At 39.2% G+C, this 72,089-nt stretch overlaps 1 protein-coding gene across 1 annotated transcript; it reads right to left on the bottom strand.

The window, feature by feature from the left end:
• Window positions 1-28,527: 28,527 nt before the first annotated feature.
• On the bottom strand, window positions 28,528-67,938 carry LOC118934039 (uncharacterized protein CXorf49 homolog). The gene is made up of 7 exons (XM_057495365.1): window positions 67,290-67,938; window positions 66,562-67,247; window positions 65,807-65,963; window positions 65,196-65,272; window positions 64,060-64,125; window positions 62,754-62,966; window positions 28,528-28,782 (listed from the first exon to the last, which is right to left on the bottom strand). The coding sequence occupies exons 1-7, from the start codon at window positions 67,936-67,938 to the stop codon at window positions 28,528-28,530; spliced, it is 2,103 nt and encodes a 700-aa protein (XP_057351348.1).
• Between the last annotated feature and the right edge of the window lie 4,151 nt (window positions 67,939-72,089).

The raw sequence follows: 72,089 nt of genomic DNA, 5'->3' as shown, positions 1-72,089 counted from the left end.
ATTGCATTAAATCTGTAGATTGCTTTGGGCAGGATGGCCATTTTGACAATATTAATTCTTCCTAGCCAAGAGCTTGGGGTGAGTTTCCATTTGTTACTGTCCTCTTTAACTTCTCTTAAGAATGTCTTGTACTTTTCAGGGTATAGGTCTTTGACTTCTTTGGTTAGGTTTATTCCTAGGTATTTTATTCTTTTTAATGCATCTGTGATTGGAATAGTTTTCCTGGTTTCTCTTTTTATTAGTTCATTGTTAGTGTATATGAAAGTCTAAGATTTCTGTGTATTAATTTTGTACCCTGCAACTTTGCTGTATTCTGATATCATTTCTAGTAGTTTTGGAGTGGAGTCTTTAGGGTATTTTATGTACAATATCATGTCATCTACAAATAGTGACAGTTTTACTTCTTCTTTACTGATCTGGATTCCTAGTATTTCTTTGTTTTGTCTAATTGCCATGCCTAGGACCTCCAGTACTATGTTGAATAACAGTGGGGAGAGTGGGCATCCCTGTCTTGTTCCCGATCTTAGAGTATATTCTTTAAGCTTCTCACTGTTCAGTATTATGGTGGCTATGGGTTTGTCATGTATGGATATATGACCTTTATTATGTTGAGTTACTTGCCCTTTATATCCCTTTTTCTGAGAGTTTTTATCATGAATTGATGTTGAATTGTGTCGAATGATTTTTCAGCATCTATGGAGATGATCATGTGATTTTTGTCCTTTTTGTTTATGTGTTGGATGATATTGATGGATTTTTGAATGTTTTACCATCCTTGCATCTGGGAGATAAATCCCACTTGATCATGGTATATTATCCACTTGATGTATTTTTGAATTCGGTTTTCTAATATTTTGTCGAGTATTTTTGCATCTATGTTCATCAGGGATATTGGTCTGTAATTTTCTTTTTTGGTGGGGTCTTTGCCTGGTTTTGGTATTAAGGTAATGCTGGCTTCAGAGAACGAGTCTGGAAGTAGTACCTCTTCTTATTTTTTTTTTTGGAAAACTTTAAGGAGAATGGGTATTATGTCTTCTCTGTATGTCTGATAAAACTCTGTGGTAAATCCATCTGGCCTGGGAGTTTTGCTCTTGGGTAGTTTTTTTTATTACTGATTCAATTTCTTTGCTTGTAATTGGTCTGTTTAAATTTTCTGTTTCTTCCTTGGTCAGTCTTGGAAGGTTGTATTTTTCTAGGAAGTTATCCATTTCTTCTAGGTTTTCCAGCTTGTTAGCATATAGATTTTTGTAGTATATTCTCTTTCAATTATTTGTATTTCTGTGGGATCCATCATGATTTTTCCTTTCTCATTTTTGATTCTGTTGATGTGTGTTGATTCTCTTTTTCTTTTTATAAACCTGTCTAGGGGCTTACCTGTTTTGTTTATTTTCTCAAGGAACCACCTCTTGTTTTTACTGATTTTTTCTATTGTTTTATTCTTCTCAATTTTATTTATTTCTCCACTGATCTTTATTATGTTCCTCCTTCTGCTGATTTTAGGCCTCCTTTGTTCTTCTTTTTCCAATTACAATAATTGTGTTTTTATACTATTCATTTGGGATTGTTCTTCCTTCTTTAAATATGCCTCGATTGATATATACTTTCCACTTATAACTACTTTCGCTACGTCCCACAGAAGTTGTGGTTTTGTGTTGTTGTTTTCATTTGTTTCCATATATTCCTTGATCTCTTTTTTGATTTGGTCATTGATCCATTGATAATTTAGGAGCATGTTGTTAAGCCTCCATGTGTTGTGAGCCTTTTTACTGTTTTTGTACAATATTTTTCTAGTTTTATAACTGTGTGCCTGAGAGGTTAGTTGGTAGAATTTCAATCTTTTTGAATTTACTAAGGCTCTTTTTGTGGCCTAGTATGTGTTCTATTCTGGGGAATGTTCCATGTGCACTTGAGGAGAATGTGAATCGTGTTGCTTTTGGGTGTAGAGTTCTATAGAATGTATATTAGGTTCATCTGTTCTAGTGTGTTGTTCAGTGCTTCTGTGTCCTTCCTTATTTTCTGTCTGGTGGATGTGTCCTTTGGAGTGAGTCATGTGTTGAAGTCTCCTAAAATAAATGCATTGCATTCTATTTCCTCCTTTAATTCAGTTAGTATCGTTTCAAATATGTGGTTGCGCCTGTGTTGGGAGCATAGTTAGTTATAATGTTTATATCCTCTTGTTGGATTGATACATTTATCATTACATAATATCCTTCTTTTTCTCTTGTGATGTTCTTTGTTTTGAAGTCTATTTTGCCTGATACTAGTACTGCAACACCTGCTTTTTCCTCCTTGTTGTTTTTGTGAAATATCTTTTTCCATACCTTGACTTTGAGTCTGTGCACTTTAGTCTGAGGTGATTCCCTTATAAGCACCATATAGATGGGTCTTGCTTTTCTTTTTTTTTTTGGTATCATTAATATACAATTACATGAAGAACTTTATGTTTACTAGGCTCCCCCCTTCACCAAGTCCCCACCACATAAACCTTCACAGTCACTGTCCATCAGTGTAGCAAGATGCTGTAAAATCACTACTTGTCTTCTCTGTGTTTCACAGCCCTCCCCTTGCCCCCACACACAATATACATGCTAATCGAAATGCCCCCTTTCTTTTTCCCACCCTTATCCCTTCCTTCCCACCCATCCTCCCTAGTCCCTTTCCGTTTGGTAACTGTTAGTCCATTCCTGGGTTCTGTGATTCTGCTGCTGTTTTGTTCCTTCAGTTTTCCTTTGCTCTTATACTCCACAAATGAGTGAAATCATTTGTTACTTGTCTTTCTCTGCCTGGCTTATTTCACTGAGCATAATAACCTCTAGCTCCATCCATGTTGTTGCAAATGGTAGGATCTGTTTTTTTCTAATGACTGAGTAGTAATCCATTGTGTATATATACCACATCTTCTTTATCCATTTATCTACTGATGGACATTTAGGTTGCTTTCATATATTGGCTATTGTAAATAGTGCAGCGATAAACATAGGGGTTCATCTGTCTTTTTCAAACTGGGGTGCTGCATTCTTAGGGTAAATTCCTAGAATTGGAATTCTTGGGTAAAATGGCATTTCTGTTTTTAGCATTTTGAGGAACCTCCATACTGCTTTCCACAATGGTTGAACTAATTTACATTCCCACCAGCAGTGTAGGAGGGTTCCCCTTTCTCCACAACCTTGCCAACATTTGTTGTTGTTTGTCTTTTTGATGACGGCGATCCTTACAGGTGTGAAGTGATATCTCATTGTGGTTTTAATTTGCATTTCTCTGCTGACAAGCGATGTGGAGCTTCTTTTCATTTGTCTGTTGGCCATCTGAATTTCTTCTTTAGAGAACTGCCTATTCAGCTCCTCTGCACATTTTCAAATTGGATTGTTTGCTTTTTGTATGTTGAGGTGTGTGAGCTCTTTATATATTTTGGATGTCAGCCCTTTATTGGATGTGTCATTGATTAATATATTCTCCCATACTGTAGGATGCCTTTTTGTTCTATTGATGGTATCCTTTGCTGTACAGAAGCTTTTTAGCTTGATATAGTCCCATTTGTTCATTTTTGCTTTTGTTTCCATTGCCCAGGGAGATATGTTCATGAAGAAGTCACTCACGTGTAAGAGATTTTTGCCTATGTTTTTTCTAAGAGTTTTATGGTTTCATGACTTACATTCAGATCTTTGATCCATTTCAAATTTACTTTTGTGTATGGGGTTAGGCAGTGATCCAGTTTAATTCTCTTACATGTAGCTTTTCAGTTTTGCCAGCAACATCTGTTGAAGAGATTGTCATTTCCCCATTGTATGTCCATGGGTCCTTAATTGTATATAAATTGGCCAAATATGTTTAGGTTAATGTTTGGAGTCTCTATTCTGTTCCACTGGTCTGTTGCTCTTTTCTTGTGCCAGTACCAAACTGTCTTGATTACTGTGGCTTTGTACTAGAGTTTGAAGTTGGGGAGCAAGATTCCTCCCCACTTTATTCTTCTTTCTTTGGCTTTTCCAGGTCTTTGGTGGTTCCATATGAATTTTTGAACTATTTCTTCCAGTTTATTGAAGAATGCTGTTGGTAATTTGATAGGGATTGCATCAAATTTGTATATTGCTTTAGGAAGGATGGCCATTTTGACAATATTAATTTTTCCTAGCCAGGAGCATGGGATTAGTTTCCATTTGTTAATGTCCTCTTTAATTTCTCTTAAGAGTTTCTTGTAGTTTTCAGGGTGTAGGTCTTTCAGTTCCTTGGTTAGGTTAATTTCTAGGTATTTTATTCTTTTTGAAGCTATTGTGAATGGAATTGTATTTCTGATTTCTCTTTCTATTAGTTCATTGTTAGTGTATAGGAAAGCTACAGATTTCTGTGTGTTAATTTTGTATCCTGCAGCTTGTTGAATTCCGATATTAGTTCTAGTAGTTTTAGAGTGGAGTCTTTAGGATTTTTTATGTACAATATCATGTCATTTGCAAATAGTGACAGTTTGACTTCTTCTTTACCAATCTGGATTCCTTGTATTTCTTTGTTTTGCCTAATTGCCTTGGCTAAGACCTCCAGTACTATGTTGAATAACAATGGGGAGAGTGGGCATCCCTGTCTTGTTCCTGATCACAGAGGAAAAGCTTTCAGCCTCTCACTGTTCAGTATGATATTAACTGTGGGTTTATCATATATGGCCTTTATTATGTTGATGTACTTGCCTTCTATGCCCTTTTTGTTGAGAGTTTTTATCATGAATGGATGTTGAGTTTTGTCGAATGCTTTTTCAGCATCTATGGAGATGATCATGGGGCTTTTGTCCTTCTTTTTATTGATTTGGTGGATGATTTTGATGGATTTTCGAATGTTTTACCATCCTTGCATTCCTGGGAGAAATCCCAGTTCGTTATTATGTATGATCTTTTTGATGTATTTTTGAATTCTGTTTGCTAATATTTTGTTGAGTATTTTTGCATCTACGTTCATCAGGGATATTGGTCTGTAGTTTTCTTTTTTGGTGGGGTCTTTGCCTGGTTTTGATATTAGGGTGATGGCTTCATATAGTGAGTGTGGGAGTATTCCCTCCTCTTCTAATTTTTTGAAAACTTTAAGGAGAATGGGTAATATGTTTTCTTTGTATGTCTGATAAAATTCCAACATAAATGCATCTGGCCTGGGGTTTTTGTTCTTGGGTAGCTTTTAGATTACTGCTTCAATTTTGTTACTGGTAGTTGGTCTGTTTCGATTTTCTGTTTCTTTCTGGGTCAGTCTTGGAAGATCCTATTTTTTTAGGGAGTTGTCCATTTCTGCTAGGTTTTCCAGCTTGTTAGCATGTATATTTTCATAGTATTCTCTAATAATTCTTTGTATTTCTGTGGGTTCATCATGATTTTTCCTTTCTCATTTCTGGTTCTGTTGATGTGTGTTGATTTTCTTTTTCTCTTAATAAGTCTGGGTAGGACTTTATCTATTTTTTTTTATTTTCTCAAAGAACCAGCTCTTGGTTTCATTGATTTTTTCTATTGTTTTAGTCTTCTCAATTTTATTTATTTCTTCTCTGCTCTTTATTATGTCCCCCCTTCTGCTGACTTTGGGCCTCATTTGTTCTTCTTTTCCAGTGTCAATAATTGTTACTTTAGAGTATTCATTTGGGAATTTTCTTCCTTCTTAAAATAGCAGTGGATTATTATGTACTTTCCTCTTAGAACTGCCTTTTCTGTGTCCCACCAAAGTTGGGGCTTTGTGCTGTTGTTGTCATTTGTCTCCATATATTGCTTAATCTCTGTTTTTATTTGGTCTTTGATCGATTGATTTTTTAAGAGCATGAATTTTATCCTCCATGTGTTTGTTTGCTTTTGTGTTTTATTTGTACAATTTATTTCTGTGTTTATATCTTTGTGATTTGAGATTTTGGTTTGTACAATTTCAATCTTTTGAATTCCCTGTGGCTCTTTTTGTGGCCTAGTATATGGTCTATTCTGGAGAATGTTCCATGTGCTCTTGAGAAGAATGTTGATCCTGCTGCTTTTGGGTGTAAAGTTCTGTAGATGTCTGTTATGTCCACCTCTTCTAGTGTGTTGTTCAGTGCCTCTGTGTCCTTACTTATTTTCTGTCTGGTTGATCTGTCCTTGAAGTGAGTGGTGTGTTGAAGTCTCCTAAAGTGAATGCATTGCATTCAATTTCCTACTTTAATTCTGTTAGTATTTGTTTCACATATGTTGGTGCTCCTGTGTTGGGTTCATGTATATTTATAATGGCTATATCCTCTTGTTGGACAGCCCTTTTTATTATGTAATGTCCTTCTTTATCTCTTGCTACTTTCTTTGTTTTGAAGTCTATTTTGTCTGATACAAGTACTGCAAACCTGCTTTTTTCTCCCTATTGTTTGGTTGAAATATATTTTTCCATCACTTGACTTTTAGTCTGTGTATGTCTTTGTGTTTGAGGTGAGTCTCCTATAAGGAGCATATAGATGTATCTTGGTTTTTTATCCATTCCATTATTCTGTGTCTTTTGATTGGTGCATTCTATCCATTTGCATTTTGTGTGATTGTCAATAGATATGTGCTTATTGCCATTGTAGGCTTTGGATTTGTGGTTACCAAAGGTTCAAGGGTAGCTTCTTTACTATCTGTCTAACTTAACTCTGTTATTAAGCTTTTATAAACCCAGCCTGATGATTCTCTATTTCTTTCCCTTTGTATTCTTCCTTCTCCATGTGTTATGTTAGGTGTTTTATTATGTTCTCTTTTGTGTTTCCTTTGTCTGATTTTGTTGGTAGTTGATTTTATTTTTTGCCTTTAGTTAATATTGGTTTGTATGCTTTATTTGCTGTGATTTTATTTTCTCTGTTGACATCTATATAGCCTTAGGATTGCTTCCATCTAGAGCAGTCCCTTTAAAATGCCCTGTAGAGTTGGTTTGTGTGAGGCAAATTCCCACAACTTTTGCTTGTCTGGGAATTATTTAATCCCTCCTTCAAATTTAAATGATAATCGTGTTGAATACAGTATTCTTGGTTTATGGCCCTTCTGTTTCATGCCTTTCTCTTCTGGCCTGTAAGGTTTCTGTTGAAAAGTCTGATGATAGCCTGATGGGTTTTCCTTTGTAAATGATCTTTTTTCTCTCTCTGGCTGCCTTTAATACTCTGTCCTTGTCTTTGATTTTTGCCATTTTAATTGTTATATGTCTTGTTGTTTTCCTACTTGGGTTCCTTGTGTTCAGAGATCTGTGGGCTTCCATGGTCTGAGATACTAGTTCTTTCACCAGCTTGGGGAAGTTTTCAGCAATTATTTCTTCAAAGACACTTTCTATCCCCTTTTCTCTCTCTTGTTCTTCTGGTGCCCCTCTAATGCAAATATTTTTCCGTTTGAATTGATATCACAGTTCTCTTAATATCCTTTCATTCCTAGAGATACTTTTATCTCTCTCTGCCTCAGCTTCTCTGTATTCCTGTTCTCTGATTTCATTTCCATTAACAGTCTCTTGCTCCTTGTCTAGTCTGCTCTTAATCCCTTCCATTGTTTCATTTCTGTTATCTCCCTCTGTACTTCAACCCTTAGCTCTTACATATTTCTCTTCAGGTCCATCATCATGGTTATGACTTTTATTTTGAATTCTTTTTCAGGGATATTGGCTATATCTATCTCACCAGGCCCTCTCTCTGGGGTTTTCTGAATGATTTTTGACTGGACCAGATACCTCTGCCTTTTCATGGTGATAGAAGTGGTCACAGGCAGGTAGCATGTGTGTCAGCTGGAACAACAAAGTCACTTCCTCTCGTTGGTCATCTTGCCCTTCTCCACTGCCTGTGCAATCTTCCTGCACACCAGGAGAAGTCTTTGGGATAATATCCTGATCTGCCATATGCAGGGCATCCCTTGGGATAGCCTAGTGCACTGCAGGGAATGGCAGACATGCCTGGTGTCTTCTCCTGTGAGAATGGCACCCCTTCGTACCTTCTGGACCTTGATCTGACTTCCTCTGTCTGTCCCTCTTAGATGCATGCTTGGAGGAGTCTCTGTGTGGTTGCTGTGGGCAGGGCTGTTCTCTAGCTGCTCTGCAGCTTTGGTGGGTCAGCCAGTTTGCAGCATCATCGGGGGTAATGAATGGCAGGCTGCTTATTGCCTTGAGGGGCTTTGGGTCTGTGTTATTTCCCAAGGGTTAGGGAAACTGATGTTCTTCAAGATTCCCAGACTGCTGGGATGAGTGTGCTGGGAGGATTCTGTCCAGCTGTTGAACTCTTGTCCTTTTAAGACTTTTAAAAAGCATCAACTTTTCTTTTGTCCCAGGGGAGCCAACTGTGGGGCCCCATTCACAGTCTCCTTCTGGGATTTTACTTTTCCATTTCTCTAACATCCAGTACACCATGCAATGTGTGTCTGTGCTCCCAGTGCAGATTACTATGGCTGGTTATTTATCAGTCCTATGTTTCCACTCCCTCCCCACTCTGACTCTTTTCCTCTTGCCAGTGAGCTGGGGTGTGGGGAGTGCTCTCGTTCCGCTGGACCATGGCTTTGTATCTTACCCTTTCCATGAAATGCTGAGTTCTCACAGATGTAGATTTAGCCTGGCTGTTTTTCTGTATCTTCTGGTCTCTCTTTTAGTAATAGTTGTATTTGCTGTATTTTCAAAAACATATATGGTTTTGGGAGGATATCTCTGCTGCCCTACTCACACCACTATCCTGATGTCCTCTCAAGGTTACACCAAGTTTTATACTGAAAATATTTAAATGTTAGAACAAAAATAATTTAAGCCAATACTGAATCTACAATATAATTTTACTGTTTCTTTGGACAGTACTTATCTAGGTAACTTCCCTGGAAGCTTCAAAATTCAAATAATACATTTTAAATTATGTAACAATTCAGATAATACTGTGCTCTCAAATCTTCATGATAAATTTACAAAAGGATAAATTTCTTCTAACTAAGTTACAACTGAGGAAATTAGCAAAAGGACTATGGGGATGATCAAACACATGCAATTGCAAATTTCAGAGTAAACCATAGATGGGGCAAATATATAAAAAGAAGGTGTATTTAGATTTTATGTATTCTGACAGTGTAAAAATAAGGCATTTTATAAAAGGAAAAGGATCAGAAAATGTGGTATCCAAAATAAGCTGGATTGCACATAACAATAAATGGGAATAAAAAGATGTCAGAAGAAGCTGACAAACCGAAGAGTAGAAGCCTGTGTAAGGAAAGGGAACAAAGAATATTTTTAAAATATTAATATAAAATTAAATATTCAAATAAAAGTATAAACCTCCTAAATATAAAACAAAATATGGAAAGAAGATCTATAAAAATCAGAGAAAGCAGGCTTTAAGGAGAAACAATATATATAAAAATAATTTGACTAAGATGAGAGAAAATACATGTATCATGTAAGTGAATGTAAATATGCTTAACTCACATTGAAAAACATTTTTCAAATTGTGTCTCTGAGTAACTTCATAATAATTATAAGAGCAACACATGAAGAAAAGTGATGTAAAGAACTAAAATAAGAGGATGAGCAAGCATGTACAAAGCAAAGGCAAACAACAAGAAAGCAAGGGTTATGATCCTGGTACCATGCAAGGTAGAATTCATAAAATAAACATTAAAACTGCCAAATAAGGATGCTTTGTAATAATAAAGTCTACAACATAAAATGAAAGTAAAATAATAGCTGTCATCCAAATAAACTGCAATGACCCACAGAATAGAAATTACAAAAGGCTTGAGAAATACACAGAAACAAAGTTTAGAATTTATACTACTCATACTCAAAAACAGGTTAAATAGAAATGTAGTAAATAAAGGTTTTAGAAGACCCAAATAACATAGTATGTCTAATATATACTGATAAATATTAATATTTTCATAACAAAATAATACAAATATTTAATACTAATATTTTAATAACAAAGAATGTGTAATGTTTTCAAACATATATGGAGCACACAAATAAACAAAGTGAACTTGTAATAGATTATAAAGAAATCTTCAGTAAATTTAATAAAGTAGAAAGGATAAAAATATGTTGATAACAGCATAATAAAACTAGAAATCAATAATGCATCCATTAAATAAACTTCCATTTAGAAATTTTAAAGGTATAATAAAAACCAGACTTTCTGGTTCTCTATGTAAATGAGTTCAGAAATTGCCATACTGCCCTAACTATAAGTAAAGAACTGAACAGACTGAAAAATCAATACCTCTTCTTGGTTTCATAAGAAAGGGGTATACATATCAAATTGCTGTTCCAAAGACTGGAAAAATATGTGAATGCATGGAGTCATGGCTTATGAAAACAAACAGTAATGAATGGAAACTGCCACAGGAAACCATGTGGTAATAAGAATACTTGAACTATAACTTATAAATTGCTGGAAGCTCAGTGGACAATTATGAGAGTTAAAAACTTCAGGGGGACCTAAACATAGGGGGTCCCCATAACATTGAGATTTATGTTCAGGAGATCCACCAGTTTCCTACAGTAAATATTGCCAGAGAAAACCCTCCTGCATCCAGCAGGGGACGGGGTGGAAGTAACCCTTTTGAAGTACACCAGAGCACTCTGTTTTAAAAAGGCCTGCCCTCAGGAGAAACTAGTTAACCAAAGCCTAACTTGATGGGGTATTACATGAGCCTAACTAACCAATGGGAAGGGAAATACCCAATTCCAGGCAACTCTACCCTTCTATGAAAGAGAAGGAAAACACACAAGTACAGTCCACCATATTGTAAATGTATAAATGTATATAGCCTTTCTCACCTAAGGGGGAAGGGAAAAACAGAAATACATGTGAAGATCAGTTTGGAGGCATTAGGTCACTAAAAGACTGAGAACTAATTATAGAATTACAGAATATTTCCTTTCTCCCATGTTTATGACCACATTACTAAAAGCATATTTAAAATAGTTCTGTTTAACCACTACATCATGTCTGGCTAGCAAGAAAAATATTCAAGGTATACTAAAGGCAAAAAACACAATTTAAAGAAATAAAGCAAGCTCCAGAACCATATTTAACAGGGATATCAGAATTATCATACCAGGAAATTGAAACAACTGTGATCAATAATGCTAAGGCCTTTGATAGATAATGTAGACTGCATGCAAGAACATTTATGCAATGTTAGTAGAGAACTGAAAAGCATAAAGAAGAGCCAAAAAGAAATGCTAGAGATCAAAAACACTAACAAAATGAAGAATGACTTTGATGGGCTCATTAATAGACAGGATGTGGCTGAGGAAAGAATCTCTGAGCTTAAAAATATATCAACAGAAACTTCAAAAACTGAAAAAAGTAAAGAGAGCAAAGACTTAAAAAAAAGAATAAAATATACAAGGACTGTAGGACAACTACAAAGGTGCAATATATGCAATGTGAATACCAGACGTAGAGGAAAGGAACAGAAGAAATATTTGAAAGAATAATGAATGAGATTTTCCCCCAAATTAACGATAGATAACAAATCATAGATCCAGGAAACTCAGAGAACACTGAGCAGGATAAATGTAAAAAAAAAAATACATCTAAGCATAACATTTTCAAACTAGAGAGTATCAAAGATAAAGAAAACTTCTGAAAGAAGCTGGTGGCAGAAGGGACACCTCAAATGTAGTGGAACAAAGATAATAATAACATCTCACATCTTCTCCAAAACCATGTAAACAATAAGATGTTGGAGTAAAATAATTGATTTTTTGAGAGACAAATAGTACCAACCTAGAATTCTGTACCCTGCATAATTACCCTTACAAAGTGAAAGAGAAATAAATAATTCTGCAGAGAAACATAAATTAAAGGAATTGTTCCCAGTAAATAAGCCTTGTAAGGAATGTTAAATTATTTACAGAGAAAGAAAATGATATAGGTCAGAAATTCATATCAAAAAAGGAAGATCACAGTAGAAGGAATAAATGAAAGTAAAATAAAAATTTGTATTTTTCTTATTCTTAATTAAAATAACAGTTAACAGTTTATTCAAAACAATAATTACAATTTATTCAATTATGTATGTTTATATATAATTTTGTATATTATATGTATGCATATATATGTATATGCATATACATATATAATGAACAACAGCAATGATACAAAGGATGAGAAGAGGAATTAAGGTTATATAACTATTATAAGGTAGTTATACTACCCTTGAAGTGGTATAGTACTATTTGAAAGAGGACTTGTATTATAAATGTATACATATATATTGTAAACTTTAGGGCACTCACTAAATAATTTTTAATAAAAATTAAGGAATAAAGCAATATAACTGACATGCTAACAAAGGAGAGAAAATGGAATGATATAAGATACTAAAAGCCACAAAAAGCAGTAAAAGTGTATAAGACAGGAAATAGTAACAAAAAGCAAAGCAACAAATAGAAAACATTAATGAATTTAGTAGATATTAACATGACTATATCAATAGTCACTTTGAACATCAATGATCTGTATACACCAATTAAAAGACAGATTGTCAGAGTAAATACAAAACAGGACCCAACTATATGTTGTTCACCTTAAACATAAAGACATATAAATAAAAGGAAATTTGATGGAGAAAAATTTAAAACAAGAGTAGTTAGTGACGTCAACATGGCTTCATAAGGCATTTTTCTTTCTAATCTCCCTTTTTAGTCAATGAATTAGACATCCATGCATGAACAAGAGCAACTTTGTCAAAGTTTTCAGCTTGCTTCAAGGGAACCAAGATGAATCTCACCCACCAGTATAGCCAGTAAAAGATAGATAAACCTTCACGTGGGCTGCAAAACCAGAGAAGCCAACAGGACTGTCTGGATTTATGATCATTGTTAGGCAAAAATTGAATGAGTGTTGAATTGGCAGTCACTCAGGCATAAGGAAGAACTTAAAGAAATCCAGCTTTCCCAAAGGGAGAATTGAATATTCCATTGGAGATAAGAAAGAGAAAAATAGACTGTCTGCGGAAAGGTGTGAGGCTGATGAGCTTCCTGCGTAACAAGGCCGGTTCTGTGACCTAGCCCTGGTCTGAATATAAGGAGGGAGCCACCAAAAGCAGGAGGAAGGTCAGCAGTGTCTAGACTCAGAAAAGCAGTACTCAACACACTCCCCGGAGCTGAAAGAGATTTTATATTTATGAAGAAATAAAGGCGAGGGGTGCTCCAGCTTCTTCTCAGGGAGATTCAAGATGGTGGCATGAGAGGTGAGATGGAGAATTCCTCTGAAAATCACAAATAGTATGTAAATATAGTTAATTGCTACAGCTAACCCTAAAACAGCAACAAGAAAGAAGGCTGAATCAGACTGCATGCAGACCTCATGAACAGAGCAGACCTCACAAACACAGGGTAATATATGAAAGCCTTTATCAGGTGGGAACCAAGCCCTTCCCCCACCCCAGCTCAATGGCGGGAGGAAGAGAAATGGAGCAGTGGACGGAGTGGAAGACTAGAACTGCTGAACACCGAGACTTGGAGGTCTGCTTTGGGAGCAGAAACCTACACTGTGTGGTGCTCTGGACATTGGGGAGCTCAGACAGGTGGAGTGCTTGAGAGATAGATTGAAGCCATTTGCGGAGGAAGGGACCCACACCCAGCTGCTCTGGGACAAAGGAAAGGCAGGTGGTCTGAGAGGCTTCCTAGCAGCAAGAGGGCTGCTGAGGTAGTGGGGTTTGCACAGAGCTTGCTGCGTGGGGAAGGGGAGAACTGGGCAAGGTTGTCTGTGTGTGCTCTGCCTAGCTGGTTGGGAACTTTGAGGAGCTTCAGGCACCCCATTCCCCTGGATGCCTGCTCAGCTCCGAGGCATCCCCACTATGATATGCAGTATGCTGTGCCTTCCTCCAAAGCTGCCGGCACCAGTTCGCAAACCGGCAATCACTGTGCTAGCATCAGGCCAGCCAGAGGGAGGCCCCACCTACAACAGCTAGGGACACAAAACACAGAGGATTAAACCTGTGTGCTTGGCCCACTGGCTCTGACACCGGAGACAGGCACCGCAGACAGGAATCAGGAAATAGGTCTTTCCTTCCCCCAGGCACCAGCTCCACTCCCCTATGACCCGGAGTCTCACTCTAGAGTCTGAGCAGTTCCAGAGACTGGAGTTTCTGGGCACTAGTGTGCACCACACAGAATTATGAAACGTAAAAAGAACGTGGTTCATACCAAAATCTCACAAACACCAGAAAAAGCCTAATGAAACTAAACTCATCAATCTGCCTGAAAGAGAGTTCAAAATAAAAATAATAAACATGTTATGGAGGTACAGAAAAATGTTCAAGAACTCAGGGATGAATTTAAGTCAGAGATTCAATCATTAAGAAATTCCATATGTGAAATGAAACATACAATGGAGGGATTTAAAAACAGATTACATGTAGTAGAAGAGATGGTAAATGGAATAGAAATTAGATAAGAGGAATACAAAGAAGCAGATGCACAAAGAGAAAAAGAATCTCTAAGAATGAAAGAATATTGAGAGAATTGTGTGACCAATCCAAACAGAACAATATTTGTATTATAGGGGTACCAGAAAAAGAAGAGAGAGGAAAAGGGATAGAAAGTGTCATTGAGGAGGTAATTACTGAAAACTTTCCTAATCTTGGGAAGGAGATAGTCTCCCAGGCCATGGAGGTGCACAGATCTCCCAACATAAGGGACCCCAAGGAAGACAACATCAAGACATATAATAATTAAAATGGCAAAGATCAAGGATACAAAAAGACTTTTAAAAGCAGCTAGAGAGAGAAAAAAGATCACATACAAAAGAAAACCCATCAGGCTATCATCAGACTTCTCAACAGAAACCTTACAGACCAGATGGGAGTGGCATGATCTATTTAGTGCAATGAAGCAGAAGGGCCTTGGACCAAGAATACTATACCCAGAAAGGTTATCATCTAAATTTGAAGGAGGGATTAAACAATTTTCAGATAATAAAAGTTGAGATAATTTACCTCCCACAAACCACCTCTACAGTGCATTTTGGAAAGACTCCTATAGATGGAAGTATTCCTAAAGCTAAATAGATGTCACCCAAGGGATAGACAAAGAGCACAGAATATGATTCATAACATACAGAGAATTGAGAGGAAGAAAAAGGAGGAAAATAAACAAAAAGAAGAACCTTTAGGTTGTGTTTGTAATAGCACATGAAGGGAGTTAAATTAAACATTTAATAAGGGAATTACCTTGAACCTTTGATAACCACAAATCTAAAGCCTGCAATGTCAATAAGTACATACCTATCAATAATCTCCCTAAATGTAAATGTTCTGAATGCACCAATCAAAAGACATAGAGTCACTGAATGGATTAAAAAACAAGACCCATCTATATGCTGCCTACAGGAGACTCACTTCAAACCCAGAAACATACACAGACTGAAAGTAAAGGGATGGAAAAGGTATTTCATGCAACTAACAGGTTGAAAAAAGCAGGAGTTGCTGTACTTATATCAGACAAAATAGACTTCAAAACAAAAAAAGTCACAAGAGTTAAAAAAGGACATTAAATAATGATAAAGGGCTCAGTCCAACAAGAGGATATAACTATTATAAATATCTGTGCACCCAACACAGGATCACCTGCATATGTGAAACAAATACAAACAGAATTAAAGGGGGAAATAGAATGTAATGCACTCATTTTAGGAGACTTCAATACACCACTCACTCCAAAGGAAACATCAATGAGACAGAAAAAAAGTAAAGAGACAGAGGCACTGAAAAACATTATAACAGATGGACCTAACAGACATCTACAGAACACACCATCTAAAAGCAACAAGATACACACTGTTCTCAAGTGCACGTGGAACATTTTCTAGAATAAATCATATACTAGGCCACAAAAAGAGCCCCAGTAAATTCAAAAAGACTGAAATTGAACCAACCAGCTTCTCAGATCACAAAGGTATGAAACTGAAAATAAATTACACAAAGAAAATGAAAAAAAACACAAACACATGGAGGCTTAATAACATGCTTTTAAATAATCAATGGATCAATGACCAAATAAAAACAGAGATCAAACAATATATGGAGACAAATGACAACAATAATTCAACAACACAAAATCTGTGGGACACAGCGAAGGCCGTGCTAAGAGGGAAATATATTGCAATACAGGTGTACCTCAGGAAAGAAGAACAATCCCAAATGAACCATCTAAACTTACAATTAATGAAACTAGTAAAGGAAGAACAAATGAGGCCCAAAGTCAGTAGAAGGAGGGACATAATAAAGAATAAAGCAGAAATAAATAAAATTGAGATGAATAAAACAATAGAAAGAATCATGAAAGCAGGAGATGGTTCTTCAAGAAAATAAAAATAGATAAACCTCTAGCCAGACTAATCAAGAAAAAGGAGAGTCTACACACATCAACAGAATCAGAAATGAGAAAGGAAAAATCACCATGGACACCACAGAAATACAAAGAATTATGAGAGAATACTATGAAAAATTCTATCCTAACAAACTGGATAACCTAGAACAAATGGACAACTTTCTAGAAAAATATAACCTTCCAAGGCTGACCAAGGATGAAACAGAAAATCTGAACAGACAAATTATGAGCAAAGAAATTGAACTGGTAATCAAAAAACTACCTAAGAGCAAAACTCCTGGTCCAGATGGTTTCACTGCTGAATTTTATCAAGCATTTAGTGAAGACATAATACCCATCTTCCTTTAAGTTTTCCAAAAAGTAGAAGAGGAGAGAATATTCCCAAACTCATTCTACGAGGTCAACATCAGTATAATACCAAAACCAGGCAAAGACTACACAAAAAAAGAAAATTACAGAACAATATCCCTCATGAACATAGATGCAAAAGTACTCAACAAAATACTAGCAAACCAAATTCAAAAATACATCAAAAAGATCATCCATCATGATTAAGTGGGATTCATCCCAAGGATGCAAGGTAGTTACAACATTTAAAAAAACATTAATATCATCCACTACATCAATAAAAAGGAGAAAAACCACATGATCATCTCCGTAGATGCTGAAAAAGCATTTGACAAAATTCAACATTCTTTCAGGATAAAAACTCTCAACAAAATGGGTATAGAGGGCAAGTGCCTCAACATAATAAAGGCAATAAATGACAAACCCAAAGCCAACTTTATACTTAACAGCAAGAAACTTAAAGCTTTTCCTTTAAGATCGGGAACAAGACAAGGATGCCCACTATCCCCACTTTTATTCAACATAGTACTGGAGGTCCTAGCCACGGGAATCAGACAACACAAAGAAATAAAAGTCATCCAGATTTGCAAGGAAGAAGTCAAACTGTCCCTGTTTTCAGATGACATGATATTGTACATAAAAAACCCTAAAGAATGAACTCCAAAACTACTCAATCTAATATCTGAATTCAGCAAAGTTGCAGGATACAAAATTAATACACAGAAATATGTTGCATTCCTATACACTAATGATGAACAGAAAAAAAGAAATCAGGAAAATAATTTAATTCACAATTGCATCAAAAAGAATAAAATACTTAGGAATAAACCTATCCAAGAAAGTGAAAGACCTGAAAACCACAATACAATCATAAAAGAAATAAAGAGGACAGCAATAAATGGAAATTCATCCCATGATCTTGGCTAGGAAGAATTAATATTGGCAAAATGGCTCCGGCCTAAAGCAATCTACAGATTCAATTCAATCCCTATCAAAATGCCTAAGCATTTTCCAATGAACTAGAGAAAATAGTTCTAAAATTCACATGGAACCACAAAAGACCCCGAATAGCCAAAGCAATACTGAGATGGAAGAATAAAGCAGGAATAATTACGCTTCCTGACTTCAAGCTCTACTACAAAGCCACAGTAATCAAGACAATTTGGTATTGGCACAAGAAGAGACCCATAGACCAGTGGAACAGACTAGAGAATCCAGATATAAATCCAAGCATATATTGTCAATTAATACATAATAAAGGAGCCATGGATGCACAATGGGGAAAGAGCCTCTTCAACAGCTGGTTGACAAAACTGGACACCTACATGTAAGAGAATGATACTGGATTATTGTCTAACCCCATACACAAAAGTAAACTTAAAATGAATCAAAGACATGACTGTAAGTCATGAAATCATAAAACTCTTAGATAAAAACATAGGCAAAAATCTCTTGGACATAAACATGAGTGACTTCTTCATGAACATATCTCCCCAGACAAGGGAAACAAAAGCAAAAATGAACAAGTGGGACTATATCAAACCAAAAAGCTTCTGTACAGTAAAGGATAGCATCAGTAGAACAAAAAGACATCTTACAGTAAGGGAGAATATATTCATAAATGACAGATATGATAAAGGGTTGACATCCAAAATATATAAAGAGCTCAAGTACCTTAACAAACAAAAAGGAAATAATCCAATAAATAATGGGCACAGAATCTGAACAGACAGTTCTCCAAAGAAGAAATTCAGATGGCCAACAGACACATGAAAAGATGCTCCACATCACTAATTATCAGGGAAATGCAAATTAAAACCACAATGAGTTATCACCTCACACCAGTTAGGATGGCCAACATGCAAAAGACTAACAACAACAAATGTTGGCGAGGATGTGGAAAAAGGGGAACCTTCCTACACTGTTGGTGGGAATGTAAATTAGTTCAACCATTGTGGGAAGCAGTATGGAGGTTCCTCAAAAAGCTCAAAATAGAAATACCATTTGACCCAGGAATCCCACGTCTAGGAATTTACCCTAAGAATGCAGAAGCACAGAGAACACAAGTAGTGATTTTACAGCATCTTACTAGGCTGATGGACAGTGACTGTAATGGGGTGTGTGGGGGGGACTTGGTGAAGGGGGGAGTCTAGTAAACATAATGTTCTTCATGTAATTGTAGATTAATTATACAAAAAAATGCAGCAGCCCAATTTGAAAATGACAGATGCACCCCTATGTTTATCACAGCACTATTTACAATAGCCAAGAAATCGAAGCAACCTAAATGTCCATCAGTAGATGAATGGATAAAGAAGAGGTGGTACCTATACACAATGGAATATTATTAAGCCATAAGAAGAAAACAAATCCTACCATTTGCAACAGCATGGGTGGAGATAGACAGTATTATGCTCAGTGAAATAAGCCAGGCAGAAAAAGACAAGTATCAAGTGATTTCACTCATCTGTGTAGTATAACAACAAAGAAAAAACTGAAGGAACAAAACAGCAGCAGACTTACAGAACCCAACAATGGACTAACAGTTACCAATGGGTAAGGGACTGGGGAGGATGGGTGGGAAGGGAGGGATAAGGGGAAAATGGGCATTACGATTAGCATGCATAATGTAGGGGGGTGGGGATATGGGGAAGGTAGTATATACAGAGAAGACAAGTAATGACTCTATAGCATCTTACTATACTGATGGACAGTGACTGTAATGGGGTGTTTGGTGGGGACTTGATAATCGGGGGAGTCTAGTAACCATAATGTTGTTCAAGTAATTTTACATTAATGATATTGAAATTTTTTAAAAAATGAAAGAGAATAATAATGCAAGCTTGGTTGTAGTAGAGGCGTAAAAGAAATTCCCAGTGATACACCATCCCCAAGAATCTGCTGATAAGGGTTGATTTCTCTAATGGAGGTGACAACTCCTGTGGGAAGACAGAAGAGGGGTGAGAATGGACCCTGCTCCCCCCATCCCCTTTGTGCTATGTTATGGCTTGAGAAACCCATTTCTCTTGCCTATAACCTAGAGTACTAATGGAGTACTAAAACGGGCGAGAGGAAAGATAATTAAAAAGTGGCAGATAAGAATTTCAAATGGACTTGAAGGGATTGCACTTAGTGGAAAATCTACCCACAAGCCACTGGAAGTTGCACCCCTGGGGATTTCCCTATCAGGTCATCTACACACACTCCAAATCACTGAGTGCTAAAACTATACCGCCCTCCACTCTGCTGCCAAATCCTTTTGCACACTCTGAGTATGTCAGTGAGAATGAGCTCTGGTAGACAGAAAGAAAAGCTCAGAAAATAGGCCACAGTCAGTGGGCAAGAGAGAAACAAGAAATAGCTATTGTGCCACTTTCTGAAATATAAAAGAAATGTTTCTAATAGTCAGCCTGGTGAATTGTAAGAATAAAAAATTATGTAAAATGTTAATTAAGGAGGCATCTGTAACTTCAAATGTGAAAGCAGAGATATTTAGTAGTAAACAATATGAAAAATCAGGAAAATATTGTACCATAAAAAGAAAATTATAATGTCCAGCAACTGAACTTAAAGGCACAGAATATTATGATGAAACTGCTATTCAAAATAGTGTTATGAAGAAACACAGTAAGATACAGAAAGCACAGAAGACAGTGCAATGAAATCAGTAATAAAATTAATGAACAGAAGTACATTACCAAAAAGTCTGAAGTTACAAAAGGAAATATGCAGAATTTTTAGAACTAAATAATTCAATTAATGAGATGAAGAATGCAATAGACAGCTTTGGAAGTAGGGCAGACAAAATGGAAGAAAGAATAAGTGACTTGGAGGATAAGAATATAGAAATAATATTTAGAAGAGGAGAGGAACTTAGTTTTAAAGAAAAAAAGTGATAAAAACCTGGGAGCTATCATATTCCATCAGAAAGGCAAATGTCTGAATAACTAGGATTCCAGAAGGAAAATAGAGGGAGTAGGGTACAAAGAGTTTAAAGAAAAAAAAGTCACTGAGAACATCCCATACTTGTGGAAAGACTTCAACATATAAATCCGTGAAGGTAATAGAACACCCTATTATCTCAATGCAAGAAGACCTTCATTAAGACACATCTTAATGAAATTGTCAGGAAACAATGATAAAGAATCTTAAAGGCAGACAGGGAAAAGAATTTACCTACGTAGCATCCCTTGTTAGGCTATCAGCAGATTTCTCAGCAGAAAATCTACAGGCCAAGAGAGAGTGGAATGACATACTCAAAGTGTTTAAAGATAAAAATGACAAGCCAAAAATATTTTATGTGTCAAAGTTACCCTTCAGATATGAAGGGGAAATAAAAGCTTTCCAAGACAAAGGAAAACTAACGACATTCACCACTTGATCTGCCTTGCAAAATAATGATAAAAGGTGTTCTTAAAGCTTAAATTGAAGACATAATTAGTGACTTGAAAACATATGAAACTATGCAACTCACTGGTAGAGGCAAAAAATAGTCAGAATTGCAAAACTGTAACTATATTAAAATGGTGTGTTAACCACTCAACTATTGTATAAAAGTTAAAGGAAAAGAGTAGTAAAAATAACTATAGATCCTATAAATCATTAGTAAGTACATGACAGAAAAAAAAATAAATTGCAACATTAATTTTAAAAAATGGAGTTGCAAAAGATTAAAGACTTTATAGGTATTCAAAGATAAGTTATTCTCAGCCTAATATGGACAGTTTTATCTATAAGATATTTGATGTGATTCACAAGGAAAGCCCAAGCAAAAACCTAGAGTAGATTCACAAAAGACAAAGAAAGGGGAATAAACAAACCATCATGAAAATTAACCATTTAAGGTGTAGGAAGAGACAAAAGGAAAAAGAACCACTGAAATACAAAACTAGAAAGCAATAAAAAATAGATGGCATTAGTAAGTCTTTACATGTCAATATCACTCTAAATGGAAATAGATTGAATTCACCAATTAAAAGGCATATAGTGGCAGGTGGATAAAAAAAAGCAAGACCTAAGAACATATTTTCTACAGGAAACAATTTTAGATTTAAGGATGCAATAGAATAAAAATAAAGGGATGGAAAAAGATATTCTATGTAAGTGGAAACCAAAAGAAAATGAAGGTAGCTATATTCATACGAGATAAAATAGACTTTAAGCCAAAAATGGTAGCAACAGATAAAGAAAGGAATTATATAATAATAAAGTGATCAAACTATCAAGTAGATATAGCAATCAGAAATATATATGCACCCAACATTGGAGAACCTAAATATATTAAACAAATATAACAATATGATGGAAAAATAGAAAGAATACATTAATAGTAGGGAATGTCATTACTCCACTTTCTTCAATGAGTAGTTCATCCATACGGAAAATAAAAAATGAAACAATGGACTTGAACTATGCACTAGATTAAATGGACCTAATACATTTTTAATCTCCATTATATACAAAAGCAGCAAAATATACATTCTTCTCAAGTACACACTGAACATTCTCAAGGATAGGTCATATAATGGTACACAAAACAAGTCTTAGCAAATATAAGATGAAATCATACCAAGTGTCTTTTGACCACAGTAATATGAAATTAGAAATTATCCACATGAGGAAAGCTGGAAAATTGGTATATATGTGGAAACTAAACAACACACTTACGAATAACCAATGGACCAAAGAAGAAATCAAAAGGAAATCAAATATTATTTTGAATCAAATGAAAATATTCACACAACACACCAAACTAATGGGAAACTGCAAAAGCTGTTCCAAGAGGGAAAGTTCATAGTAATAGATGCGTATGTTAAGAAATTAGAAAATTGCGAATAAAACCCTAACTTTACCTTTCAAGTAACCAGAAAAGAAGAACAATTAAGCCAAAAGTTAACAAAGAAAGGAAATAATAAGTATCAGAGCAGAAATAAATGAAATCACAACCAGAGAAACAATAGAAAATATCTATGAAACTAAGCTATGCTTTCAAAAAGATAAAATTTACAAACTGTTAGTTAGGCTCACTAAAAAAAAAGAGAAGACTCAAATATGTTAAAACAGAAAATAAGAAAGAGAAATAATAACTGACACTAAATAAACACATAGAGTCATAAGAGACCCTAAGAACAGTAATCTGCCAACAAGTTAGATAAGCTAAAGGAAATAGATAATTTCTTTGAATCATGCATACTACCAAGACTGATCCAGGAAGAAATAGCCCAAGTAGTAATGAATAGACAAGTAGTAATGTTGGAGACTGAATTAGCAATAAGAAAATTCCCAACGGAGAAAATCTCAGTACCAGATGATTGCATGGACAAGTTCTACCAATTGCTTAAAGAAGAGCTGATGCCAATCCTCAAAATTTGTTGAAAGTTGAGGAGGAGGGAAATATTCTAAACTTTTTCTATAAGGCCAGCATTACTGTGATATAAAAGCCAGATAAGGACACTGCACACAAATAAAACTATAGACCAAATCCTGATCAACATAGATGCAAAAATTCTCAACAAAAATAAGCAAAATATACAATGACCAAGTGGGATTTAATCCTGGGATGCAAGAATGGTTCAACATACACAAATGAATAAATGTAGTATGCCACATTAATAAAATGAATGAAAAATCATGGTTACCTCAATAAATATAGAAAAAACATTTGACAAAGTATAAAATCCTTTCATGATACAAAACCTCAGCAAATTTGGTATAGAAGGAACATACTTCAACATAATAAATGACATATGACAAACCCACAGCTAACAGTATACTAAACAGATAATTAAATATTTAAAGCTTTTCCACCAAAACTCAGGAATAAAACAAGGGTGCTCACTTTCTGTTTCTCAGACAACATAGTACAGGAAGTCCTAATCAGAGAAATCAGGCAAGACAAAGAAAGAAAAGGCATCCAAATCAGAAAGGGAGAAGTAAAATTATTGTTGTTTGATGATGGTAAAATCTTATATACTGAATATCCCAGACTAAACCAAAAAAAAAATTTAATATAGTCAACAAATTCGGTATATGATATAAAAATAAATACACCTAAATAATTGTTTTACTATAACCTAACAGATACCACAACTGAAAGAAAACTATCATATCACAATAGCATAAAATAATTAGTAAAATACCTAGTAATAATGTAACCAAGAAGGTATATGATCTATGCAATGAGAACTATAAGACATTGAAACAAATCAGATACAAACTAATGGAAGGACATCTTGTGTTCATGGATGAGAAAGATTAATATTGTTAAAATGCCCATACTATCCAAAGTCTTCTATAGATTCAACACAATCCTTATGACTTCAGTGGCATTTTTCACAGAAATAGAAAAAAAAGTCCTCATGTCTGTATGGAACTACAAAAGATCCCAAATAGCCAAAGCAATCTTGAGAAAGAACAAAGCTGGAGGCATTATGTAATCTGATTTCAAATTGTATTATAAAAGTATAACTATCAAAAGAGTATGGTATTGGCATAAAATCGGACACATGTATCAATGGAACAGAATAGAGAGCCCAGAAATAAACCCATGTGTATATGGTCAATTAATTTATAACAAAGGAGCCAAGAATATGCAGTGGGAAAAGGACAGTCTCTTCAATAAATGGTGTTGGGAAAGCTGGGCAGCCACATACAAAAAGTAAAACTAACTACTGTCTTACATTATACACAAAAATTAACTCAAAATGCATTAAAGACTTGAATTTGAGACCTCAAACCATAAGAATCCTAGAAGAAAACATAAGCAGTAAACTTTTGACATAATTTTTGGCAATGAGTTTTTGCACCTGACTTCAAAAGTAAAGGTAACAAAAGTGAAATAAATAAGTGGAACTACATCAAAGTAAAAGGTTTCTGCAAAGCAAAGGAAGCTGTCAACAAAATGAAAAGACAACCTACTGAATGGGAGAAATATTTGCAAATCATATCTCTAATAAGAGGTAAATATCCAAACTATATAAATAAAAAACCGATGCAACTTAATAGCAAAAACAATATAATTAAACAATAAGATGTGAATACACATTTTTTCCAAAGAAGACAAACATATGGTTAACAGGCACATGAAAAGATCTCAGGATCATTAATCATTAAGGAAATGCAAATTGTAGCCACAATGAGATATCACTTCACACATTTTAGAATGGCTATTATGAAAAAGACAAGAAAAAACACTAATTCGAAAAGGTATATGCACCCCCAAGTACATTACTGCATTACTTACAATAATCAAGATATGGGAACAATCTTAGTGTCCATTAATGAATTAATGGATAAAAATATGTGATTATATATACATATATATATATATATATATATATATATGTATATATAAACCATTCAGCTATATAAAAGAATAAAATCCTGCCATTTGCAACAACAAGGATGAAACTTGAGGGCATGATGCTATGAAATAAGTCAGACAGAGTAAGACAATACTTCATGATATCGCTTATATGTAAAATTTAAAAACAAGCAGACAAACAAAACAAGTTCATAGATACAGAGAACTGATTGGTGGTTTCCAGAGGCAGGATAAAGGGTGGGCAAAATGGGTGAAGGAGGTCGAAAGGAACAAATTTCCAGTTGTGAAATAAATAAGTCATGGGAATGTAATGTATGGTGTGGTAAGTACAGTTAATAATAATTCCATATTTGAGAGTTGCTAAGGGAGTAGATCTTAAAACTTTTCATCAAAGAAAAAATATACTGTAACCATGTATGATAATGGCTAACTAGATTAAGTGTGGAAATCATTTTGCAAAATATACAAATATATAATCATTATGTTGTACACCTGAAACTAATGTTATTTTTCAATTATACCTGAATAAAATAAAAAGTTGGATCACATTTGTTATTTCACACTACCATCCTTAACAATTAATTTCTTTATACATGTGTGCATTTTTTCCTTGGGACATACAGAATGTTTGTGGTTTTCATGTAAAGAAGTAAAGTATTATATTTATTACAACTGAACAGTATATACTATTAACCATATATGGAACATCAGTAAGGTGATGAAGATGAGAGATATTACCTATAGAACATGAAATTTATACAAGTTTAAGCAACAAAAACTGTGGTACATGTATTCTTTCTAGTGGATGATAAGTTTATTATGATATCTATTGTAATATTCACATTAATTTCAGGACTGAAAAATGTAAGAAAATGACAGATTAAAGATGGCGGCTTGAGAGGAGAGACAGAGGCTTCCTCCTGAAACTGGATAGAATTAGAAAATTTAATTGGTGCAACTAATCGTGAGAGAGCAACAGGAAAGAGGATGGCACCAGAATGCACACACCTGGAGAAAAGAGCAGACCTCACCAAACGGGGTAATGTACCAGAGCTGTGGCTCCACAGGACCTGAGCCCTTCCCCCAACCCAGCTCACCAGCGGGAGGAAGAGAAACGGAGCAGGGAGGGAGTGGATGGCTTGGGACTGCTGAATACCTAGCTCCAGAGAGCTGCGCTGGGAGCACAAACTTACATTTCATTGTGCTTTCATGAGACTTGCATGACTACCAGGTTGGAAACTTAATACAAGCAGAGTTCCTGGGGAGACTGGGATTCCGGACCCTTGTGGAAAGCAGGGATCCATATTCGGCTGCTCTGCGAGAAAAACTTATACTGGTGTGCCCAGCCAACTGGCTCAGGCAGTGGAGACAGCCACAGCAGCTGGGAGGTGAGGAACAGCTCTTTCCTCCCCCCAGGCACCAGTACCACTCCCCTGAGACCACTGACATTGCTTCAGGGGTTGAGAAGCTCCAGAATAGAGCTTATGGACACTAGAGGGCACCATATACAAACATGAAACGCCAAAGGAACCTTGTCCAGAGTAAAATTGTTAATACAACTCCCGAGAAAGATTTAAATGATACGGACCTCATGACTTTTCCTGAAAGGGAGTTCAAAATAAAAATCATCAACATTCTAATGGAGGTATGGAAAGACATCCAGGAACTCAGGAATGAATTCAGGATGGAGATCCAATCATTGAAGAGCACGATGGAGGATATTAAAAGCAGGTTGGATACAGTGGAGGAGAAAATAAATGAAATAGAAACTAGAGAAGAGGAATACAAAGAAGCTGAGGCACAGAGAGATAAAAGGATCTCTAAGAATGAAAGAATATTGAGAGAACTGTGTGACCAATCCAAACAACAATATTTGCATTATTGGGATACCAGAAGAAGAAGAAGAGAGAGAAAGAGATAGAAAGTGTCTTTGAGGAGGTAGTTGCTGAAAACTTCCCCAATCTGGTGAAGGATATAGTCTCTCAGGCCATGGAGATCCATAGATCTTCCAACACAAAGGACCCAAGGAAGACAACAGCAAGACACATAGTAATTAAAATGGAAAAGATCAAGGATAAGGACAGACTGTTAAAAGCAGCCAGAGGCAGAAATAAGATGACATACAAAGGAAAGCCCATCAGGCTAACATCAGACTTCTCAGCAGAAACCTTACAGGCCAGAAGGGAGTGGCATGATGTATTTAATGCCATGAAGCAGAAGGGCCTGGAACCAAGATTAGTTTATCCAGCAAGATTATCATTTAAATTTGAAGGAGGATTAAACAATTTCCAGATAAGCAAAAGCTGAGAGAGTTTACCTCCCACAAACCATCTCTGCAGTCTATTTTGGAGGGACCGCTATAGATGGAAGTGTTCCTAGGGTTGGATAGCTGTCACCAGAGACAGTAAAACCATAGTAGGGAGGGTGGAGCAGCTGATTTCGAGGCAAATGAAAAATTAAATTGACTAACCCCAAAGTCAATCAACGGATAGACAAAAAATACAGAATTTGATATCTAATATATAAAGAATGAAGGAGGAAGAAAAAGGAGGAGAAATAGAAAAAATGTTTAGATTGTGTTTGTAACAGCATACTAAGTGAGTTAAGTTAGACTACTAGATAGTAAGGAAAGTAACCTGGAATCTTTGGTAACCATGAAAATAAAGCCTGAAATGGCAATAAGTACATACCTATCGATAATCACCCTAAATGTAAATGGACTGAATGCACCAATCAAAAAAAAAAGAGTCACTGAATGGATAAAAAAACAAGACCTATCTATATGCTGCTTACAAGAGACTCACCTCAAACCCAAAGACATGCACAGACTAAAAGTCAAGGGATGGAAAAACATATTTCATGCAAACAATAGGGAGAAAAAAGCAGGTGTTGCAGTACTAGTATCAGACAAAATAGACTTCAAAGCAAAGAAAGTCACAAGAGATAAAGAAGGACATTACATAATGATAAAGGGCTCAGTCCAACAAGAGGATATAACCATTATAAATATATATGCACCCGATCACAGGAAGATGGTGGCATGAGTAGTTCAGAGGAAATCTCCTCCGCAAAACATATATATTTATGAAAATATAATAAATACAACTATTCCTAAAAGAGACACCAGTGGATGCAGTACAACAGCCAGGATACATCTACATCTGTGAGAACTCAACATCACATGAAGGGGGTAAGATACAAGCCATGGCCAGGTAAGACCTGAACACTCTCCCACCCCAGAACCTGGCAGGAAGAAAGGAGTCAGAATGGGGAGGGAGGGAAATCCCAGGACTGCTAAACAACCAGCTCTAGAAATCCATACACAGAGCGCAGATACAAGGTGCATGGGGTGCTGGATATTAGAGAAACAGAAAAGCAAAACCTGTGGCCAGGTCCCCACAACTGGTGCTCCTGAGACAAAAGAAAAGCAAGTGCTTTTTAAAGAGACAGGGACCTCATAGCTGGACGAAGTTGTCCCGGCACACTTAGCCAGCAGCTGGGAATCCCGGGGAATCTTAGACACCCTAAAACCTTGGGGATGCAGTGCAGCTCTGAACCCCTCACAGCACTAAGCAGCCTGCCAGTTGTTCCTCCAACTGCTGTGGACTCCGAAACACCGGCCCAGTAGCAGGAGATTGGTAGCTTTTTCCAGGGGTGGCTGCATCCGGAAGGGACAGGGAGCAGATCGGGTGCACCAACGGCACCAGAGGAGACCAGGAGAGGCTTGTGTGATCCCGTAGCAGCGGCAACCGAACAGCCCGGGTACGGCTCGCACACACCGGCGGCAGTGGAGCCAGAGGAGACTGGTAGAGGCCCTGGTGGGAGAGCCCTGCGCACACTTGCCGTGGAGCCAGAGGGAGCAGGCGCTATCCCAGCAGCCGACCGAAATCCCAGCCCAATGCACAGCCGCCCAGGTCAGACCTAAAGGCTGCTGCTGGCACACAGCTGCACGGAAGGGGTGCCACTGTCATGGAGGAGAGCACCTGGCATGCCTACCACTACCCACAGGGCTCCGCACTGCTATCACGGAGACGCCGCACACAGCTGCTTAGGGGACTAACCCGGTGGCTGCTCCAGGAGTGCGGGTAAACAACCCAGGCAGTGGAGAAGGACAAGGCATCCAACAAGCAGGAAAGGACATTCTTCCTCCAGCTGACAAACATGCAACCTGCCTATAGCCACTACTATCACCATGAAAAGGTAAAAAAATTTAGTCCAGTCCAAGATAGTTCAGACAACACCTGAGAGAGGAGCTGCAGAGACAGACCTAACCAGTCTCCCTGAAAAAGAATTCAAAATAAAAATCATAAACATGCTGACAGAGCTGCAGAGGAATATGCAAGAGCTAAGGGATGAAGTCCGGAGGGAGATTACAGATGTCCGGAGGGAGATTACAGAAGTGAAACAAACTTTGGAAGGATTTATAAGAAGAATGGATAAGATGCAGGAGGCCATTGATAGAATAGAAACCAGAGAAGAGGAATGCATAGAAGCTGACACAGACAGAGATAAAAGGATCTCCAGGAATGAAACAATACTAAGAGAAGTGTGTGACCAATCCAAAAGGAACAATATCTGCATTATAGGGGTACCAGGGGAAGAAGAGAGATAAAAAGGGATAGAAAGTGTCTTTGAAGAAATAATTGCTGAGAATTTCCCCAAACTGGAGGAGGAAACAGTTGCTCAGATAATGGAGGCATACATAATTCCCGAGAGATGGGACCCAAAGAGGAAAACACCAAGACACATAATAATTAAAATGGCAAAGCTCAAGGACAAGGACAGAGTATTAAAGGCAGCCAGAGAGGGAAAAAAGTCACCTACAAAGGAAAACCCATCAGGCTATCATCAGACATCTCAACAGAAACATTATACGCCAGAAGAGAATGGCATGATATATTTAATGCAATGAAACAGAAGGGCCTTGAACCAAGGATACTGTATCCAGCATGATTATCATTTAAATATGAAGGAGGTTTTAAACTATTCCCAGACAAGCAAACGTTGAGGGAATTTGCCTCCCACAAACCACCTCTACAGAGTATCTTAGAGGGACTGCTCTAGATGGGAGCAGTCCTAAAAAGAACACAGATCAAAACACCCAACATATGAAGAATGGAGGAGGAAGAATAAGAAGGGGGAGAAATAATCATCAGACTGTGTTTATAAAAGCTCAATAAGCGAGTTAAGTTAGACAGTAAGGTAGTAAAGAAGTTAATCTTGAACTTTTGGTAACCACGAATCTAAAGACTGCAGTGGCAATAAGGACATATCTTTCAATAATCACCCTAAATGTAAATGGACTGAATGCACCAATCAAAAGACACAGACAAATAGAATGGATAAAAAAGCAAGACCCATCTACATGCTGCTTACAAGAGACTCACCTCAAACCCAAAGACATGCACAGACTAAAAGTCGAGGGAAGGAAAAAGATATTTCATGCAAACAACAGAGAGAAAAAATCAGGTGCTGCAGTACTAGTATCAGACAAAATAGACTTCATAATAAAGAAAGAAACAAGAGATAAAGAAGGACATTACATAATGATAAAGGGCTCAGTTTAACTAGAGGATATAGCCATTATAAACATATATGCACCCAATACAGGAGCATCAATACATGTGAAATACTAACAGAATTAAATGAGGAAATAGAATGCAATGCATTCATTTGGGGAGACTTTAACACACCACTCACTCCAAAGGACAAGTCCACCAGAGAGAAAATAAATAAGGACACAGGGGCACTGAACAACACACTAGAACAGATGGACCTAATAGACATCTATAGAACTCTACATCCAAAAGCAACAGGATATACATTCTTCTCAAGTGCACATGGAACATTCTCCAGAATAGACGACTTACTGGGCCACAAAAAGAGCCTCAGTAAATTCCAAAAGATTGAAATCCTATCAACCAACTTTTCAGACCACAAAGGCATAAAACTAGAAATAAATTGTACAAGGAAAGCAAAAAGGCTCCCAAACACATGGAGGCTTAACAACATGCTCCTAAATAATCAATGGATCAATGACCAAATTAAAATGGAGATCCAGCAATATATGGAAACAAATGACAACAACAACACAAAGCCCCAACTTCTGTGGAACATAGCAAAAGCACTCTATAGAGGAAAGTATATAGCAATCCAGGCATATTTAAAGAAGGAAGAACAATCCCAAATGAACAGTCTAATGTCACAATTATCAAAATTGGAAAAAGAAGAACAAATGAGGCCTAAGGACAGCAAATGGAGGGACATAATAAAGATCACAGAAGAAATAAATAAAATTGAGAAGAATGAAACAATAGAAAAAAATCAATGAAACCAAGAGCTGGTTCTTTGAGAAAATAAACAAAATCGATAAGCCTCTAGCCAGACTTATTAAGGGAAAAAGAGAGTCAACACACTTCAACAGAATAAGAAATGAGGAAGGAAAAATCACGACGGACCCCACAGAAATACAAAGAATTATTAGAGAATACTGTGAAAACCTATATGCTAACGAGCTGGAAAACCTAGGAGAAATGGACAGACAACTTTCTAGAAAAATACAACCTTCCAAGACTGACCCAGAAAGAAACAGAAAATCTAAACAGACCAATTACCAGCAACAAAATTGTAGCAGTAATCAAAAAACTACCAAAAGCAAAACCCCCGGGCCAGATGGATTTACCTCAGAATTTATCAGACATACAGAGAAAACATATTACCCACTCTCCTTAAAGTTTTCCAAAAAATAGAAGAGGAGGGAATACTCCCAAACTCATTCTATAAAGCTAGCATCACCCTAATACCAAAACCAGGCAAAGACCCCACCAAAAAAGAAAACTACAGACCAATATCCCTGATGAATGTAGATGCAAATATACTCCAACAAAATATTAGCAAACGGAATTCAAAAATACATCAAGAGGATCATACACCATGACAAAGTGGGATTCATACCAGGGATGCAAGGATGGTACAACATTTGAAAATCCATCAACATCAGCGACCACATCAACAAAAAGAAGGACAAAAACCACATGATCATCTCCATAGATGCTGAAAAAGCATTTGACAAAATTCAACATCCATTCATGATAAAAACTCTCAACAAAATGGGCATAGAGGGCAAGTACCTCAACATAATAAAGGCCATATATGATAAACCCACAGCCAACATCATACTGAACAGCGAGAAGCTGAAAGCTTTTCCTCTGAGATCGGAAAAAGACAGGGATGCCCACTCTCCTCACTGTTATTCAACGTGGTACTGGAGGTCCTAGCCACGGCAATCACACAAAACAAAGAAATACGAGGAATCCATATTGGTAAAGAAGAAATCAATCTGTCACTATTTGCAGATGAAAGGATATTGTACATAAAAAACCCTAAAAACTCCACTGCAAAACTACTAGAACTAATATAGGAATTCAGCAAAGTTGCAGGATACAAAATTAACACACAGAAATCTTTAGCTTTCCTATGCACTAACAATGAACTAATAGAAAGAGACATCAGGAAAATAATTCCATTCACAATTGCATCAAAAAGAATAAAATACCTGGGAATAAACCTAACCAAGGAAGTGAAAGACCTTTAACCTGAAAACTGTAAGACACTCTTAAGAGAAATTAAAGAGGTCACTAACAAATGGAAAGTCATCCCATGCTCCTGGCTAGGAAGTATTAATATCATCAAAATGGCCGTCCTACCCAAAGCAATATACAGATTCGATGCAATCCCTATCAAATTACCAGTTTGAAAAAAGACTGATGCACCCCTATGTTTATCGCTGCACTATTTACAATAGCCAATATATGGAAGCAACCTAAATGTCCATCAGTAGATGAATGGCTAAAGAAGATGTGGTACATATACACAATGGAATATTACTCAGCCATAAGAAAAAAACAGATCCTACCATTTGCAACAACATGGATGGAGCTAGAGGGTATTATGCTCAGTGAAATAAGCCATGTGGAGAAAGACAAGTACCAAATGATTTCATTCATCTGTGGAGTATAAGAAGAAAGGAAAACTGAATGAACAAAACAGCAGCAGAATCAAAGAACCCAAGAATGGACTAAGAGTTACCAAAGTGAAAGGGACTGGGGAGGATAGGTGGGAAGGGAGGGATAAGGGTGGGGTAAAAGAAAGCTGGCATTAGGATTAGCATGTATAGTGTGTGGCGGGCACAGGGAGGGATATGCAACACAGAGAAGACAAGTAGTGATTTTACAACATCTTACTACACAGATGGACAGTGACTGTGAAGGGGTATGTGGGAGGGATTTGGTGAAGGGGGGAGCCTAGTAAACAATATGATCTTCCAAAAAAAGAAAAAAAGAAATGTAAGAAAACGTCTTTCTTGGAAACATGGACCTTTGGATATTAATGATGTTTATTGTGAATTAAGGTGTAGAAAAATTATATGAAAGGTGGAAAATATATCCTTTTGTATTTTGTAGAATTTCAAATTTTGTAAAGTGTTATGATCTCAACATAATCAAAATTAACAATCTCTTTTTATGAGAATTTATCTTTTTAGTTTCAGGTGGTATGGAATAATCTTTTATCTGGTGTGTCCCAGAGTTATTGTCATTTAACATCCTTGGTGAGCATCCCTTATTTTGAGTTTCATGACTTTTTTTTATATATAATTTTTTTTGTGTAGATTTGGTTGCATTTAAGGAAAGATTCTTCTAATTTGGAATTCTTTGCTTATCTTTGGGAATTTTGAGCTAATCCCAATGGGAAAATGACATAATTTACTCAACATTGAATATGCTTTATTTTTCCATGACAAGGTATCATTGATTATAGCAATTATTTTTGATGATGTTATTATCAATGAAAAAGACTGTTTTAACCTAAACATCTTCCATAATTTTTGACTTGTCATTCAATAAATTGAACTAGTAAGTTTGTCATAGGTGCTCAGATCAGTTAATAAAAACATTATTTATCTTGTGCATATATTATAAGTTATGTTTTTATTATTGCATCATTTAGCTCAATGACATTTTTCAGAACAGTATATGTAAAATGAGTAATGACAAAATTCACTCTCAAAGACTACAATGAATAAATGACTATAGAAAGCAAGACATCAATCTTTAATAACATTATTTAATTTTATAGTACTTTAAAATCTTTAACGGGCATTCAATAAACTCTCATCTTATAGTAATTACTCCAATTGTAAACCCCCTAGCATTAAAAGACTTCTCTCATACTATGTCTGGTGAGTTCTTTACTTATAAACTTGTGCTTTTTCTTGTCTGAATACAGTCTTGGCTTCAGAGTTAAAGTTTTGTTTCTTTATTATTAATTTCAAGAATTATTCCTGGGGTATCATCAAGTTAGCTATGGCTTCACTTTCGTGCTGTGGCTGAATAGAATATTTTAATTCCCTCTTAAGATTCAATGCTTTTAGATAAATTGCTAAAATGTTTGTGGTTTGTTGTTCACCACACAGACAGTTTGTGTTTTATTTAACTTTAGAATCCATATGTTAATTTGTTTGCCTTTGCACTTATCCATACCCATCAAGCCTATCCTAAGTTTAGCTTTGTGTAGAGTGCATTGTGATGGAAATATGGGATACAAAGTGTGACCCATGAGAAGGTGTGCTGCACACCAAAAGAGCTACTTGATATTAATGGTTTTTTTTTTAACTTAATTTTCTTATTTATACAGACGTAAATCCTGGGAACATGTGTAGGAATGATGAATAGTGTGGGATAGTGATGGAAGGAATAAGGAATTGGATCAGTCTAAATTCATTGACATGGAAGTACCGAGCAGAGATTATGCATTTAATGTTGCAACGTGGTGGTGGGGGTTGGGAGTGCTGTTACAAAGGTTGGTAGTTTGGTTGATTAGTGGAAACTTGGACCAAAAAGTGGTCCATAGTGACTGAAATGGAAATACAAGACTTGCCTTGATTTAATGGAGAAAAAGAGACTCAAAAGGCCTAAAGAGATTGGAATATTAGAATGGATTATTAATTAAATATCTACTCTCCCACACTGTGAAGGTCCAGAAGACCTACCTTTTGCCAATATTATAAGAAATACATTTATGAAGAGAGACTTGATGTCTTTGAAGACCTATGTGATCCGTCTTCTTTGTAGACCAGACTTCACAGTGGGAACTGCAGCCACTGAATTTGGAAACATAAATGCAATGAGACTAATTGGACCCCTTAGTGGTAGGACCCAAGTGGTGACACTCATTCACCAAAGACAAGATGGTGTGGTTACCATAATGAAGAGCAAAGTTAAAGCAGTAATCAATAGCCTGACTCATACAGACCTATGTTGGCTAGTAGATCATGGTTTCCCTAGAAATAAGATAGATAGGAAGCCCACCAAATTTTTACTTGATCTACATATAAGCAGGAAGTCCTAGGTCAAGCGAACAAAAGTTTAGTTTAAATCATAAAACTAGAGAGTCAGGGCCCCTCAAGTCAATTCCCAGATTTAAACCAGTTTACAGATCCAGAACTCCTTGAATGAAGGAGAGGCCCGGTTCCCTTGAGGAAGGACACTTGTACACAGTCGAAAATTTATACTGTTAATCTTTCTCTCAGCCTTCAGTAAAGGACCTATGGCCTTTTACCAAAGTAACTGTGTACTGGTAAAAGGAAATAATCAGACCTTTCAAGAACTAATAGACATGGTTTTGAATGAACACTATTTTAAGAGACCCAATATGTTATTGTGTGGCACACCAGTTAGAATAGAAGCTTATGGAGGTCAAGTAATCAGTGGAATTTCAGCCCTTGTTCATCTTACAGTGTGCCCAGTTGGTACTCAAAACTATCCTGCTTTGGTTTGCAGTATTTTCGTTGTGAAACACATAATTGGAATAGAACTACTAAGAAGCTAGCAGAATCCCCACATTCATTCCATGACCTGTGGAGTGAGGGCTATTATTGAAGAAAAGGCCAAGTGGAAGCCTTTAGAATTATCTCTAGCAAAATGGTAAACCAAAAGGATTTGCAGGCATTAGTGTCACTGACAAAGACTTGAGAGACGCAGGGGTGGTGATTCCCACCACATCCCCATTCAACTCACCTATTTTTCCTCTATAGAAGATGTACAAATATTGGAAAATAACAGTGGATTATTGCAAGCTTAACCAGTTGGTGATGCTAACTGCATTTGTTTATTGCTTGAACAAATTAATACATCCACTGATACCTGGTATGCAGCTACTGATTAGGCTAATGCATATTTCTCCATATTTGTCCATAAAGCCCACCAGAGAAGTTTGCTAACAGGTGGCAAGGCCAGCAACACACCTTCAATGCTCTGCCTCAGGGGTATATCAGATCTTTAGCTCTATGCTATAATTTAGTTTGCAAGGATCTTGATGCCTTTCCCTCCCATAAGATATCACACTAGTCCATTATATTGATGACATTATGCTGATTGGATTTAGTGGAAAGAAGTCACAACTACTCTAGACTTATTGTTAAGACATCTGTGTCTCAAAAGGTGTGAAATAAATCTGAGAAAAATTCAGGCGCCTTCTGCCTTATATCTAGGGATCCAGTGGCTTGGAATATATTGTGATATCTCTTCTAAGGTGAAAGATAATTTGTTGCATCTGGTCCACCCCCATCCAAGAAAGATGTACAATGCCTAGTGGGCTTTCTTGGTTTTGGAGTTAACATATTCTTCATTTGGTGTTCATTACTCTAGTTCATTTACTGAGTGCCCCAAAAGCTGCTGTTATATTTTTGGGGGACCCAGAACAGGGAAGTTTCTGCAGTAGGTCCAGGCTGCTGTACAAGCTGCTTTGCCTCTTGGGCTATATGATCCAGCAGATTCCATGGTGTTTGAAGTATTGAAGTATCAGTCACAGATAGTGATGCACTTTGGAACCCTTGGCAGACCCCTTTAAGTAAACTGCTGCGCAGACTCAGAAATTTGGAGGAAAGCATTGCCATACTCTGCATAATTATGCTCCTCTTGAGAAAGAGCTTTTTTAGCCTGATTCTGGGCATTCAGAGAGACTGAATGTTTGACCATGGGCCACCAGGTTACCACGTATCCTGAGATGAACCTTACAAAACAGCTGTTATCTGACCCACTGACCCATCCAGTTAGACATATATAACAGCAGTCCATCCTCAAACAGGTGTGGTATATATGTGAACTGACACAAGCAGCCCTTGAAGGCACAAGTAAGTTACATAGGGAAGTGGCTCAAATGACCATGGCCCACACTGCTACTACAATATATTCTCCCTGTACCTATGACTTCATGGGGAATTCCCTATAATTAGCTGACTAAGAAATTATAATTCAGGCCTGATTTACAGATAATTCTACACAATATGCAGGCACTACCCAAAAGTGGACAGCTGCAATATTATAAACCCTTTGGGATACCCCAAAAGGTAGTGGTAAAGGGAAATCTTCCTAGCAAACAAAACTACAAGCAATGCACCTGGTTTCCCACTTTGCTTGGAAAGAGAAATGGCCAGATCTGCGATTATATACTGATTGCTTTGGCCAGTGTTTTGTGTACTCTGTAGGACTTGGAATTAACATGACTGGAAAACTGGTGGCAAAGAAATTTGGAGAATACGTAAGTGGATAAACCTCTCTGAAAGTACAAAAAATGGTAAGTATTTATGTCCTGTGTGGCTCACCAAAGGATGTTCTCAGCAGCAGAATATTTTAAAAATCAAGTGGCTAGGATGACCCATTCTTGGACACCAGTCTCTTTTTGCAGTCACCCCTGTGTCCGATAAACAAAGTGGTCATTGTGGAAAGGATGGAGGTTTTGTGTGCTTAGCAACATGGATTTCCCCTTACCAAGGCCAACCTGGCTACAACCACCACTAACTGCCCAATTTTTCAGTAGCAGAGATTAACACTGAACTCCTCCTAGGGAACCATTTCCTGGGGCAATTACCCAGCTACTTGGTGGCAGGTTGATGACACTGGACCATTTCTACCATGAAGGTTGCACTATTTTGTCCTCACTGGAATTAAGGACACTGTCTAGATATGGCTTTGACTTTCCTGTATGCAATGCTTTTGTCAGAATTACCATCAATTGACTTGTAGAAAGGCTTATCCACTATCATAGCATTCCATATAGCATTGTTTATAATCATGAAACTCACTTCACCATAAAAAAAGTGATACAATGGCCTCATTCTCATGGAATTCACTTGTATAACCATGTTTTCCACCATCCTAAAGCACTACTTGATAGAACAGTGGAATGATCTTTTGAAGACTCAGAGCACCAGCTGGTAGTAATACCCTTCCAAGCTTGTACAAGGTTCTCCTTAAGGCTACATATGCTCTGAATCAGTGGCCAATATAAGGTGCTGCTTCTGCCATATCCAGGACTCATGGGTCCAGGAATCAAAGAGTGAAAATGAGAATGGCATCACCCACTAATATCTCTAGTGACCCACTGGCAAAATATTTTTCTTCCTGTTTGCATGACTTTATGCTGCACTGGTTTACAGGTTTTAGTTCCAGACAGAGAGATCTTAGTTCCACCAGGAGGCAGAATGATTCCACTGAACTGGAAGTTAAGACTTCTACCAGGCCACTTTGGGCTCCTCATGCCTCTTGAGGCAAATAAGGGAGTTAGTTGGCTAGAATAATTGCTCCTGCCTCAAGGAGAAATTGGACTACTACTTCACGTGGAGATAAGAAAAGGTATGTCTGGAATAGAACGTCCATTATGGCACCTGTTAGCATCATCATACCCTGTGATTAAGATCAATGGAAAACTATAGCAACCAAATCCAGTCAGGGCCACTAATGGGCACAGGATAAAGGTGGTAAGATTTCTACGTTTCACTTGAAGTGATAAAATAATCATTCTAATTAGACTGTGAAAAGTAAAGCATGGGTATTGGAATCTTTAGAGAATTTTTTTTTAACTCTAGAAAAATGTAGTCAAAAGTACAATAAATGAAATACTAAAAAATGTTCATGTAACTCAAAAAAGGGCATGAAAGATGAAGTAGAGGAAAAAGAAGTAAAAATCCCAAAAAGGTAGATTTAAATTTGAACATATAAACCATTACATTACACAGCAGTTAAAATACAGAGATTGCCAGAATGAATTTTAAAAAAAAAAGTCCAACTATTTTTTTATAAGGAACTCCAAATGTAATTATATAGGTAGGTGAAAATTAAAAGGCTAGGACTTTCAATTTTAGCTAGACAATGTTACTCCTACATTTATGAGAAAAACATGTTGGATATAGTTGGGAAATAAGCTCATGAGATGTTCAACCTCTGTTTATCTACTAAAATTTTAAGTTAAAATTCAGTGAGACATTGGTTCTAATAGCTAAATATTTTTTTAATGCTAACAGTGCCAAAAGCTGGTGAGAATATTGAGATACTGGAACACTGGTTTCTTCTAATAGTTTTCCCATGTGAATTTAGATTTTCACCATTCTTAAAAAGCAGAGGAAATTTGGATTATGCACTGGACATTCTAAATATTATATTAGGAGACTCTGGGTCTTGTTTAATCTTATGGAGAATGCTGTTTTAGGAGGAAATTCACTGAGTTTGGTTCAGGCTGTGAATTACAATCTACCTTCTTGGGTTGTGATTTAAATGTCAGTTCAATTTTCAAAGCAATGTATTTATTTATTTATTTTTTGGTCCCATGTGTGCCACCCAGTGGTCAGTATGGAATCTGGAATGAGGATCTGGGTGTTAGCACTCAAAAATTTTGACATGTTAATTCAGATCTAATCTATACATTAGCCCTTGTCACAGGCAAATCCAATGTTCTGTAAACTGCTTTAAGGGCCTGCTTTCTCAAGCCCCTTCCTCTCTATTACATTCAGTTTCCTTTGGTCTCCTTTTCTTGGTCCTTTGTCCAGAAACTATCCACTTCTGTTAATTAACGTCATTCAGCTAAGGTGTGGCGTGACAGAGAGATAGTAAGAACAATGCAATGGTGTTTTGTGCAGTCACCTTGCAGCCACTAAATTGAGAGGACATTTCTCTCAAGAGTTCTCTCAATGTTTTGGCTTCTGTACATTCCCTTTGACAGCCATTGCTACTGCCATATGATTAGCTGGCTAAGGTTAGAGGAAAAGGAAAGTAAGAGCAAGTAAATAAAACATGTCATTTTGCTTCACTAAGCTCCAGGCTTTCCCTTTCCCACTCCTTGAGACTGAATTAGAGGACTTTCGGATCTCTTACCTCCCTGGTACACTCACTTAGGAGTCTCAGGCTATATTAAGTTCAGGCCAGGAGGTATTTCTTGTTCATTCTGGTGGTTTTCTCCAATTTGTCTTCTTCTATATACATTTTAGAGCTCTGAAATAGATGTGCCATACATTCTGTCCTGGTTTTATAGCTACAATTAGTGGAATAAGGGTGACATGATGTTTTCCTATCAAGGATATAAAAGCCTCATGGAGTAAATTTGAGAATGTTACTTCCTTTATCACCTCTAAAATAGTTTTGTATTACAAAATCAATTCTGTAAATCTTTTTTACAATTCACAAGAAAAACTATGTGGTTCTCAAGTTTTTCATTTAATTACATTTTTATTGTTGGTTTCTAAAAGCCAAATATTTTAATGATTACAACTGTGTTTTTTTGCTATATATGAAACAAATTGGTATAGTTTTATAGGCTTTCAAAAGTATTGATATAAAAATGTTCATAATTTTTTCTGTTTTTATCTCTTCTATATGTATAGATTTCCCCCCTCTTTTCATCTCTGAACATGTTTATTTGGATTTCCCTCTCACTGTCTCTCTTTGTCTGTCTTTTTTTCAGCCTTGCCAGAAGTTTGTCAATTTTATTAGTCTCTTCAAACAAAAATCCTTAGAATTTTTTAAACATCCATTTTGACATTGCTTTCTATTTCATTAATTTTGCTTTTATATTTATTATTGCATTTCTACTTTCCTTGACTTTAGGTCACTGTCATTTTGCTTTGTAGGCTAACTTCATGTGTTAGAAGATGGACTTATATGTTTAAGCATTTCTTCCTCTCTAACTTTAAATATTAAGGTTAAAATTTTTCTCTTTAATTGGATTTTTAGCTATATTACATAATTTTCTTATATGTAATATTTTGATTACATTTTATTTCTAAATATTTGTTAATTTACATCATGATTTCTTCATTTACACAGTAGTTTTTAGAAGGGCATTTTTTTTTTAATTATTTTTTTATTGAAGGGTAGTTGACGCACAGTATTACATTACATTAGTTTCAAGTGTACAACACAGTGGTAGAACATTTATATACATAATTCGAGGTTCCAGCTATCACCCTACCAAGCTGTTACATTATCTTGACTATATTCCTTATGCTATACATTACATCCTGGTTACTTATTTATTTTACCATTGGAAGTCTGTCCTTTTTTTTTTTTTTTTTTTGTGAGGGCATCTCTCATATTTATTGATCAAATGATTGTTAACGACAATAAAATTCTGTATAGGGGAGTCAATGCTCAATGCACAATCATTAATCCACCCCAAGCCTAATTTTCGTCAGTCTCCAATCTTCTGAGTCATAACAAACAAGTTCTTACATGGAGAACAAATTCTTACATAATGAATAAGTTACATAGTGAACAGTACAAGGGCAGTCATCACAGAAACTTTCAGTTTTGCTCATGCATTATGAACTCTAAACAGTCAGTTCAAATATGAATACTCATTTGGTTTTTATACTTGATTTATGTGTGGATACTACATTTCTCTCTTTATTATTATTATTTTTAATAAAATGCTGAAGTGGTAGGTAGATACAAGATAAAGGTAGAAAACATAGTTTAGTGTTGTAAGAGAGCAAATGTAGATGATCAGGTGTGTGCCTGTAGACTATGTGTTAATCCAAGCTAGACCAGGGCAATAAAACATCCACGTATGCAGAAGATTTCTCTCAGAACAGGGGGGGTGAGGTTCTAAGCCTCACCTCTGTTGATCCCCAATTTCTCACCTGATGGCCCCCCTGCGACTGTGCCTGTTTTAGGTTGTTCCTCCCTTGAGGAATCTTACCCGTCTCTGGCTAACCAGTCATCTTCCGGGGCCATACAGGGAAATGTGAAGTTGGTAAGTGAGAGAGAAGCCTTATTGTTTGAAAAGGTTAGCTTTTTACATCTTTGCATATTTATGCCCTGTGGCTTCTATGCCCAGCATTTGTCTTGAGGTATCTTTACCACTTGGAAGAATTATGATACTCGATAAATTTGATACGAGGCACGAATTCTATTTAAGGGTTGTAATTAGGAAGGAAGAAGAAAAGCTATAGAAGTAGCAGGCGGAAGAAAACATGGGAAGATTGATTATTTCTTTGGCATATCTTCTTGTAGAGTAACTTCAGCATGTACAGGTTTTAAGCTACTACTTAAATTGCGCACACACATTAACATAATAGGAGTATAGTTACATAACCAAAGCATATCTGTAATTACCAGCCATCTCCAGTGAAACCAAGAAAACCAGTTAGGCACCTTAGGCATTTGTGAAAACTTATCTATGACATGGTGGATATTGTCCAACTGAACTTGAACAGTCTGAGAGAAATCAGACAAATTAAAACAACCCATTCCTGGGGACTGTTCACATGCCATATGTTCTTTTAACAGTAAATAGTCTGTAGTTGTAAGACTTTGGAGCGCTACAATTTGTACTTCTCCAAATTCTTGGTTGAGTTCCAACTGTATAGATCCAGTCAAATTTGTTGTTTTACTGTATGCACAGGCCAGCTTAGATATCTCCTTCCTCATTCCCATGGCAAGTCCAGGAACGGGTGGGATGAGTGCATCTACAGCTGTAGCAGTGCGTGGATCTTTGTTGGGGTTTTTTGATGATCATCTTCTGGCATGAGTCTTCCAGAGAGTGCTGATGTTGGAAGTTCTTTTTCATATCGTATCTTAGTTCATTTTTGGGGTAGCCCAATTAGGCTTTGATCCTCTGTATAAACACAAACAGACCCTTTGCCTACACTTTTATATGCCAGAAGGGCATTTTTAAATGTAGAAATGTTTAGTTGTAGATTTTAAAAAAGATACTGAATAGTTACTAAGAATATAAACTCTGCAGGTAGGTTACCTAGAAATACCTATGTACACATTGCCATTCACAACTTCATAGCTTTATGATCTTGAGCAAGCTTCTTAACCACTATGAATCTCAGTCTCTTCTGTAAAAATGAATAATAATATCTACATCATAGGATTGTTGTGAAGAGTAAGTGTTAATATATGTAAAGCACTTAGAATTGTGCCTGACAAGTGAACCCTATCCAACAAGTGCTTGCTTTTGTTGTGGTGGTGGTAATATTATTACTAAATTATAAATTAATTCTACTGTGGCCAGAGATGTTTGTGTGCATTATCTCAGTGCTTTCACATTTGTTGTGATGTTCCAGTCTTATAATAATGGTAAATTTTGTGAACGTCTCCTGTGTGCTTCAAAAGAATATATGTTCTCTAATTGTTAGGTGTAGTATCCTATATATCCACTCTTGCAAATACTGAATAAGTATTTATTATATGCTGGACACACTTCTGGGCTATGGTGGTTAACAAAACAAAGTATCTGCCCTTGTGAAGCTTCCTTTCTAATTCAGGAAATAGACAATTAAAAATTAATAGACTATAATTTCAGGTAGTGATATATGCTATAAAGACAAACAATGTAAGACAAAATAACAATTCCACGGATAAAGAAGGTCTGTCTGAAGCCATATCACATTTTGATAAAGGCATGAATAAAGAAGAGGGCAATCCATAAAAATATTCAAGAAAAGATATATTTAGACAGATGACATGGAAGTGGAAAATTCTTCAGACAAGACTGCTTGGCATGGGGTTGGAAAAACAAGGAATGATGGTTGGAAACACAGTAAGAATGGGGAGGAATAGTAGAAATTGAGGACAGTGAAGTGGTTAAGGAAGAGATTATGCAGGGTCCTTTAGTTCATGGTAAGAATTTTGGATTTTCTTCTAAATGTAATGGATACCAGTGTAAGGTTGGGAGTACAGGAGTGGCACAATCTGATTTACAATTCTAAAAGATAACTCTGGCTACTATGAGGAAAATAAAGTTCTGGTGGTCTAAAGTAAAATAGAAGAGATCAATTTAGGAAGTTCTTAGAATAGTATAGGCAAGAGATGACTTCTGTTGGACTAAATTATTAGTAGGGTAGGGAGTGAACAGTGGTCACATTCTGGATATTCTTTGAAAATGGATTAGATATGGAGTTTGAAAGAAAGAAAGACAAAGTGAATGCCAGGGTTTTTGTTAAAAGAACACATAATGATGCACTGAAATGGGAAGTCTGAGGGCTAAGCAGTTTTAAGTCACTACATTTTTCTAAGGTGATCTTGGTTATTTTTCTCCCTGTTACATTTTACATATACATATATTGCTAATTATTGTGGAAATTGCATTGACTTTATAGATTAACTTGAAAATTGGCTCAAATATCAAACATTCGTATTTGTTAATATCATTCAATTAATTTTTTTCTACACATACAAATATTAAACCTCAAATTCAAGATTTATTCAGAAGTGACATACCATTTTCCTTTGTATGCTATTGTGAATGGGATTATTTCAAAAATTGTATTTTCTACTTTTTTGGTGTTTATGGAAACAGCATTTTATTCACCACTTTTGTATCCATTCACTTTACTAAACATTCTTGAGTTATAATATTTGTCTATGCATTCCTTATATTTTCTGTGCACACTATCATCTTTCCTGGAATAGCTTTGTTTCTTCTTTTACAATAATCATGTTTCCTATTTATATCTTATTTTGTTGCCTGTAACCTACAATAATGATGTTATTTAAATGTAGAAATAATAGACATCTTTGTCTTGCACATATTAAAGGAAATACTTCTAATGTTTTATTAGTAAATTTAATCTTTGTTCCAAATTGTTTGCTAGATATCCCTTAACAGGTTAACAAGTTCTCTTCTACTTCAGTCAACTACACATTTTTAGAATGAGTGGGTATAGAATTTTATGACACGATTTTCCTAAATTTATTTAAATGGTCACATGAGTTTTCTCCTTTAATTTGTTAAATTATATTAAAGAATTTTATGTGATTAAATCAACTTTGCATTCTTGTCCCAATAATTCCAGAACAAATTATTTTTAAATATGTTTCCTGGATGCTCCATGCAGATATGTTAGTTAGGATCATTGACTCTATGAATATACGAGTATGTCAATAATTTTCCTTTATTAGAATATTTTGATTTAGGTTTGATATTACAGTTTCAAAGGCCTCATAAATTAATCATGGGGGCTTTTCTTCACTTTGTGTCCTTATTAGCATTAAATTTAAATTAAGATAGAAATTACAGTTCTTGTCTTTATGAATATTGTCATTTAGAGTCATTTGGTATTTCTATTGCTTCATGTTTGATTGCATTTTTATAAACTGATTCTTTTCAGTTTTGTTTTTTTGTAATGGTCTCAGGTGTATTCAGATATTTAGATTCTGCTAGTCAGTTTTGTCAATATATTTTTCTAGAATGTTTCCATTTTCCCTGTTTTTAAGTAAGTTGAAATAAAGTTGATTATATTATTTTCTTATACTTTGAAATATCTATACTCTATGTTTAGTTTTTAAGACACTTTTCATTTCTGGTGTTATGTATGTGGAACTTCTTTGTTTTCATTTAAATAATTTTGCAAGAAACTTTTCTATTTCAATAATGTATCTAAAGAAACAGAAAGACTATTTGACTATTTTTGGGTCTCTGTGTGTTCTTGGAAAGTGTGCTTCTAGTTTTCAAATATAAATATTTTCATCTTGATCTCTTTTAGCTTAATTTTTCACTGACATATGCAATCCTCATCACAGTATATAGCTGGATTTTGTTACTTTCTTTATACTAAAACTATTTTTTCTCAATTGAATGATCTTGGCACCCTTGTCAAAAATCAGTTGACTATAGATGTGTGGATTTATTTCTGGACTCTCGATTCTATTCCATTGACCCTTGCTGAGCTCATTTATTAGTTCTAATATTTTTAAGTGTATTTCTTAAGATTTTCTAAATACAAGATCATGTCACCAGCAAATAAATTTTCCATTCACTTTCTAATTTGGATGTATTTTATTTCTATTCTTTTTAAATTGATCTTTCTAGAAGTTTCTTTAAAATATTGAATACACGTGGCAAGAGTAGATGTCTTGTTTTGTTCCTGAGCTAAAGGAGAAAACATTCAGACTCTCACCATTAAGTACAATGTTAGTGTGCGGTTTTCATAGATCCCCTTTACCATTTTATGGAAGTTTCTTCTTTTTTAAATTTGCTGAATATTTTATCATGGAAATGTCTTGGATTTTGTTAATGCGTTTTCTGCTTCCATTGAGATAACCAAATGATTTTTGTGTTTTATTCTATTGGTATGCTATATTACATTATTTGATTTTCAATTATTAATCCAGCCTTACATCCCTGGGGTAAATCCAACTTAGTCACATTTTTTTCGTAGATGTTCTTTAGTTGAAGAATTTCTTCTTCTGTTCCTAATTTACTGAGAAGTTTTACAATGAATGTATGTTAGATTTTTCAAATGTCTTTCTGTATTTATGGGTATGATCATATGATTTTTGTTCTTTAGCCTGTTGATGAGGTGAATTACATTGATTTTCAAATTTTTAAATTGAAATATATTTTACACATTACATCCTTTAAATTTAAGGAGTATCATATTAATCTGATTGTGATCATAATGATTATTAGCACCTCTATAATGCTACATAAGTTTCCTGTTTTTAGTGGTTGAAATAATTAATTTATAGTCTTTTATCAAGTTTGATGAGTATAATACAATATTGGTGTCTATATTTCCTATACTGTGCATTAGATCTCTAGGGCTTATTGTAAGTTTGTACCCTTAAACAACATCTATCCTATCTCCCCACCCTAAATCTCTTGGTAACCACCTTTTACTGTCTACTCTGATGAGTTTGGCTTTTTTAGATTCCACTTTTAAGTGATATCATATAGTGCTTGTCTTTCTCTATATGACTTATCACACTTAGCAGGATGTGCTAAAAGTCCATCCATGTTGTCAAAAATGGGTAGGATATCCTCCTTTCTTGTGGCTGACTAATATTCCATAGCATATTATATATACCCTTTCTTCTTTATCCATTTGTCTATTGATGGGCACTTAAGCTGAACTAGCCTTGTATACTTGGAATAACTCCCACTATATCTGCTTCTGTAATAGTGGATTCACCTATTTCTCTGCATTTCTGTCAGCTGTTGCCTCCCATATTTTTATGTTCTCTTATTCGGTATATAAAATATTCTTATGTCTTCTTGGAAAATGACCCCTTGGTAATTTTGCAACACTCCTTATCACTGAAAATTTTACTTACTCTGAAGTATGCTTTGCCTGAAATTAAAATAGTCCAACCTTCTTTAATTCATCTTAGAATGGTATTTTTTATTATTTAAATCAACTTGGTCTTCATATTTAAAGTGGGTTTCTTGTAAGCAACATATTATTGTGTCCTATAGAGGATCAAGTAATCCAAGTCCACTTTCAAATAACACTATACTCTTTCACAGGTAGTAAAGATAACTTATGAGCACTACCAATTCTTCCCACCTTTCCTTTCTAATTTTATTCTTATTTATTTTACTTATTCATGAGCTTTACTCACCAAATATATTGTTGCTGTTAGTAATCTGAATGAACTGTTATTTGTTACATCTCTTAGGAATAAGAAAATAAAAACATTTATTTTACCTTCAGTTATTTTCTCCCTAGTAATCTTCCTTTAAGTAGAACAAAGTTTCTGGCCTTTATCACTTTCTTTATTTCTGAAGAACTTTTAATTTTTCTTACAAGGCAAGTCTACTGATGAAAAATTATCTGTTTATCTTCATCTGAGAGAGCCTTTATTTATCCTCCATTTTTGAAGAATAATTTCACTGGATACAGAATTGAAGCTTTTCTTTTTTTTCTTACAACACTTTAGTATTTCTCCAGTGAAGCTCTCTGGTCCTGAATGTTTTGTGTCAGGAGGTTTTTGATTAGTGATTCATTATCTCTACTTGTTATTGTTCTGTTTAGATTTCTTATTTCTTCCTGATTCAGTCTTGTTAGTTTCTGTGTTTCTAGAAATTTATCAATTTCTTCTAGGCTATCTAATTTATTAGTATATAATTCTTCATAATAATCTTATTGATTTCTTTCCATTTGTTTTGTATTGCCATTGTTTCTTTTTCCCTCTGTTTCTGCCTAACTTTGTGAAATGGGGGTTTCCATGGTGGTGTGCTCAGTTTTCCCCTTTTTATGTTTTATGGGTCTACTCTAGATTTGGCTTAGTGGTTATCATGAGGCTTATATAAAACATCTCTTAGGTAAAATAATCAATTTTAGGATGATAGGGACTTATCTTCACTTGCCAATAAGGACTCCACCTTTCACAACTATCCTTTTATATTTCTAATAATAATTTACTTATTTTTATACTGTGTATTCATTAACAATTATAGTAGCTATATTTATTTTTAATGCTCTTTTTCTTTAACTTGTAGACTATATTTAAGTGGTTCACATGCCATCCTAGCAGAGTTACAGTTTTCCAATTCTGCTTATTTTTCACACTTAACCAATGCATTTTGTTCTTTCATATGCTTTTAGGTCACTGATTAGCATCTTTTCAGTTCAGCTTGAAGAACTTCCTGTCAGCATTTTTTGCAAGCCATGTCTAGTGCTGGTGAACTGCCTAAGTTTTTGTTTGTCTGGAAAGCCTCTATTTCTCACTCATATCTGAAGGATAGCTTTGCTGGATAACGTATTCTAGGTTGGGAACTTTCATTTTTCAATACTTTGTTCAACATTCAACTCTTTCTTGGACTGTAGAGTTTCTGCTGAGAAATCTGCTGATAGCCTAACCAAAGTTCCTTTATAGGTTACTTTCTCTTTTCCATCTCTGCATTTAAGATTCTTTCTTTATCATTGGTTTTTGACAGTTTCACTATTATGTGTGTTACAGAAAGTTTTTTTGTATTGAGATATTAAGATGTTCTATTAGCTTCATGGACTTATATGTCCAAGTCCTTCCCCAAGTTTGGGAAGTTTTCAGCTATTATTTCTTCTAAAGAACTCTCTGTCATCTTACCTCTGTCTTCTCCTTCTGGAGTCCTAATTATTCAGATGTTTACTCTTCAGATTGAGTCCCATAGATTATGTAGGATTTCTTCACTAATTTTATTATTTTCTTTTGTTCTTTTATGACTTTACTATTTCAAAATTCCTATTCTCTAAATCACATTGTTTATCTCCCATCTGCTCTACTCAATTACCAATGCTCTCTATTGTTTTCTTCATCTTACTGAATTCTTCAGCTCCATTTTTTGGGATATATTTTTATGGTTTTATCTCATTTTGTTCATATACCTTTTTCTTAATCTCAGTGAACTGTTTTTCTGAGTTTTCATATAGTTCATTAAGTTTATACAGTATATATCTTTTGAATTCTTTCAGTTAGAATGTAGTATTCCATGTCTTTGGGCCTACTTATTGAATATTTATTGATATACTTTTATGACAACATAATTCCTTGATTTTGTAAAATTCCTTTTATTTTTACTTTGCTGCTTTCATATTTGAAGAATTTTAATGTTTATTCTCAGATGGGGTACTCTACCTCGATGTTATTTCTCTGGAGTTTCCTAGGCTTATTATGGATATACCTGCTTCACTCTTCTTGCTCTCTCTTGTGGCAAATTTCTCAACGTTGGTGCTTTCTCTTGTTTTTATAACTCACTTGGCTGGCTGCAGGCAACCTTCTTTTTGTTTTCCAGAAGCTGGCACTGTAGCTCCAGTTTGTGTTTTCTCTCTTATATATAAATCCTGTTAATTTATCTGAAAATGCTCTGATTACTCTACTTGCTCTCACCACTGCACTTGGAAACACACAGAAGGAGTTGACCACAGAGTGGAGGAGATGTGGGTTCAGCACTTGGGGTATTGGGAGTGCCCACAGACCTGGTGGGAGACCAAGTGTGGTACTTGTACACTTAGAGACTTATGGGTGAAATGTCTGCTAAATCCTGAAGCAGAGCCAGGAACTGTATTCCTTTAATGCACTTTGTTATCCTGGTCGGCTTCCTTTCCTTTATCTTTCCTCTCCCACATCATTGAGGTACCACCTCAGAAAGCTGGGTACTGCTAGAGAAAAACAGATTTCTCCAGCTATAACCTCATCTATTTTTTACTTCTTCCATGGAAGAGGTCACCACTTTCCACCTCATCCATGAGAGAGAGTACTGCTTTCACTGCCAGACATGCAGTGCCACCCTGACAAGGGGGACAGCTCCAGAGTTCCTCCCTCTCTTCTTCATCCAGACCCACCTTTATCCCTTTTCAATGGCATGCTGGACTCTCCCTCAGGAAGACTGGACTTATGCAAATTCTTCCTTACACATGGGTATCTGGCCAGGTCAGCACTGACAGTTTTTTTTCCCCACAACTGTGGTAAGTGAGGGTGGGGCAGGCTCTCCAAGTCCCTTGGGTCCACAGACCCTACTATGGTCTTACTTGGTTATTTTCAGATGCACAGGTGGACAAAAGTCCTCCTGGACCCCTTCACATAGAGCACTAAGGCACTTTTGTTCATGTATGTCTGTCTAATTAGTTGCTTAAAAAATGGGAGGAAAAGGAAGAACAGCTTATGCCTCCATGATGCTGATGCTCTGTATGGCAGTTAATAGTAGGAGCTCAAATGAATGGGGCTGTGGCCAGAACACCTACGAGTGGCCTCCTATACAGCCACATTGCTTCCTCAGAGTATGATTGCTGGATTCCAAGAACAAGTATGTAGAAATAGACATAAGCTGTATTACCTTTCCTTATCTTACCTCAGAAATCATGCAGTATCACTTCTATTGCATTTTTCTAATTATTATGAATGAATCATTAAGATAAGTCCATATTCAAGGAGAAAGAGAATTAGAATTCATCTTCGTAAGATGACTCTCACAGAGTTTGTGGACATGTATTTAAAGCATCATAATGGTCTTCTGCCATTTATGGAGAAGATATCCTAAGATAACTGATTTTGGTTCCTCTTTGTATCTACAATTAAGATTTCCTTTTTCTTATTTTGTATTAATCTCTTTTGTTTTGGGTGTTGTTTTTGCTTTGTTATGTATTCTATCAAATTGTGTTCTAAACTATTTTAAGGTGGACAAGATGCAATTCAACTCAAATTGTCTAATTTGTGGCAAAAAAAGTGGAGCAGTTATATCCATATTAAGCCTAGGAAACCCCGGGGAAACAAAAGTTTTAAACATTTATTGATTTAATTCACACAAGTAAGATGCTTCTGCTGGAGTGTAGCAGTACATATTTTAATCAACAAAGACCTATAAAAATTGGTCTATTCATCTTGACCATTCATACCTCAAGATCGTAAGAGTTACCGTTTTTTAATCAAAATTATCAATACCATTATTTTTTTGATTTTTTTAAATTTTGGTATCATTAATATACAGTTACATGAGCAACACTGTGGTTACTAGATTCCCCCCATTATCAAGTCCCCACCACATACCCCATTACAGTCACTGTCCGTCAGCATAGTAAGATGCTATAGAATCACTACTTGTCTTCTCTGTGCTGCCTGCCTTCCCTGCTACCCCCCTACATTATGTATGTTAATTGTAGTGCCCCTTATTCCCCTTCTCCCTCCCTTCCCACCCATCCTCACCATCCCTTTCCCTTTGGTAACTTCTAGTCCATTCTTGGGTTCTGTAAGACTGCTGCTGTTTTGTTCCTTCAGTTTTTGCCTTGTTTTTGTACTCCATAGATGAGTGAAATCAATTGGAACTTGTCTTTCTCCTCCTGGATTATTTCACTGAGCATAATATCCTCTAGCTCCAACCATGTTGTTGCAGATGATAGGATTTGTTTTCTTCTTATTGCTAAATAATGTTCCATTCTGTGTATGTATCACATCTTCCTTATATATTCATCTACGGATGGACACTTAGGTTGCTTCCATTTCTTGGCTATTGTAAATAGTGCTGCGGTAAACATAGCGGTGCATATGTCTTTTTGAAATTGGGTTCCTGCATTCTTAGGGTAAATACCTAGAGGTGGAATTGCTGGGTCAAATGGTATTTCTATTTTTAGTTTTATGAGGAACCTCAGTACTGCTTTCCACAATGGTTGAAATAATTTACATTCCCACCAGCAGTGTAGGAAGGTTCTCCTGTCTGCACATCATCGCCAACATTTCTTGTTTGTCTTTTGGATGGTGGCCATCCTGACTGGTGTGAGGTGGTATCCTATTGTGGTTTTAATTTGCATTTCTCTGATGATCAGCAGTGTGAAGCATCTGAATTTCTCCTTTGGAGAAGTGTCTGTTCATATCCACTGCTCATTTGGTAATAGGGTTATGTGCATTTTGGGTGTTAAGGTGTGTGAGTTATTTTTATATTCTGGATGTTAACCTCTTATCTGATATGTAATTTACAAATATAGTCCCCCATACTGTAGGATGCCTTTTTGTTTTACTAATGGTGCCCTTTGCTGTACAGAAGCCTATTAGTTTGATATACTGCAACTTGTTAATTTTTTTTCTTATCATTAATCTACAATTACATGAGGAACATTATGTTCACTAGACTCCCCCCATCACCAATTCTCCCCTACATACCCCATTACAGTCACTGTCCATCAGCATAGAAAGATCTTGTAGAATCACTACTTGTCTTCTCTGTGTTGTAATAGTACATAGTGATGTGGTAAATGTAGGGGTGCATATATCTTTTTCAAACTTGGTTGCTGCATTCATAGGGTAAATTCCTAGGAGTGGAATTGCTGGGTCAAATGGTATTTCTATTTTGAGTTTTTTGAGAAACCTCCATACTGCTTTCCACAATGGTTGAACTAGTTTACATTCCCACCAGCAGTGTAGGAGGGTTCCCCTTTCTCCACAACCTCACCAACATTTGTTGTTGTTTGTCTTTTGGATGGTGGCGATCCTTACTGGTGTTAGGTGATATCTCATTGTGGTTTTAATTTGCGTTTCTCTGATGACTAGCGATGTGGAGCATCTTTTCATGTGCCTGTTGGCCATCTGAATTTTTTCTTTGGAGAACTGTCTGTTCAGCTCCTCTGACCATTTTTTAATTGGATTATTTGCTTTTTGTTTGTTGAGGTGTGTTAGCTCTTTATATATTTTGGATGTCAACCCTTTATCAGATCTGTCTTTTATGAATATATTCTCCCATGCTGTAGGAAGCCTTTTGTTCTATTGGTGGTGTCCTTTGTTGTACAGAAGCTTTTCAGCTTGATATCATCCCACTTGTTCATTTCTGCTTTCGTTTCTCTTGCCCAGGGAGATATGTTCATGAAGAAGTTGCTCATGTTTATGTCAAAGAGATTTTTGTCAATGATTTTTCTAACAGTTTTATGGCTTCATCACTTAGATTCAGGTCTTTGATCCATTTCAAATTTACTTTTGTGTATGGGGTTAGACAATGATCCAGTTTCATTCTATTACATGTAGCTGTCCAGTTTTGCCAACACCAGCTGTTGAAGAGGTTGTCATTTCCCCATTGTATGTCCCTGGCTCCTTTATTCTATATTAATTGACCATATATGTTTGTGTTAATACCTGGATTTTCAATACTGTTCCACTAGTCTGTGGGTCTGTTCTTGTGTCAGTATTAATTGTTCTAATTAATAAATTTTCTTAATTACTTTTGCTTTGTAGTACAGCTTAAAGATGGGAAGTGAGATCTCCCTTGCTTTATTCTTCCTTCTCAAGATTGCTTTGGCTATCTGGGGTCTTTTTTGGTCCCATATGAATTTTAGAACTATTTGTTACAGTTAGTTGAAGAATGCTTTTGGTACCTTGATAGGAATTGCATTGAATCTGTAGATTGCTTTAGGCAGGAGGCCATTTTGACAATATTAATTCTTCCTAGCCAAGAGCATGGGATGAGTTTCCATTTGTTAGTGTCTTCCTTAATTTCTCTTAAGAGTGTCTTGTAGTTTTCAGGATATAGATCTTTCACTTCCTTGGTTAGGTTTATTCCTAGGTATTTTATTCTTTTTGATGCAATTGTGAATGGAATTGTTTTCCTGATTTCTCTTTCTGCTAGTTAATCATTAGTGTATAGGAAAGCAACAGATTTCTGTGTGTTAATTTTGTATCCTGCAGCTTTGCTGAATTCAGATATTTGTTCTAGTAGTTTTGGAGTGGAGTCTTAAGGGTTTTTCATGTATAATATCATTTCATATGCAAATAGTGATAGTTTGATTTCTTCCATGCCAATCTAGATGCCTTGTATTTCTTTGTTTGGTCTGACTGCCATGGCTAGGACTTCCAATACTGTGTTGAATAACAGTGGGGAGAGTGGGCATCCCTGTCTTTTTCCCAATCTTAGAGGAAAAGCTTTCAGCTTCTTGCTGTTAAGTATGATATTGGCTGTGTATTTGTCATATATGGCCTTTATTATGCTGAGGTACTTGCACTCTATACCCATTTTGTTGAGAGTTTTATCATGAATGGATGTGGAATTTTGTTGAATGCTTTTTCTGCATCTATGGAGATGATCATGTGGATTTTGTCCTTCTTTTTGTTCATGTAGTGGATGATGTTGCTGGATTTTCGAATGTTGTACCATCCTTGCATCCCTGAGATGAATCCCACTTGATCATGGTGTGTGATGCTCTTGATGTATTTTTGAATTCCATTTGCTAATATTTTGTAGAGTATTTTTGCATCTATGTTCACCAGGGATATTGGTCTGTAATTTTTTTGTGTGTGGGGTGTTTGCCTGGTTTTGGTATTAGAGTGATGCTGGCTTCATAGAATGAGTTTGGAAGTATTCCATCCTCTTCTATTTTTTGGAAAACTTTAAGGAGAATGGTTATTATGTCTTTCTTCTCTGTATGTCTGATAAAATTCAGTGGTGAATCCATCACGCCTGGGGGTTTTGTTTTTGGGTAGTTTTTGATTCCCTATTCAATTTCGTTGCTGTTATTTGGTCTGCTTAGATTTTCTGTTTCTTCCTTGGTCAGTCTTGGAAGGTTGTATTTTTCTAGGAAGTTGTCCATTTCTTCTAGGTTTTACCACTTGTTAGTGTATAGATTCTCATAGTATTTTCTAATAATTATTTGTATATCTGTAGGGTCTGTCATGATTTTTCCTTTCTCATTTCTGATTCTGTTCATGTGTGTAGATTCTTTTTTTCTCTTAATAAGTCTGGCTTAGGGCTTATTTATTTTGTTTATTTTATCAAATAACCAGCTCTTGGTTTCATTGATTTATTTCTATTATTTTATTCTTCCCAATTTTATTTATTTCTTCTCTGATCTTTATTATATCCCTCCTTCTGCTGACTTTGGGTCTCATTTGTTCTTCTTTTTCCAGTTAAGATAATTGTGATGTTAGACTATTAATTTGGAAATGCTCTTCCTTCTTTAAATAGGCCTGGATTGCTCTATACTTTCCCCTTAGAACTGCCTTCACTGCATCCCACAGGAGTTGGGGTTTTTGTTGTTGTTGTCATTTGTCTCCATATATTGCTTGATATCTGTTTTTATTTGGTCATTGATCCACTGATTATTTAGGACCATGTTGTTAAGCCTCCACGTGTTTGTGAGCCTTTTTGTTTTCTTTGTACAGTTTATTTCTAGTTTTATGCCTTTGTGATCTTAGTAGTTTGTTTGGTAGAATTTCAATCTTTTTGAATGTACTGAGGCTCTTTTTGTGGCCTAGTATGAAGTCTATTCTGGAAAAAGTCCCATGTGTACTTGAGCAGAATGTGTATCCCGCTGCTTTTGGGTGTAGGTTTCTGTAGATGTCTGTTAGGTATATCTGTTCTAGTGTGATGTTCAGTGCCTCTGTGTCCTCACTGATTTTCTCTCTGGTGGATCTGTCCTTTGGAGTGGTGTGTTGAAGTCTCCTAGAACGAATGCATTGCATTCTATTTCATCCTTCAATTCTGATAGTATTCGTTTCACATATGCTGATGTTCCTGTATTGGGTGCATATATATTTATAATGGTTGTATCCTCTTGTTGGACTGACTCCTTTATCGTTATGCAATGTTCTTCTTTATCTCTTGTTACTTTCTTTGTTTTGAAGTCTATTTTGTCTGATACCGGTACTTCAAAACCTCCTTTTTCTCCCTATTGTTTGCTTAAAATATCTTTTTCCATCCTTTGACTTTTAGTCTGTGTATGTCTTTGTGTTTGAGATGAGTCTCTTGTAAGCAGCATATAGATGTGTCTTGCTTTTTCATCCATTCTATTACACTGTGTCTTTTGATTGGTGCATTCAGTCCATTTACATTTAGGATGATTATCGACAGATATGTACTTATTGACATTGCAGGCTTTATGTTCATGGTTACGAAAGGTTCAAGGGTAGCTCCTTTACTACCTGTCTAACTTCACTCACTTATTAAACTATTATACACACAGTCTGATGATTCTTTATTTCTCTCCATCCTCCTTTCTTTATATGTTAGGTGTTATATTCTGTGCTCTTTTGTGTTTCCTTTGACTGCTATTTGTGAGTAGTTGATTTTGTTTTTTGCCTTTAGTTAGTATTTGGTTGGTCTGCCTTCTTTAATGTGATTTTATTTTCTCTGGTGACATCTATTTTGCCTTAGGAGTGCTTCCATATGGAGAATTACCTTTAAAATATCCTGTAGAGGTGCTTTGTGGGAGGCAAATTCCCTCAAATTTTGCTTGTCTTGGCATTGTTCAATCCCTCCTTCATATTTAACTGATAATCATGCTGGATACAGTATTCTTGGTACAAGGCCCTTCTCTTTCATTGCATTAAATATATCATGCCATTCTCTTCTGTCCTGTAAAGTTTCTGTTGAGAAGTCTGATGGGTTTTCCTTTGTAGGTGACCTTTTTTCTCTCTCTGGCTGCCTTTAATACTCTGTCCTTGCCTTTGATCTTTGCCATTTTAATTATTATGTGTCTTGGTGTTTTCATCCTTGGGCCCCTTGTGTTGGAAGTTCTGTGGGCCTCCATGGTCTGAGAGACTATTTCCTCCCCCAGTTTGGGGAAGTTTTCAGCAATTATTTCTTCAAAGACACTCTCCATCCTTTTTTCTCTCTCTTCTTCTTCTGGTGCCCCTATAATACAAATATAGTTCCATTTGGCTTGGTCACACAGTTCTCTTAGTATTCTTTCATTCCTGGAGATCCTTTTATCTCTCTCTGCATCAGCTTCTCTGTGTTCCTGTTCTATGATTTCTATTCCATTAATGGCCTCTTGCACCTCATCCAGTCTGCTCTTAAGTCCTTCCAGAGATTGTTTTATTTCTTTATTCTCCCTCCTAACTTGATCCTTCAGCTCTTGCATATTTCTCTGCAGGTCCATCAGCATGGTTATGACCTTTTTTTGAATTCTTTATCAGGAAGATTGGTTAAATCTATCTCCCCAGGCTCACTCTCAGGAGTTGTCTGGCTGATTATGGAATGGATCAGATTCTTCTGCCTTTTCATGGCTATAGAGGTAGTTGTGGGCAGTTGGCAGGTGTGTTAGGTGGGAAAATAAAGTCCCTTCCTGCTTGCTGGTCCCTTTGCCCTCCTCGGAGCAGCTTCTAGTTTTATTTCCTGAACCACCGTGGGTGGGGCAGCTGTCGGGGTATTCCAGAGCCCTGTGGAGATGGGCAGGCACACCGGGTGTGCTCTCCTGCAAGAACGGCGACCCTTGGTGCCCTGTTCCGGCTTCCTCTGTCTGTGCGCACCAGTGGGGCCTCTGAGTCTGGCCGGGCAGCTGCGGAGGAGGCTCTGGGCGGTTGCTGTGGGTGCGGCTCTCTGAGGCTGCTCCCCTGCTATGGCGGGACTGTGCCAGATGGGGAGTGGATGGGAGGCTGTTTATCGCTGTGAGGGGCTTCAGAGCTGCGCTGCCTCCCAGGGGTCTGGAGCACCTGAATTTCCCTGGGATTCCCAGCTGCTGGGCTGTGTGTGCTGGGATGCTTCCGTCCCACTGTGAGGCCCATGTCCCTTTAAGACTTTCAAAAAGCACTCACTTTTCTTTTGTCCCAGAGGCACAGGCTGCTGTGACCCGCTCACAGATTTTACTGTTCCGTTTCCCTAATATCCAGCACACCACGCAATATGGGTCTGTGCTCCTGGTGCAGATGACTAGGGCTGGGTTTTTAGCAGTCCTGGGCCCCCACTCCCCCTCCGCTCTGACTCTTCTCCCACCAGTGGGCTGGGGTGGGGTCAGGGGGCACTTGGGTCCCACCGGGCCGTGGCTTGTATCTTACCCCCTCGTGATGCACTGAGTTCTCACAGATGTAGATGTACATCTACATCTACATCTATATCTCACAGATGTAGATGTAGCCTCGCTGTTGTACTGTATCTTCTGGCCTCTCTTTTAGGAATAGTTGTATTTGTTGTATTTTCAAAAATGTATATGGTTTTGGGAGGAGAAATCCGCTGCCCTACTCACACCGCCATCTTGGCTCCTCCTCTGGCTCTACCTTTTTACCCTTCCCAATGTGGTCTTCTCTTCTTCACCTGTGTGTACGGTCTGTTCTGAAGTCTTCAGGACATTTTCAGGGTTAGTTTGATTTGCTGAAGTTGTTTCCTTGGTGTGCATGTGGGAGGACATTTTCACCTTGCCTTCTTACTCTGCCATCTTTTCCTTGCTCCCACAGTTAAATTTTCTCAGTGTGATGATTGCATTAAGATTTTGTAGCAGACTATCTCTTTTCTTAAGAGATACATGCCAAAATATTTAGGGAGGATATACTGTAATGTCTTCAAGTAACTCAAATGATTCAACAAAACAGTTTTAAAAAGCAAGATGGAGAGAATATGGCAAATGTGCAAAATGTTAATAATGGGCAAATCCAGGTGAAGGATAAGTGGGTGATCCTTGCAATTTTCTTACAACTATCCATGGGACAGGCATATCTAAGCAAACTTTGGGGGTAAAAGAAGGTATTATGGACCATTTTTCTCCAATCACTTTGAAAACTTGAGAAAGGTAACTCATCTGTAAAAAAAAAAAAAAATTTCTAAAAACTGATTGAAGAAGGAACAACCAACATGAGGTGTTCCATACCCACCAGGAAATACATCATCAGTACTCAGAACACTTTTCATAAAAAACCCCGAATACTGAATACTGACAAACATCCTAGGCAAAAATATTTTTAACTTGACATGAACTTTGAGGAAAAACAGAAAAGGAGGGACACTCCCCAACTCATTTTGTGAGGATGGAATAACTTGACACTATATCCTGTCAAGGACAGTTTGGGAAACAGAAATCATGGGTCAGTCACATGCTCTTGACATAGAAGCATGGGTCAGAAACAGAATATTAGCAAACTGAATCTTATAGGATATAAGAAGGAAAAAACATAATGTGCCATGACTAAATTTGATTCATCCCAGGAATACAACCCTGAGTTAACTTCAGAAAATAAGGTAAAGCAATATAATATTCCACATTAACTGATTACAGGAGAAAATTATGATCCTCATATTCAGAGAAAAACACTTAACAGCAACAATATCCACTTGTGACATACTTTTTTACATCTTTTTTAAAAGATGTTAAAGATATGGCATTACACAGGGCATAAATATGCAAAGAAGTAAAAAGCTAACCTTTTCAAACAATAAGGCTTCTCTCTCACTTACCAACTTTACATTTCCCTGTATGGCCCCAGAAGATGACTGGTTAGCCAGAGACGGGTAAGATTCCTCAAGGGAGGGACAACCTAAGATAGGCACAGTCGCAGGGGGGCCATCAGGTGAGAAAATGGGGATCAACAGAGGTGAGGCTTAGAACCTCCACCCCCCCTCCCGTTCTGAGAGAAATCTTCTGCATACATGGATGTTTTATTGCCCTTGTCTAGCTTGGATTAACACAGAGTCTACAGGCACACACCTGATCATCTACATTTGCTCTCTTACAACACTAAACTATGTTTTCTACCTTTATCTTGTATCTACCTACCACTTCAGCATTTTATTAAAAATAATAATAATTATAAAGAGAGAAATGTGGTATCCACATATAAATCAAGTATAAAAATCAAATGAGTATTCATATTTGAACTGACTGTTTATAGTTCATAGTGCATGAGCAAAACCGAAAGTTTCTGTGATGACTGCCCTTGTACTGTTCACCATGTAACTTATTCACTATGTAAGAATTTGTTCTCCATGTAAGAACTTGTTCGTTGTGCTTCAGAAGATCGGAGACTGATGAAAATTAGGCTTGGGGTGGATTAATGATTGTGCATTGAGCATTGACCCCCCTATACAGAATTTTATTGTTGTTAACAACCATTTGATCAATAAATATGAGAGATGCCCTCACAAAAAAAAAAAAGATATGGCATTATTGAGATATAATTTACATACAATGTCTATTAGTCTTTATGAACTCATACTGTTAGGGGATCACTACCAGAATCAAATATAACCCATTTTCATCACCCCAAAAATTCCTTCTGGTAGTTAAACCCCTTCTCTCAATCCCCAGATCCTGGCAACCACCGATCTGCTTTTCTGTCCCTGTAGTTTGCCTTTTCAAGAATGTCACAAAAGTGGAAGCAAGCAGTGTGTAGACTTTTGCATTTGGCTTCCTTCACAGACAGGGACACAGATGGCACTTCTGGAGGTTCAGTGTACCATGACTTCTCCCAAGCAGTAGCTACATGGCTCGATCACTTTATAATTATTTGTCAAATTGTAGGTATATGTTTTCTGTAATTATGCACATGTATACAGTGCTTTATAGATATAATTAATGTTTAATTTCAGGTAACTTTTCTTTTACATCTTTATAAGGGTTATGCATTAAATAGCAATTGTTATCCTTTATAAAAGCCCTAAAAATCCTAAGAAGTCAGGATGGCACTTACCTTGGGAGGACTGCAGAAAAGTGATTGGCTTTGGCATAAAAAGGGTTCCAAATGTACTGGCATGTTCTCTAAATCTGAGTGGTGCTTACCAGGGCTTCCATATCACACAAAAGCAGGGGCACCAAGCACCCTGTAGTCGTGCCAATGGTGCCTCCAGGAGTCAGGCAGGTAGCGTTCACACGGTCACCCTGGCAGCCCCAGTGTGCCTGGCTGGACCTGGCAAACTTGGGCAAGAGTCTCCTCATTCTAAGTCATCTGAGAGGCAATTGTAATTACATCTGTGACCTTAAGCTCCCATTGCCATGCAAGGTAACATGTTAGCCGATTCCAGGAATTAGGACGTGGACATCCTTGGGGACCATTACTCTGCCTACCACACCCTGCTCCTTCTCTAGTGCTCACCTCCTCCTACCTTCCCTGGGTTTGCCAATCCCCCCAAGAGTCCAGAGAAAGTGGTTTGGCCACTCCTGGTGGTGCTGCTGGTGGCAGTGGGGATAATGGAGAGGGGCATCTGCCCAGGAGCTGGGTAGGTAGCAAGATGGGGAAGGAATGGGGCCTAGGGCTCTCCAGGTGAGCCCCATTGCCTCCTTGGCTGGACAGGAGGCTTGAGGGGAAGGCAACAGAGACACATTGTGTTAGGATAGGGGTCTGACAGCCTCATTTCCCCTGGGACTCAGATGTATTATTTTGATCTATGCCCCAGAATTGGCCACTTATGAATACCTCCTGGACCCGCAAGGCCCTAGGTGGTAGCCTGTGATGTACACTGTTATAGCAATGCTATTGTGCTGTAGTTGGTGTGAATATGGAACAGAGAGACCATGTGCTCAGAGGAGGGAAGGGAAACTGGCAAAACTAGTCACTGAGGTTGTGTTCATGTTCTCCCATGACTCGCTCAATGTGCTTCTCCTCATCCTCACCCTTGGTGACCACGTCCCCCACCTCCTGGAGCAGTGCCTGTGCTGAACTTCTGCCCATTCATAACTTGCCTATGTGGCTGGCTGGTTGGAAACCCCAGTTGGAAAGTCTCTGCCAAACTCATTCACTCAGACAGCAGCATGCTGTTACCCTGCCAAGAAATTACCACTGTCGGGTTGGGGTCAAATCTGTAGCCTAAGCAATCCAGCTCACCTTCTCAAGTGAGGGTTTAGAAGTGGAAGCATTGAGTCCCACCAATGTTATTCTGCACCCCTGAGGTCCATGGCTGTCCCATTTTGGACATGGGGGTCTGTCACCTGAGCTCTGTCCATGTGCCTGCAAGAGAGACAGGGTGAGTGTGGGGGACGGTGGACTGAGTCTGCCCCATTTCCAGGGGAAGGCAGCCTACTGCCCATCTGCACTGTGCCCTCCCGCCTGTGTCCTGGCTAGCTCGACTGGGGTAGTCTCCCATGTGAGCTCCCTGCTTCTTAGATGAGGGGTGTCCTGGCTACTCTGATGAAGTTGACCTTCCCACTCTCACTCCACCGACACACACAGGAGATGTCAGATACCGCAGGATCACAGACTAGGATCCAGAGCCTCCTCCAAAGACTCCAGCATTCTGAGTGTTCTGACATGCCATAGTGCAGTTTGGCAACTTCCCTGTCATTCCCCTCCTGTGTTTTAGGAATTTAACAACACCCCCCAAAACATACACCCAACCCTTGCTCTTGCTCACTCCATCCTTTCTGGGTTCTTGACCAGTCTCTACTCCCCTTATTCCACAATCACATCTTTCTCCTTCAAAGGAGATTATCCCCAAACACTATCATTCACAAACCCACACAGGCGCACACATGCCAACCATGAATGTTCCATTCCCCATCATCCCTCCGTTTATATATTAAACCCCAGTCACTTGGCAAGGGAGTCTGGCAGAAGCTACCTTCACTCAGTACCCTCTTGTACTGAAGCCTTAGCCCTGGGTCCTGGCTGAAGGAAGGTGGTGGTCCCCAAACGCGAGCAACAGGGAAATCAAACACAGAGTTCAGATTTAGTCTCATGTGACCTAGAGAGGCCTCTGGAAGATTGAGTTCGGACACCGAAATAGCATTTCCAGGAACATCTGTGTCGTGGGTGTATTTGCCGGGGCTGTGCAAGAACACTGAGACCTATCAAGCATGCGTGCCATAGAAACTGGTCACTTTCCACTCAAGGGCATGGAGAAGACCAGGCTGGGGGAGGGGTGGTTAGCTGCCTAGGACAGGAGGGATGTAAAAATCTGGGGGCCAGATCATCCATTTCTAGCTGCTGGGTGGGCAGTTTCCCCGAGGTTGGACCAGAACCACCACGACAGACTCCTCGCTCTGACCTCCAGCCCAGAAACCAACCTGTGCTTTCCCTGTCGTGTTCCCTGTACCTCTGTTCTTGCTCTGCAAACCCCTGGACTGTGAGTTCTGCATCCTCCCCTCTACTGAAGCCAAGGAGGGCAGCCGCATGGGATCAGTAACCAAGTGTCAAAGGTGACGGCTTTGTCAAAGGAGAGGAGGATGCCACATGGGACCGCGGGTAACTTATCCTGTGCACGGTGGCACCTGAGGGAGGTAAGGACTCCACAGAGAACACTGGACCTTGGGAGAGGGAAGACAAGGCCCACCACATTCTTTAACACCTGCTGAAGCACAGGTGCAGGGAAAGCTGCCAAAGGAAAGCCACAAGGGAGGCCAAGGGCACACGGCCAGCCAGGCAGGGTGGACGGGACAAGCAGGACCGAGATCAGAACCAGGGAGGGGAAGAGGGCTTAGAGCTCTGGAAGGGGGTCTGGAGATCCTGCTGAAGGGTAGGGGGAGGAACAGCAATACCTGGGAACCCAGAGACCCAAGAGGAGGAGATCAGGAGAGAAGCCAAGAGGGCCTGCAGGAGGAAAGGAGGAACTGCTCGTGTGGGCAGGCAGAGCCCACACAGAGGCCAGACCCAGGGCCCTCTGGTGGTCCGACCGCAGGGCCCCTACTAGAGGCTGGCCCGGACTCCCCACAGGGAGAAGGCCACTGCACAATGCCAGAGGTGCTGTTCTGGAAAAGGCTCTGAAGTGGAGCAGCTCCCAGCCCCACCCCTCTCCCACTCCTCCCGGCCCCCAGAGAGCAGACAGACCACAGAATTTGAGAGGTACTTTATTTTGAAACTGCTGTGAACTGGGGTGGGGAGGGGGCAAAAGAAGCAGGAGAGGAAGCCCCGGCTGAGGCAGAACAACAGGAGGGACCCAACTTGGCCACAGCTCCTGGGCTCCACAGCGACCAGCTGCTCCTCTTGTACAAAGACGCTGGGCTCAACCTGTAGAACAGAGCAGAGTCAGGGAAAAGCCTCCAGTCAGGGCCGGCCCACAGCCCTCCTTAACAGCAAGGACTATGGGAAGGGGCATGGAGTGTGCAACACTCACTTCAAAGGACCTGGAACTTGTCAAACAGGGACTGCATGGCCGCTGAAACAGAGAGAGACTTAAGCAGGCGCTGCAGACATGGGGACAGATGAGCCCATCCCCCATGTCACCCCGGGGGGCACTGCCTAGCCCTGCAACCTGAAACACCCTGCAGCCCCTGTCTAGAGGGCCCAGGACTCACTCACTGACTCACTCACCCACCACCTGAATTAAATGTGGACACGTTTCATAAACGGGAGCTAAGTCTGTACTTCTCAAGCTTTGGGACATATCAGAACCTCTCAGAACTTGTCATTCATACACACACACACACACACACACACACACACACACACACACCCATACTAGCTATACCAAGCAGCAGGTAAAGGGAAAATCAATGGGGCATCTCTAAACGTCCTGAGAAGAGGAGATCTCATTTTTGCAAAGTGTGATGCAGTGCAGGTGATGCTTTCCCATTTGCATCCCACCACCCTCCACCCCCTAGTCTGTGAACATGCACAGCAGGCTCCAGGGCCAGGCCTCCTAGGCTCTCCTCCCCCATGGGAGTGTACCCCAGACCGGCCACCCCCCACCCCCTAGACTCGGCACCGAGACTCCACAGTCTGCCTCCTGCCCCTACCACAGCCCCAGCCCAAGGTTCCTCATACCGAGTTGATTTTTAAGCTCATCTATTTCTCTCTGTAGCACCACACACTAGGCCGGCAGACAGCAGAGAAGGAGAAATGATTAGAATGCTCTAACCTCCTGTATCCTTGACCTCCCACCTGCCCGCCCTCCACCCCTCCCCCAGACCCTCCAACCCGAAGCCCAGTGGCCAGACTGGCACGGGCTCCTCTGTGGAAAGGAGGTGCCCTGCCTCCGTGGGGTGCAGGACTTGGGAGGGGGCACGTCAGTTTAACCTGGACTCGGATCCCACCATCTAACTTGGGCCTGCACTCCTAGGAGCCGGAGGAAGCATTACCTGACAACATCCCTGTGCTCCAGCAGGTTGCTGCTGCCTTTCTGGTCTTGGGGAGACGTCAAGTGGTTCCTGGTCACCTGAGAGGGAAAGAACACAAAATCCAGCTTCCAAGGCTCCCGGTGAGGCAGAAAGGGCTTAGCAGGGTCCAACATGAGGCAGCACCACCCTCTGCTGGCAACAAGTTGGCCCTGCTCTGCCCAGCTGCTGTAGCCTCCCCTCTGGGGCTACCTCCCCTGTTCCTCTGGGGCAGCCCATCTGCAACTGTGCTCGCCCAGGACCCCAAGGGCTGTGGTTCTGGGTGGCACCCTCCCAGAGCTGTAGCCACAGCCAGACCCTGGGATGAACAGCATGGCCAAACAGGACTTAACAGAAAAGGCTTGGCTCCACTCATAGTCTATGTCCAGAGGTGCACTTTGTGGCACTGCCACCGATCACCCCTGCCACCCAAACCCCACGCACACGATGGCTAGCCCTGTCCATACCCCATTTCCTGTGTGAGAAGCTGCCTGGGAAGGCAGGTTGTCAGGGAGCGAGGCTGAGCCCCCAGCAGAGCCAGAGCTTCCCTCCTCATGCCCTCTCCCCTCTCCTCTTATCAAACCCACAAGACTCACCAGAGGGTGCTGGTCCTCTGGGCATGATGTCTTCCTGGATCGGGGTCAAGGGCTGTGAGTTTCCTGGAACCTGGGGGGCTCTGGTGTCCAGGTTGCCAATGTGGCATTCTCCACGATGCATACACAGACAACATGGCCCTGGACTGGGTGTTGGAGGCTGAAACAAAAATTTCTCACTGGTAGGGGGTGGAGGGGGTACCTGCACATGTGTGCTATGTATGCTTAGGGCTGGGGTAAGGCAGGGAACAGAAGGAAATTCAGAGGCTGATCTCATTAGCACCTCTGTCCCTCAGTCAGCCCCAGGCCAGGAGGCAGAGCTGAGCTAGGTGGGGGAACAGTGGGGCACTGAGAAAGCCCAGTCCCCTGCGAGGCAGGCTGGGGGAATAGCTAGGATGTAGGAATCAGGAAGGTGACGATGGGGATCTAAACACTGAACCTGTGCCTCCCAAACTCTGAAGGGGTCCCCGATTCCAATCAGCCACCAGCCCTCCCTTCCCTTCCATCCCAGCCCCCCTGGGGGAGAGGGCAGGAAACCTGCAGACAAGGGTCAGTCCGGAATGGTGCCGGCACACACGCAGCGTCATCCTCCTGTCTGCCCCTACTGAAACGACCCCGATCTGGCATCCTAACGACCCAGGGTGCCCGGGGACAACCGCTGAGGGGTGGACGGTGGAGGTCAAGAGGAGGTGGTGTGGGGGTGGGGGGAGGGGAGAAGCATGGGGAGGGAGAGAGGAGCAGCAGCATGGCCTACTCACTTGGCCCTTTGGGACTGGGTCTCCATCTGGATTGTTATCTCTTCCCACCAGCAGCTCAAACTCTCGTGTCCTCCTGGCCACAGAATTCTTCCCAGCACCCCTGTGCTTGGAGTGTTTGGCGAACAAGCGGACCAACGAATACCTCTTGGACTTCCCAGGCAGTGGAACCCCAGAGACTGGGGGGAAGGTGGCTGCCTCCAGGGGAGCTGCTGGGACTCTCTGGCCCCAGGAAGGGAAGGTTTTCCCCAGGGTACCTTTGGAGACATCCTCTGGGGATTTCTTCTCCTGGGCCACCGTCTCCGTAGGAGTGGCCTGGTACAGGCCACCTGTGCTGGCTGCGCCAACAGCAGTTCCCACTTCTGCTCCAGGGTAGCTGGGCCTGCTCCCCACCTTCTCCCAGAACACACTCTGCATTTTCTTAGCGGAAGAGATGTCCAGCTGGCCAAGAGCCTGCCTTTCCACAGCTGAAGTCAACCCTCGGGGAGCTGAGGACAGGACAGAGCCTGGCACATGAGAGAAATTCTCGCTGAGGTGTAAATTCGAGCGTCTGGGTGTGTTCCTGGAAACCTCGGGGCTGCTGGGCTTGGCCTGCCCTCCTTCTTTGGGGTAAAGGCTCATCCTCATCAGCTGGATCTCACCCAACTCATCTGCTGAGTTGGGGTCCAAAGGCGGCCCAGTCTGGCCCTCTGCTCAGGGCCGCTGGCGACCCACACCGACCATCCACCTACTCCTGCCTCTCTTAGACAACCTCTCCCAGGCCCAGGGCTCATTGAACGCATCCAGCTGGAGCAGGGTGGCAGAAGCTGCCTGCGATTTCACACAGCCAAGGGCAAGCACACCCCCACCACCGGGCCCTGCCTCTGGGCCTGGCCACTCGACCGAGCCCTCAGAGGCGTAGCTCTCTGGGAATGGCTTTCTGCGCCCACCTGGGGTACCCTGGACACTCAGCTGCTGCTGCGTGATGGCTGCCGCTACAGACTCGTCAGCGAGGTGGAATGCGAAGTGCAGAGCTTCTCCCTTGTCGTCGGCCGGGGAGCCAGGTCGACCTTCACGGCCCCAAAGCATGGGCCCTCCCACCTCCATCACTTCCCGCTTGGACTCAAAGCCCCGGGGGTCCAGGAACCCGCCCCTGCCGCCGCAGGGGGCCCCCCTTTCAAGGCCTAGCGCAGGTCCCCGCGGGGCTCTGGGATCTGCGGGGTGGATGCCAGCCTGCTTCCCACCCTCTGGGCCGAAACCCGCCCTGTACGCAGACATTTTGTCGGGGGAGGTCATGCTGCGCATGTGCGCAGGCCTGGCTCCCAGGCAACGACCTCCAAGGTTACTGCCCCTGCAATAGTGGTGAGGCTCTGAGTGCGCAGGCGCCTCATGAGATCGCATCAAACCTCACGTGTCCTCCTCTCATTGTCCCCCCTGCCACGCCACGCCCCGTGCCCCCTCCCCCCTCCCCCGCCCCTCCCCCCACCCACCAGCACAAGCCTTGCTGGCCCTCCCCTCTAGGCCTTAGCCGATAGGGCCAGGGCCTTTGCTCCACGGCCAAACGAGACCTTGGGCCCTCTGGACTGGAGTCCGCGGGTCACGCCTCTCGTCCCACCTCTTCCAAGTCTGGCCTCACCTGGTCGGGAACCTAGGTCCCAATTTCCAATCAGGGGCTCAGCTCTGAGCATCCATTTCAGATCCCCAAAGCCGGGCGATGACGGCACCTGTCAGTGAGGCTTGGAACCACGCAGTCGGGCTCCAGAGGTCTGCTCTGAGCCAAGAATCTTTAGCCTGGGAAACGTGCATTCCCGCTGTGACCAGGTCAGGCCGCTGCCAGGCCTGGTACATTTTCCAGAGACAGGCCGGTATGTGTGGTTGGTGTACGAGGGACACATGCACAAGGGTGTTGGTTGTTAGAAACTGGGAATGCTCTGAGTTCCCATCAGTAAGGAGAGGGATGAGTGCAACGTGGCCTGTATATCCAGTACATTAAAGCTCAGCAGTCAGAAGGGACGCATGAAGCTGTGTTCACAGATTGCAGAGCCATCTTCGTGAGTGCATAGAGCAAAGCTGCAGGACAAGGCCATTGGATGCACGTTTGTAAATTATAAAAGAAAGAAAAAGAAACCAAGTCAACCCTGCATAATGTTTGAGAATACATACAGGTGTGTGTACAGGTATGTTTGAAAGGTCTGGGAGGAAACACAGCCAATGGGGGACAGTGGTGGTGGCCGTGGCGGTGGCAGTGGGGTGCCAGTTACCTCTCAGACTTCCCTGACACTACTGCTTCCCAGCATCCATGAGCTGAGCAGTCCTGGTATCTGGAGTGTGGTCCCTGCTCCCTTGACTTCTCTAAGGCCCTCCAGTATTAGAATTTCCCTTGCTTGGCACTCAATCCCTGCTCCAACAGCCCTGCTTTCCCTCAACACCTTTCTTCCTCCCTTTCCCATCCATACTCCTCTGTCTTCCTGTCACCTTTCCCTCCTGCACCCTACTCTGGCTGACCTGCAAGGGAGGCCTGGGGTGCCTCAACACCTGTTGCCTGCAGGAACTCAAAGGCCTGATTTCTTTGGGTCTACCCTTGAGAAGCCTGCTGTGCTGGAGCAGGTTACAAAGCAGGGGAGATTCCATCCACTCTAACTCTGCAGTCAGCCTCATGGAGTGTGCCCCAAGCCCCAACACTGCATCCCTGCCTGTGTCTGGAGATTGCTCTCTCCCACTTCTCCCAGTGACTCTTCAAGTCATGGTGTGTGCTATCTCAGGTATGCTAAGGTAGATAATGAAGGGTCCAGCAAAATCTCCTGTGCCAAGCGCCATCCTAGGACACATTACCGATGGATCCAGTCGAAGCCCCTGGTTCCCCTCTGGCCATTTCCATTCCATCCCTGTCTCTGTCCCCCGCAGAGAGAATCCTAGACCTTTTCCACATGTTCTACACTCGCTTCATCCCTGCTGCTCTCTTACTTCCTCTTCCCCTGCATCCCATAGGTGTCCAATGGCATCAGAATCTCTTTTAAGCACCACACCCACCCTCACCAAGCCCATAGCGGTTTGACTTACTATCTTGGCCTGGGGCGGGGGCCAGAGTCAGAGGATCCTCTTGGCCTTCCCCAGCACAATAGCTCTTGCCCTGCAGACCAGTGACCCAATGTGGGGGTTATTGTTCCAGCTGCCAAGTGTCAACTCGTGAGCTGGAGCAATGACCACTGTGTTGGCCCAGGGACCCAGCTGACTCAGCGGGAACTGATCACTATCCCCAACCCTTTAAATTACCAGGGCCTCATAAGCCCTACTCATCGTGACACTTTGGGCCTCCAGAACAAATGTCAGTTCAAACCTTGTATCCTGTAGTTCTTCAAATGTTGGAGCATTCCTCCTTCCCCAGCCTACAGTCACCTGAGAAATGGCAGTCATTCTCTGTGGAGAAAGATAATGGCATCATAACAGCATATATACTGACCACCTTGCTTCTGGATCCTTCCTCCTCAGGACCCATTCACCTCTTCAGTCAGTGGGGGCAGTCTCAAAAGTGGCTCAGGGCCAGAAACTGCGCAAGAGATTGTGACTTTCTACTGGGACAACCACAGTCCTTCTCTTGCATTCTTGCATTTTTCTGGTTATAGTTGCCCCTAGGGAGCCAGGCTGTCTGAACCATCTTCTCAGCTCCCTGCCCATCAGGTGCTCTTGACTGCCCCTCTAACCTTGCCAGTTGTTCCTGGAAATGTGCCCCCCTGGCGACTCTTAGTTAACAGCTGCCCTCTGTCCTCAGTTACATCAGACAGCAGTGAGCCCAGGCAGGGACCTCTTTCCTTCCATCACCCGCACTGGCTTGCAGAGAGCAACCACTGAGCTTCTTAGTGATGCAGGGGCCCCTCTCACCAGAACAGCCCTGATGGCTTTGGTGAATGGTGTGAGCTCTTGGCCCTCCTGTGGAACATAACCTTCAGGCGATATGATCGGCCTCACACTTTCTCTCCAATCCTGCATCACTCAACCTTTTTGTTCTTTCCTCTACTATTTGCCAGTCCAAGGCAGGCATTGCCACTTCTCCCCATGGAGCCCATTGCTTTCTTAAAGCTCCTAAGGGCTGCTCTGACAGTGAATTTCCTCCCTCTCCTGGACTGCTTGCCAGTGTGTTAAGTCCCACTACACAAGACAGTGCCCGCACTCAGGAAAACTTGGTTATCCAGTCTTACATTCCAGTCCCCTTGATCCAGCACCCTTAAAATCCCACCCTGGGGATTGTCCCCTGCGCCTGCCAGTGCAGGCTGGCTATCTCTTGCAACTCCTTTGGCACACCATTTCTTTCTTCCCTTATCAGGATCGGCATATCCCCACTGAGGTGACAGAGAGAAAATGGGGGCTTCCCCTGGGCAGCGTACCTGTGGCTTTGTGAGGAAAGAAACTCTGTAGCACCTACCAGCATGGGGCACGTGCTAGCTCTTGCTAGGGAAGGAAGGGCCACACTGCAAGCTCTGAGGCCCTGGAACAAAGGAATCACTTGTTTTATTAGAACATATCTATATAACACCGAAGATGGTAATCACAGAGGAATAGAGGAGCAAAAAGAAATGAGAAATGCATAACACTCATAGCAAAATAACATATGTAAATCTATCCATATTATGAATGTGTTAAAGACTCAAATAAGTAGATAAAGATTGTCTACTTGATAGAAGAACCGGATTCAACTAATGCTTTTGACAGGGGATATAATTTAGATTTAATGACCTGAATCCATTAAGAGTGGAATGATAGAGGAAACACATTAAGAATTCAGTAAGCAAGTGTGTGTTGTAGTGCGTATAATAGTATTCAACAAAATAGATTTTTATGGGAGAATGTGTAACTAGTGACAAAATTGGACATTTTATAATGATGAAAGGATCCATTGCAGGGAAATGTAAAAATTGTAAATTTCTATGTATGTAAAAGAGAACCTAAAAATATGTACAACACAATTTGCCAATATTGATTGGAAAAATAGCACCTTCAACAGTAGTATTTGGAGGCTTTGGTACTCCACTCCCCATAATTGATAGAAGAACTAGACAGAAAGTTAACAAGGATATAGAAGCTGCACAACAGTCTCTATTAATTTGAGTGAAGTGACATCTATAAAACAGTGCACTTAATAACAGTGGAATTCACACTTATTTCAAGTCCACATAATCACTTGCCTAGGTAGACCATATTGAGGGTCTTAAAACTAGTCTTAATAACTTTGAAAGGATCTCAGTTATGCAAAGGATTTAGCCCAATGGTAGTAGAGATCTATGAGAGATGGCAGTTCCACTTAAGAGGGCTTCATAGAAGGTAGTGATCTTAAGGAACAGACAGTTTTCAATTAAGCAAGAAGATGAGGGGAACATCTAGCGATGTTGAGGATATCAGATACTTGCTGATTGTGGGCCGTCTTCACTCTCCCTGATGTTGACCATGCTTCGCATTTCCCTGAGACTATAAGGCAACTAGTAGAAAGCTCCCCATCTTCCCCATAACTGTTTTTCTCTATTTGGGATCATTTGTATCAGCATATAGTCATGTCATTT

Source organism: Manis pentadactyla, chromosome X, assembly GCF_030020395.1.
Source record: "Manis pentadactyla isolate mManPen7 chromosome X, mManPen7.hap1, whole genome shotgun sequence".
NCBI classification, from domain to species: Eukaryota; Metazoa; Chordata; class Mammalia; order Pholidota; family Manidae; genus Manis; species Manis pentadactyla.
Note: the sequence above shows the minus strand (reverse complement) of the source record. Positions and strands in the feature narration are given on the sequence as shown.

Bases quoted from the DNA above. Each gene is read 5' to 3' on its own strand.
- LOC118934039 (XM_057495365.1), bottom strand. From the start codon at position 67,938: ATGCGATCTCATGAGGCGCCTGCGCACTCAGAGCCTCACCACTATTGC. The intron at 67,248-67,289 runs GTAGGTGGATGG...GGCCCTGAGCAG, and splicing joins GTTGTCTAAGAGAGGCAGGA to AGGGCCAGACTGGGCCGCCT. The intron at 28,783-62,753 runs GTACTGAGTGAA...CTCTCCCACCAG, and splicing joins TAAGGCTTCAGTACAAGAGG to GGCCTCTACCAGTCTCCTCT.